At 31.7% G+C, this 72,089-nt stretch overlaps 3 protein-coding genes and 2 long non-coding RNA genes across 7 annotated transcripts in view; 3 read left to right on the top strand and 2 right to left on the bottom strand.

Annotated features, from left to right (window-relative positions):
* The window catches only part of LOC143070527 (uncharacterized), a 1,650-nt gene extending 574 nt beyond the window's left edge, over positions 1-1,076 (bottom strand). Inside the window, exons 1-2 of the long non-coding RNA XR_012976566.1 lie at positions 884-1,076; positions 185-308 (exon numbers count right to left, since the gene is read on the bottom strand). This is a non-coding gene — a long non-coding RNA (uncharacterized LOC143070527). The remainder of the gene's footprint in view (positions 1-184; positions 309-883) is intronic.
* LOC143070528 (uncharacterized) overlaps positions 1-2,801 on the top strand; it is a 4,733-nt gene extending 1,932 nt beyond the window's left edge. Inside the window, exons 2-3 of the long non-coding RNA XR_012976567.1 lie at positions 2,057-2,229; positions 2,564-2,801. This is a non-coding gene — a long non-coding RNA (uncharacterized LOC143070528). The remainder of the gene's footprint in view (positions 1-2,056; positions 2,230-2,563) is intronic.
* A 31,150-nt stretch (positions 2,802-33,951) lies between these two features.
* Positions 33,952-37,242, top strand: LOC143071605 (lysM and putative peptidoglycan-binding domain-containing protein 3-like). Its single transcript, XM_076246025.1, has 2 exons — positions 33,952-34,351; positions 36,530-37,242. The coding sequence occupies exons 1-2, from the start codon at positions 34,070-34,072 to the stop codon at positions 37,091-37,093; spliced, it is 846 nt and encodes a 281-aa protein (XP_076102140.1). The 5' UTR covers positions 33,952-34,069; the 3' UTR covers positions 37,094-37,242.
* An 8,132-nt stretch (positions 37,243-45,374) lies between these two features.
* On the bottom strand, positions 45,375-53,364 carry LOC143071604 (DNA-directed RNA polymerase III subunit RPC7-like). Its single transcript, XM_076246024.1, has 5 exons — positions 53,178-53,364; positions 49,035-49,227; positions 48,584-48,723; positions 47,530-47,664; positions 45,375-45,700 (listed from the first exon to the last, which is right to left on the bottom strand). Exons 1-5 carry the CDS (start codon positions 53,292-53,294, stop codon positions 45,611-45,613), a joined length of 675 nt encoding a protein of 224 aa, XP_076102139.1. The 5' UTR covers positions 53,295-53,364; the 3' UTR covers positions 45,375-45,610.
* Positions 53,365-53,531: 167 nt separating this feature from the next.
* Positions 53,532-69,225, top strand: LOC143071602 (ATP-dependent Clp protease ATP-binding subunit ClpX-like). 3 transcript variants are annotated; one of them, XM_076246021.1, is made up of 13 exons: positions 53,532-53,832; positions 55,974-56,189; positions 57,072-57,202; positions 57,774-57,948; positions 58,271-58,321; positions 59,371-59,472; positions 60,215-60,283; positions 62,070-62,216; positions 62,821-62,985; positions 64,882-65,141; positions 65,581-65,871; positions 66,489-66,581; positions 67,044-69,225. In XM_076246021.1, exons 1-13 carry the CDS (start codon positions 53,760-53,762, stop codon positions 67,176-67,178), a joined length of 1,908 nt encoding a protein of 635 aa, XP_076102136.1. In that variant the 5' UTR covers positions 53,532-53,759; the 3' UTR covers positions 67,179-69,225. The 3 variants fall into 3 exon arrangements, with proteins under 3 accessions (XP_076102136.1, XP_076102137.1, XP_076102138.1); XM_076246022.1 differs by having other exon boundaries at positions 53,533-53,832; positions 59,371-59,430; XM_076246023.1 differs by lacking the exons at positions 59,371-59,472; positions 60,215-60,283 and having other exon boundaries at positions 53,535-53,832.
* The last annotated feature ends 2,864 nt before the right edge of the window (positions 69,226-72,089 follow it).

The raw sequence follows: 72,089 nt of genomic DNA, 5'->3' as shown, positions 1-72,089 counted from the left end.
GATTTCTGAGAATTATAGCCTGTTTTTCCTATTTTATCCTAATATTATGAATATATTTTTTTAAATTGCCCATTTTTTACCTATTCAACAGGATAAATATTACGAGAATGATTTAACCTCCATTTTTCAATCATATTGTAGTGTAATTGGCAACTTAATAATATACTTATATATTTTTACTTACATCTGCTCTTGAAATTAAGTCATCCTTTTCTTTCTTCGTTGCTTTCTTTCTGATCTGTTCTTCACTTTGATCTATGATATGGATTTATTCTTGGTCTTTTCATTCCAACTACAGTGTCAGTGTCCTATAAATGCATACATACAAATAATTAGTAAAGGTTTAAATAAAAAAAAACTTGACAGTTTATTTTAGACATTGGAGTTAGAATGTCAGTTTATTTTCAACTTTTAGCCAGGGCGTGGTCAGTTATTTTCAACTTTTTAGCCATGACGTGGTCAGTTTATTTTCAAGTAATGAGTTTGAATGTCCTTTTGGTATTCTTTGTTTCTCCTTGACAAATGAAGTGAAACTATAATTTCAGTGTTTGCATAAAGGATCTTTCACTATGGGCCATTGGGATCTTATTCATTGCAAAGTTAAATTACTTGAAACTATGATTTTATGACATTAAAGTCACATTATGTACAGTGACAGTTTATAGACTATTAAATTATCTCATTTTTAAATTTCCGAACTAGCTCATTCTTATTTTATGCTTGGTCCCTCCGACGGATTATGTGTGTATATTATATGATTCGAACCACAGTAGTGAACTTGAAAAAGCATAGGTTAACAGTTTAACACACATATTCCTTTAATTAGACTGTTAAATTATGGTTTTTGTCCCTCCCCCTTTTTATGAAATATGGATCTGCTTACCTTCCGCTGCTGTAATAACTGTTAAGATAGCTTTTGATTCCATCAATATTCTAATATAAAGTTCTGTATCTGTTGCATTGTCAATAGATATATATGCTTGATAGATGGGATCCATTGTTTTAAATGTTGTTTGTCTTTGGCGGGTCCGAAGGCGTCCGTATCAAATTACAACGATAGATAACTCTGTTCGTTAATTAATATAAGATCATATTCGGACAACGACTCCGGGAATTAGAGACTGAAATATTCACTCACATTTTCCTTATTTATACTATAAAAGATTATTTTATATGCCCCTGGTATAAACAATTAATTGCTAAACTTATAATCAAAATAATTGAACGTAATTTTATAATCTTACAACACAAAAAAGGGAAACTCAGTTGGGGAATTAAGGTCGTGGAAGCTGCTATGATTTGTAAAGAAGTAAAGAAGCTCCGCATACTTGGGACTGAAGTTTGAAAATAATTTTAATTTCAAGACCGCCAAGATATCATAGTTTCACAGAATATGTTGGAATATGTAGGAACATCGGGTAAAAAAGGTGAAACCAGTACTGAAATATTATAAAGTGTTTAGGTGTTTAGGAAAGTGTTTCAGAAGTGTTTAGATGCCATTTAATGTTTAGCTTAATGATAACATTCACTGATAATAACCCTGCAACACGTTTAAATTCTAAACACGTTTAGGTTTTTATGTGTTTAGATAAATATCCGTTTAGATCCTTTCCTAAACACGTTTAGACCTAAACATGTTGTAGATCCGTTTCAAATCTAAACGCTGTTTTTACAGTGTACACACTTGCATGTGTAACAGTGTTTTAGATATCAAATAGAGTATTTATTTCTTAATCTTATTAAAAAATCTTATCTAAATTCATTGCAAGAATATGTTGAAATTTGTATATAATTATACGGACTCGGCTGAATTTAGTTTTTTGTCCTCGGTAAAACTTTTGCAAAACAAAACCGATATTTGAATAATTTGTAGGAGTAAATATCAGTCACAAAAAGCTGACGTTTGAAATATAAAAAATAGGGGGGGGGGGGGGGGGTTAAAAGATACTATACCACGAATATTTATAAAAGAAAAAGACTATATATTATTGTCTGGATTACTTGAAATATCTTTTCTTTTTAATATACAATTTTACATTCTAATATAAATTTTTAGGTCAGGTGTTGGAGTACTACAGTACTAAATCAGAGTGCAAAAGGGGGAAAAAGAGAACTAGACATAATAAAAATTATTGACAACATCCTAGCTAGCCTGAAAATACATGGGAATTGAGATGGGGAACAATGCATTCTATCATTTGATAGCCCAGAATGAATAACTTTAAGAAAGTAAGTTAACATAATAGCCATCCTTTATATGCTACATCGGATTCAAATTTCACAGATATATATATGCATAGCATGTTTAATACTACCGTTAACGCTAGTGTATTTAGATTTGACTTTGTATAATTTCAACAAGTATTTCTGACCATTAGACAAATTACCAATATTAAAAAAAGAAAAAAAAGATTGGTTATTTTTAAGATTTTATTTTGTATTAAATAGTGTTTAATATATTTAGAATATATACATTAATTTATATAACATATCTAGTAGGGAGATTACGCACGCATGCATTAGGCAAATACACAGTTCAAATTTACTTATTACTTTATTACAGAGTCGGTTAGAAAAAATCGTACCTCACTGCTGTCAAAGAGAATTCAGATAAGGAGCTAGAGGATGCAGCTAAAGATTGGCTGCGGTTTAGCCTTGACAGAGAAGGTGGCAGGAAACAGAGAAGGGAAATAAGGAATAACATAAATAATAATGACACTGTTGAAATTCAAATTGATTAGGACCATACTCGTGGTGACGACCAATGATATCAAATTTAAAATAAATAAAAATTCATCTTCTGAATTATTTAATTTCCAATCTGGATCTGGAACCAATACAACTAAAATTACATCTTATAAAAAATATTTGTATGGGCGACTTACCATAAGCCAGACGTCATTTTTGCAGTTAAAGAAATAAATGAAATTGATATGAAAAAAGAAGATGTGGTATGATTGCTAATGAGACAACTCTTTACAAGAGACCAAATGACACAAAGTTTATCTGGTCGATCCACCAAACATTGTCAAAGAAATATCTTAGTGTCACCAAAATAAATGAAATTAAAGAGGCAAAATTCATGAAAAATACAAGGAAATTAACAACAATAAGTAATACACAAATACAAAATTGCTACCTTAAACCTTGGCAGTTTGGAACACAAAAAAAGATCAAATATCATGTGCTCCGGTTTATTTATCATATCCAGCTCCTCATGCGGCATCCATTGTGATTTGGTTGATGAAATGGACAAACGTATTGCCAACATAAAAATGATAAATATCTACCTTGGACCAACATAGTGCCAACACAGAAATAAGACATATTTACGTTGGACCAACGTAGTGTCAACATAAGAAAAGATATTTCTACGTTGGACCTACGTTGTGCCAACATGGAGTTTCGTTTTTCATACAATGGGCCAACGTTGGCTCTATGTATTGCATATAACCGTACAACGTTGGGCCAACATGAAGCCATTATGTTGGGCCAACGTAGGCCCACTTTGCACTTATACGTTGGGCCAACGTTAAAATACAACGATGGGTCAATGCAATGATATACGTTGCGCCAATGTTGGGCCAACATACTCATGTTGTCTGGGCATGTGTCGTTTCAGTTTCAACTATGATTCTAAATATAGACTTTACTTTCCCTAAAATTGCGGACGGAATAGAAGACACCCGTTAATCTTCTACACCTGTCAGGATAGGTTGGAAAAACATACTAGAAAGATATATTTTTTTTTTATTCAGATGAATTAAGAAAGCAAAAATATGTGTGGTGTTTTTTGGACTAAATCGGACGTTTTTTTCTTATTTTTGCCTTGTTCCGTGACATGTAAATGATGCACTGGTGGTTGATTATCCCTATGGGTATCGTCTAACTTTTTACATGAAATATAAATCATGCAATAAACATGATAAAATATTAAATTGCACTTTAAAAAAATATGACAGCAATTATAAAATTATGAATTATTCGTAATCTTTTTTACATTACTAACTTACATGTATTTCTAAAGCCATGGCGAAGTTCTTTAAAAACTACATGTTTCGTTTAAAAAAAAAGTAATGTGGAGTCAATTCAGTTTTGATTTAATCAATTTGATAAGAAGATCTACGAACATAAGCATCATATCCAGAAATCAACGCCACTTTGCTTATTTGAATATTATACTAAAGAAATCGGATACGGGTCATGGAAATTACATTAAAATGATAGGGAATTTTGAAAAAATGTCTGTTTTAATTTTAATTTAAGTGATAGACAGGTTGCCGGGGCAGAAAATGAATATACACAACAATATACACCATTTAAACAAAACATAATGATTGTTGTTGCAAAAGTACAGGTTCCTGAGCTATTTTAAAAATCGAAGCGAGAGGCTTTTAACATTGCAGTGTAAAATACAGGCTAAAATGGCTGAAACGTCAAATTTGCAAACTTCGTGTTGAAAATTGGCTTACACGGTCATTACAAAAACAGGTTGCCGGGGTGAAATATGAAACTTGTATTTCCAAAGAATAAGCAAGTCCTGACCTTGTATGTGCAGTCATTGAACTCTAGGTTCCCACGTAAAATTAAAATGTCACTATTTCAAGAAGAATACACTCACGAAGGCACGAAAAATTCACTAAATTCGCGTTCATTGTTTTGATTTTGACCGCCTGACAACTTTACGGAAATATCAAAGTGATTGTAAATCAGGACTCTGTGACGGGCAACTTATAATATCCGTTTTAAAGATTTTAATGATATCAAGCCTATCAAGCCAGTCCAGTTCAAAGTACTATCACGTGGTACAATTCTCATTTACATATTATGAATATTAATTAGCAAAACCACTACTAATTTCTGGCTATGTTGTGTAATTGTCCAGGGATTCTTTTTTTTTTTGGTTAAAATTTGAGAGGGGGTAGGAGGGTTCCTGATCCCGAAAACCCGGCTTAAAAACATGAAATCCCGAGGTCCCGAATTTAAAGAAATTTAAATCCCGACATCCCGAGATTCGAAAAAAGAATTTTCGGATCTCGAAAGTGTCAATCCCTAAATCCCTACCTTAAAAACACTTGATCCCGGAGTCCCGATAAAGGTTCTATCCACCCTCATTTGAACCTGAGGAGGGGGGCTTGGATGATATTTGAAAAAAGGCAAGAAAGGCTTTTGAAACAAAGGCAGGATCAGCAATTTGGCATATTAAACAAGCAGGATGACAATTTACGAAAACAATTTCAGTAAACTAATGAAAATTGCAGGTCCGTAAAGAATGAAAAATAAAAAATGCAGGACAATAATGATGATATTACAACTATAAAGAAAAAATGCAGGACAAAATTTTAAATCCGGTAGCATCCTTAGACTTTTGAATTTTTGTACTTTATTTAATCTTATTTAAGACCTAGGCATTGCCAAGTAATCAAAGAGCTGAAAGCTCTGAAGAAAAATGACGCCACTGTCTCTAATATTGGGATAGTTTTTATGCAAGTCTTGATTTTCACATACCGTAATTAGTTTAACAATGCAACATGTCTCGTAAGCATATAATTGATATTCGTATATGTGTGTGTGTGAAGTGAAGGTGCCAACTGGCTGAGTTTTTTTTTAAGACAAATGAATAGGTCAAGACTACCTGAATTGTACAAATAAATACCGTAGAAAGGCTTCTATATTTCTCACTGGTACATAGGCTGAATCCGGGTCCGTTCGCGCCCATTCACGTTTGCGCCAACTCATGTTCGCCCCCTTTCACTTTCACACCCTACATGTTCGCAACTAATCTTAATTGGTTTTGTGTTTAATAACTCTGTAAGCAAGTGTTTTCTTATAAGTATAATTGTTGTCATTGTCTCAAAATAAAGTGAGACAGCATTTTTTTTTTGTGTTGAATAAATCTTAATCATGTTTTGGATAGCGTATTGTTAAAGATAATAATAATCCTTTCTAAATAAAGTGGTATTTTGTCAACGTTTTATTTAGCGTTGAATAACTCTTAATCATGTTTTGGTTAGTGTATTGCTATACTTTGTTTCATTGACCTCTTTCATAATGAAGTGAGATTCTGACTATTTTTTTCTTGTGTGTTGAATAAATTTTATCATGTTTTGGTTATAATAGTGGATTGCTATATTTTGGTTCCTATATTTTATTGTTTCGTTGTTTCAGATCAAAGGGCTTAAAAACAATTATCTTTTGTGTTTTTCCTTTAAAATCTTCAATGTTTTACTCATACCAAGCTATAAATACATTCAGTATTTACACCAAAGCAATTTAAAACAACAATCATGATTTTCCAATTATTCAACTTGAATTTGAATTAAAATTGGGCGCGAATGAGTAGAGTGCAAACGGACCTTGGGTGTGAACGTGCGAGGTGCGAAAGTGTATTGGGCGCAAACAGACCTGATACCACATAGTCTGAACCCCCTTCTCCCACAAAATATGATGTAAATTAAAAACAAATTGTTCAGAGAACAATTGAAGTCTTTCCACTAGAAAAGATCTATTTTTATATTGAAATATGAAAAATCAGTTTAAAATGTTAGTTCCTATGGCTTTATGACGTCCTATTAACCTATGACCTTGACCTCAATATCAAGGTCACAAACCATGGACCTTGAATAAAAATATCCTAGGTCTTTAATATGTTTGGTTAATGAGTACTACCACTTGACGCATAATTTTAAATGTAAGATGGACAAAAACTCCCTTTTATTGTATGCGCAGCCTTTCAACCAAAATATACAAGTAAGGACATGTCGCAACTAATAATTTATGAAAAATTATTTGTCAAAATGTCATACAGTATTTGAAAAGAAGTGAAAATAAGCCAAAATCAAAATTTATAATATGACCTTGACCTTTGACATTGACCTCATTTTCATTTTTAGTACCAATGACCTCATGAAGACCCTAGGTCTCTATCAGTTACCAGTTGAAAATGCATATCGCTTGAATCAAATGAAAAAGGGGGAATAACTCTCATATGGAGTCCCCATAGAGCTATGGTTCAAACGAATATTCTTATCCTAAATATGTAACGAGCAATTTGGTAAAATAAAATCTTTTACGGTTACGAAGGAGAGGTGGCCACAAGAAAAACAGTGTTTGGGGAGATAACTCTTACAACGTAATGTATTTTGTTATAATTACATTTGATATATGTTTCATTATAATACTTTATTCTGATTGGCTAACTGCACATCACATGTTATTCCTCAAGCAATTGCATCACTCAATAAAACTTTTCATTCATGATAACACGTGGTCCCACAATAAAGTGCACAGATGAATTGAATAAAAAAGTTATAAAATTCGTGTTTTCATGATCCTAGCTAAAAAAAGTAATTATAAGTATTGAATGTTTCTTTTTGTAACCTCATAGGGTTGCAAAAGCGTTGACCGTGTGCACATTTTTAGAATGAAGCGCTTACGCTTACGGGCTTCATACAAAAAGTACTTCGGTCAACGCTTTTACACCTCAATGAATTTTTAAAAAAAAGCATTCAATACTTAAATGCAGTTGTAAATTTTTAAAGCAAAAAGAGTTAATACTAACTTTCACTTTTTTGGATGTTCATGTACATTTTGAATGTATTTATTTTTCTCAACTACATGAATTTTTTGGTGTATTTTTAATGATATATATGAGTAGTCCAAATAATTATTACGTCTGGCAAGGCTTTTTAAATTTTATTCTGGGACACCTTCCTATGACCACAAGGCTATGTTAATTTTTTTTCTGGAACGCCTTCTTAGGAAGCCTTCCTACGAACGTCTAAGGAAGGCGTCCCAGAAAAAAATAAAATAGCCTTGTCAGACGTCACTATTATTTGGACTAATACATGAGATATTGGATATTTTTATGCATTATTTAACCAGTTGAGTCTTTTACAGGATTGTTTGTTTAATGCTGTTTAAACATTACTGAAAAAAACCCACCTTAAATTTGCTAATTATTTGGCATGAAAGTTTGATTTATTGAAAGGGACTCATAGTTTTCCATTTAATTTTAATAATTGTCTAATGGTTAAAACAATAGCTTCGTTGTTTACTTTTATACACAACAACATATTCACTTTGGTCTCGTTGTTTACCTAATATTCACTATGTACTTGGTAACAGTTATTAATTAATTGAATAGAAAATATTATAATAAATATTATTGGAAGCCGAATTGACGTCAAATAGGTGCCGATTTGACTAGATGCCAATTTAACCAGGTGCCGACTTGACTTGTACGTTTCAATTCCTCTGCGATCGTTTGCGGTATTTTCTTGAGAAAACATATTTTCCATCATCAAAGAGAAGAAAAAACTGCTTGAAATGATTCCCGAACGCTTTGTGATTGTTAAAATAAGTTAAATTCACTCAAAAAACAATTTTAAAACTTGCGATGTTTAAACAGGAAGTTTCAAAAGCACGTGTAAAAGAAGAAATTAACCGGTGAGAGTGGAAATCCGTACATAACATATATCACTATAGTACGACTTTTAAAGCAAAACAGTTTCATCCTTTTGTAAAACAGTCTTTAATATACCTATCACATTAATGTTTGAAGGGTCTTAAGCTTATTCAAACCATATAAGTCGGTATGAAACACCAAAACGGAATGATAATAACCGATTACGTTTTGTAGTTTACAAAATTCTGGACTGGTTCCTGTCAAACTACAACACTTTGTTCGACTGTAGTGGAATACAAACAGAAACCAGTTAGTTTGTAAACTGGTTCCTGGCTGATTACTACACAATGCTCATGCATAATGATAACACAAGCACATTCCAGTTTGTATTGAAATTAGTAAATACGAAACCAAGCGCGGTAGGCAGAGAAATCAGGTCGGCAGTTATGGAACAATGACTGCGTCATTTTCCAAAAAACGAAAACAGTTATGGTCCTTTCTCTTTCTGTTTCCCTCCTTTTCTAACGTCCTGGTTTTCTTTTGGTAAATTATGTCTCATTGAAGATTCAATTATGGAAAATGAGTAACTTTAAATGAATTAAAAGATTAAATGAATAACATTGAAGGGTGTACAGCTGGTCTTAGCAATAATGTAAATATTCTGATCATGATCTTGTAACGGCGACCCTATGTTTTAGAACAGTATTATGTCCCTTTAAAATGGACTGTTGTAAAATTAACATTTAATTACTATTGGTAATATGAATTATTGATAAATATTGTTGTTTAACATGTTTATATATTTAGTTACATTATGGTGCTATCATTCATTGAATTTATTCTCATATTTTGTTGAATTTGCAACTTATAATTTAGTTATAGAATGTTTATATTTGAATAGTATTTGTTAAATAACTGATGATTTAAATAATTGTACTGTGCTTGTTTTCATAAGCCATTTGGTTGATAAAACAACCGCTTATTTTAGCTTTTTAGTAAGAGCTTACTGGTGTTGCACACCTCACTGCCTAACTGGTCTTGCACAGACCTCAGTCACTGTCTACACGTAAGGTCTAGCACAGACTTTGCTGACTAACTGGTCTTGCACAGACCTTGCTCACTGTGTACACGAAAGGTGTAATGCATTTCACAGCATCTAGACACAATGTCGCTATTGTGTCTAGAATTATAATGCATCTAGACAAAGGTTAAAATGACAGATTAAGCTATGTCACTTTTATGTGAATTTTAACTTGCTTTTTATATTCATGTTTCATGTTTTTATCTTTACAAATTGTTGATATTTGTTGAATTATGTAGTTTGCTAATAAACTATGAAAACTTGCTAGCGTTAAGTTTTGCAAAGCCAAATATGAAGGATCAGAGACTCAGGATTCCTATACCTACTCTTTACACGGTCTGGGGTAAAATATGTTAAAGTTGACACGGAAAATACACAACGTAAAAACCCCTCCGGTTACATTTTGGTGGCAGCGGTGGGATCCTGAGGTGAAACATCTGATCTTCTCATTAGGCGGCAATGCTATTGATACAGTTAAATATGTTAAGAAAAATTGTCAAATTTTAATATTGTGAAATAAATGTCATTATGCTTGCTTGATGTTAATTTTGATTTTAAAAGATATTGCCATGTATATGTATGTAATAATGATGAGTAATCATTTCAGTTTAACTTTACAAAGACTGATTTTAGATTGGCACAGAGATAAAGTATGTATTGATAGTTATAGAATGTATAAGCAATTAATTGCATAGATGAAAAAAATTCAAATGGTTTAAAGAAAGCTTAACTTAGATTGTTTAGATAGAATGGTATATTTTGATCATATTTGTCTTACTTAACACATTCAGTAATTACACATAGCTCAAGATGAATGTGTATACATCGACAGGAACAGCATTGTAAAGTACCTCATTGTTGTATCCTTTAGACCCATGAAAAGGGCTGTCGCTTACATTATTTTATTTTATGCTAACTTGCTTCAAAATTATCATGTTTATGTGGATATAAGCTTGGATGCCAACATAATTGTTTCTGCCCGATTGACGTGTTTTAATCGCTAATGTGAGCCTCTGATTCACGTAATCGCTTTTGGCCTTTTATAATAAAGTGCTGGTTGTTGCAGGATTGTTTTATTCTATAGTAAATATCTCTTAAACACATACAGAATATCTAGTACATTTTAGACAGTTACATTATTTCCATAGCATTTGACACAACAGTTTACTGGGTGACGATTCAGTTTAACTATTTGTTTAATTTTGTTATTAAATTTTTCAGCACTTGTTTTCAGTGATGGTGATGATATGAGATAATATATACGAGTGTTATAACTGATATTGGAGATGATATGGCCAGCATTTCTAGTGTTCAATTGATAAAGGAATTGGAATGTGTTCCGTATGCAATATATATGGATGAATATACTGTTTGTATATAATGGAGATTCATACCAGCCTTGTTTTTAAACTTCATGGCTTCAGTTTTTTTAAGGAGGGAGGAATGTAACGGCGACCCTATGTTTTAGAACAGTATTATGTCCCTTTAAAATGGACTGTTGTAAAATTAACATTTAATTACTATTGGTAATATGAATTATTGATAAATATTGTTGTTTAACATGTTTATATATTTAGTTACATTATGGTGCTATCATTCATTGAATTTATTCTCATATTTTGTTGAATTTGCAACTTATAATTTAGTTATAGAATGTTTATATTTGAATAGTATTTGTTAAATAACTGATGATTTAAATAATTGTACTGTGCTTGTTTTCATAAGCCATTTGGTTGATAAAACAACCGCTTATTTTAGCTTTTTAGTAAGAGCTTACTGGTGTTGCACACCTCACTGCCTAACTGGTCTTGCACAGACCTCAGTCACTGTCTACACGTAAGGTCTAGCACAGACTTTGCTGACTAACTGGTCTTGCACAGACCTTGCTCACTGTGTACACGAAAGGTGTAATGCATTTCACAGCATCTAGACACAATGTCGCTATTGTGTCTAGAATTATAATGCATCTAGACAAAGGTTAAAATGACAGATTAAGCTATGTCACTTTTATGTGAATTTTAACTTGCTTTTTATATTCATGTTTCATGTTTTTATCTTTACAAATTGTTGATATTTGTTGAATTATGTAGTTTGCTAATAAACTATGAAAACTTGCTAGCGTTAAGTTTTGCAAAGCCAAATATGAAGGATCAGAGACTCAGGATTCCTATACCTACTCTTTACACGGTCTGGGGTAAAATATGTTAAAGTTGACACAGAAAATACACAACGTAAAAACCCCTCCGGTTACAATCTTTTAAAAGCTTGCATATTGCACATAATTTTAAAACGTAGCAATGAATCAGACTATAAGTAAGAGTTATCTTTTCTTAGGTGTTCTGTACCCCCTTAAACCCTCTACTGTAAAAAAGATACATATGGTAATCTTTGCATTTGAAGCACGTCTTATTTTCTTCTACCTATAGGATAAAACTCTCATATTAATATGTGTATACCAACACGATTAATCATTTGATACAAAAAGATAGTTATATAAATACGGATATTTCTTAGAATTGAGGGTCATCCTTTAAAAGTTACGGTCATCATTTACAAATTACGGTCATCTTAAAAGCAGTTACAGTCACCCTTGTTATGAATCGCTAATTCTGTTACGGTCATCTCGATTGTGATACACGGTCATCTTGGCGATTTTTTCAAATCGAATTTCCCGTTTCATGCACATTTCTCAGAAGTAATTAGTGATTTCCGAGTGATTCTTTTATAAATTTACATCGTTTCAATGTATGATTTGTAAAGAAAATGATATAGAAACACTTTAACAGACAATACAGAAACTGACCTAATTTTTCATCCGACATCTTGGGATGACCGTGAATGCAGTTACGGTCATCAGCTTTACCCCAGTGATAACAGTCATTAAGAAATTATGAAAATATCTACCTATGTCGACATATTGCCATGCACTCGTAACAACAAGTCGGTAATGACTATATGTATAAAATGTGTTTACTATAGTGACTAGTGAGTAAAATTAAATGCATGAAACTGCTATTTTTATTTAATAAAAATGAAATGACCTTTGATATCGTCTTTTTAATGACGTGAGAACTACAAGGTTTATACCCGAAGAGTTACGTGTTACCTGTAAACTTGTTAAGTTACAGGGGAGGTAATGACGTTGCTAACGTAAAATGTTATTTTCGCGACGTCAAACTATGACATATCGGGAAAAGGTGCATTTTTCGACTATTTTTTATCATTCAAACTGATTTAATTTGAAAACGAGTGCATGGACCCCTATTTTTTAAAACGACATTTTGTTTCATTTTGCAGGGAGATAATGTGGACCAAATTTTATAAAACTGTAAATAGAGGAATTTTTTTAATTTTGATAAATATATACAGCAAAAAAAATACGATTTTTTCTTAATTCTTGACCATTTGATAAATATGAGTTATTTCTGAATAAAAATGCATAATTTTTTAGGATACTTATTTAAATACAAAAATTACAAATTATCTAACAAAAAACAATTTGTGTTTGTTTTTTACAACCAAAAAGTTATGGCTTTCTTTCAAAAGGGAAAATACGGCCACAAATCCGAATTTTGAGCAAATATACAAAATTTCGACCTGATTTAACTCAAAAAGTAGCACATGAAGGTATATTTTTTATTACATATTTGATTTAAGCAGGCAAAAACTAGCCTATATGGAAATTTTCATCAATCTGAAACTGTAAATACAGGATCAAAACTGTATCGTTTGCCCTTAATTACCCCGACCATATGTGTATATATACATGTACCCATATGGTCATGACCATACGCGTATGGTCCAAATACTCATATGGTCCGGAACATACACATAACTAAAAAAAGGCCATTGTAGAAAAGTTTCAAAACGACACAAACAATTTTTCGTACCCTTTTTGAACAGGTATTATATGTAACAAATGCAGTCAACAGCAATTTTGTCGCCAATTTACCAACTATATCTCGAGAACTATATAAATACTCGTACTGACATTTTTACCAACTATATCTCGAGAACTATATAAATACTCGTACTGACATTTTTACCACCGTCCCTGCACCGGTACATATTAAAGTCATCAGAAAATAAAAAAACAACACCACAGAACAAATCAATTACACTACAAATCGTGATTGCAGGTAAAACATCAAACAGCTGTTGCATCTGTATCACAACGAAAGGCCTATTTGTTAGAATACCAGAAAAGACCATATTACATGTGTTCGTATCACGGTGTTCTATGACCAATTGATGTAAGATGTTGTCCGGTAAAAATATATCTTCTTTTATTTTATCTTATAGACGACAAAACTTATAAAGACAAGGAAAAATACAGATATTTTATTAGACATGTATTGAGAATGACAAAAACAGCATCCCATTGAATGTGTTTGATATTATTTGGCTTCTTGACAAGTTACGTGGTATGACATCTTATGAGCATAAAATGTCAGGGCCGTAACTACATGGGGGCGAAAGAGGCAAATGCCTCGTGTTGGAAATTTAAAAAAAAATTGAAACAAAAACTTGACATGATAGATCAACAATATATGTCTTTCTAAATCATGAACTGTTTTTAATTCTATAATTCAAACATTAACTGAATCTTAAACAGAAGTAACCCATGTGTGTTTAAGCTGATTACGAAAACATTCATTCACGGTTTGAAAATATGGGGTTTTCATCGTGCTGGTGACATAGAGCTTATATATATATACATATATATATATAATAGATTTTGTAGATTTATTTTGAAACTTGGTTAAAAAAAGTCCATACAAACTTTTTATATGGTGAACTTGGACACTTGCCATTGCATATTTTGAGATAATATAAAATTCTGAAATACTGGATTCATATAATTGTAATAATTTAATTTTGGATGTAACGCGTCTTCTGATTGGCTGACGTCATTTTGTTAATCAGCCCATAGACATTGCCAGTAATTTAAACGACCACAATTATTAAGGTTTTTTTACAATACAAACAACCCATTTAGAATGGAAACATTTTTTAATATGCATGTTATAGAATAACTTGTACATAGTACTCGCAATTTTATCTTGCTTATAACAAATAATTCTTGTCCATAATGCAAACATTCTACTTTTGAAGAAAATATCAATAGGAAATTTTTTTCGGAGTTCTCCATACATAATACAATTTTGCCGGTGTAAATTTGTCAGACTAATACATGTATATAAAAGAAGATATGGTATGATTGCCAATGAGACAACTATCCCGGCACAAAAGAGCAAAATGACACAGACATAAACAACTATAGGTCACCGTACGGCCTTCAACAATGAGCAAAGCCCATACCGCATAGTCAGCTATAAGGGACGGTGAAATATTTATCAAGCAGGGGGACCGGTGCAAATCGCAAAACCTGTTTGGAAAAAAGTATTGTCCCATGCTGATGTGATAGGAAAAAAAGTTATGTCCCATGACCTCTATTCATTAAAAAAGTATGTGTCCCATGAATATATTGAGTGAATAAAAACACAATCTGTACCTTAAATAACGTAAAGCAACAATATTTATTGTGATATAAATGTTTTGACAATCATTTTAACATTCTCCACTAGTCTTGACCTTCAAATTTAGTTTTGACTGGTGTAAATCAGCCCATCTAACTAAATTAAATATTGATCTTACAAAATTCAAGCTTATTAGGTAGTTTGATTTATTGCTGTGAAATGAAAGAGTTTAATTTTACAATAGGTAATAATAAAAATTATGATATAAATTCAGATAGGCATCTTTAATTTTTTTTATAACTTTTTCAAATCAACTTGGATTTTCATCAAACTATGCAGCTATCTTAGATATATATTAAGCTTACTAAATCCCATGTCATTTAGTTTTTTGTTGTATTGCTGTAAAATTTAAGAATTAAAGTAATCTTGGTAAAAAAAATCTAGGATTTGCAATTAAGATAGGCATCTTTAATTTTTTTAATAACTTTTTCAAATCAACTTGGATTTGCATCAAACTATGCAGCTATCTTAGAGATATATTAAGCTTACTGAATCTTAGGTCATTTTGTTTTTTGTTGTATTGCTGTCAAATTTAAGAATTAGATAAATCTAGGTCAAAAAAGCTAGAATTTGCAGTTCGAACAAAATAGAGATAGTACACTTTACAATTTAATTGTTAAATTTGACAGCAATACAACAAAAAACAAAAATGACCTGGGATTCAGTAAGCTTAATATATATCTAAGATAGCTGCAAAGTTTGATGAAAATCCAAGTTGATTTGAAAAAGTTATTAAAAAAATTAAAGTGTACTTACTATCTCTATTTTGTTCGAACTGCAAATTCTACCTTTTTTGACCTACATTAATTTAATTGTTAAATTTGACAGCAATACAACAAAAAAACAAAATGACCTGGGATTCAGTAAGCTTAATATATATCTAAGATAGCTGCAAAGTTTGATGAAAATCCAAGTTGATTTGAAAAAGTTATTAAAAAAATTAAAGTGTACTATCTCTATTTTGTTCGAACTGCAAATTCTACCTTTTTTGACCTACATTAATTTAATTGTTAAATTTGACAGCAATACAACAAAAAAACAAAATGACCTGGGATTCAGTAAGCTTAATATATATCTAAGATAGCTGTATAGTTTGATGAAAATCCAAGTTGATTTGAAAAAGTTATTAAAAAAATTAAAGTGTACTATCTCTATTTTGTTCGAACTGCAAATTCTACCTTTTTTGACCTACACTATTTAATTGTTAAATTTGACAGCAATACAACAAAAAACAAAATGACCTGGGATTCAGTAAGCTTAATATATATCTAAGATAGCTGTATAGTTTGATGAAAATCCAAGTTGTTTTGAAAAAGTTATTAAAAAAATTAAAGTGTACTACCTCTATTTTGTTCGAAATGCAAATTCTAGTTTTTTTTACCTAGATTAATTTAATTCTTGAATTTGACAGCAATACAACAAAAAACAAAATGACCTGGGATTCAGTAAGCTTAACATATATCTAAGATAGCTGCATAGTTTGATGAAAATCCAAGTTGATTTGAAAAAGTTACGAAAAAAATTAAAGATGCCTACCTGAAAATATATAATTATTTTTTTTTTTTACCTATTGTAAAATTAATTTTTTTCATTTCACAGCAATAAATCAAACTACCTAATAAGCTTTAATTTTGTAAGATCAATATTTAATTTAGTTAGATGGGCTGATTTACACCAGTCAAAACTAAAATTGTTTATCATATTCTGTTTCTGTTAGAATGTTTCTTGTGTGTATTTTTGGGCTAATTAAAATAAAAAGTTTACTACTTAAAAGCATTTGAAAAAAGTGTATGTCCCATGCATTAAGATAATGAAAAATCATCAGGCCCCACTACTTTGCATGTTGAAAAAAGTACATGTCCCCTTACCATTTGCACCGGTCCCCCCTGCTTGATAAATAATGCACCGTCCCTAAAAGGCCCCGTTAAGACAATGTAAAACAATTCAAACGAGAAAACTTACGGCCTTATTTAGTATATCTTTATAAAATTGCAAACAAAATGATTCTAGTATACTGTTATAAGTAAAACCTCAAATCTCACAACCATATATCAAGGACTTTCTATACTTTAATATATGGTAAAACCATTGCATCAAACATCTCAAGCTGTACATCAATAGGTAAATAAAGTTTTTCTACAGTTTTTCATATACTTGTTAAACTAATCTTTCTTTATGTTTACAAAATGGTCCATTTTAAGATATCTTTCAAGCAAAGATTATTCCAAGATATATAAAATCATCAACAATATCAATAATTTGACCATCATAAGTGAATGCGTTCTAACCTAGTGCCGATTTGACTGGTACCCTTCCTGACGACTGACATTATTTTGAAGAACGCACCTACAATGTTTTTCGGGAAGGTCTAAAAACAGGACAGATAAAACCAGGACACTTTTTTTCGATACGTTTTTATCTGTAACTTTTGTTTTACTCAACATAGTGTTAAAATTTAAATTGTATAATAAAGAACAGGGTATTTAATAATATTATTTGTAAAAAAATAAAAATAAAAAATCTATAAGTTAAAAAAAATCTGCCAGGACAGTTAATTTTTATGAAAAAAATGGCTGATATTGCCGAGAAATATTTACTTATAATTGGAATAAATTCTCAAAATCAACTGTCTGGCATATTATTTTTGTACGATCATAAAGTTTAGGGAATAATGTTTATAAAAAACTATAATTTGATATTTTCTTTGGTGTTCAAAGTTAAAAAAATCTGCCAGGACAGTAGCCGATTACGTTAGAAATTTTGTTGAAATCATCTCTAAATCTAAATATAAAGTTAAATATCTTCTTCAATTCGAATGTCTGGTAAGCAAATGTTGGTTCATTGGAAAGTTTGAAACATGAGGTTTCAGAAAATAAAAAAAAATATGGACTTTTATTTCATTGACACAAAAATAATCTGCCAGGACAGTAGCCTACTCCATTGAATTTCTGTATAATTTCACAACGCTATTTAACTGTAAATGCAATAGTTTATTTATTGCGATTGTCTGACATATAATTTTGATACTAAATTAAAGTAACAGACCCAACTATAATATAAAAATAAAGAAATTAATAGATAATCTGCCTATCAGCCGTCCTATAACTTAATAATGGCACGTGCCAAAATTTAATCTGTGTATTCTGTAGTCAGTCAACCATAAAGTGAGCGTGTGGTGATAAATACCTTTGAGAAGTAAGTTTGTTTGGTTCTAATTATTTATCAAAATTACAATTGAAAACAATACACATCGAAACACTTACTAATTGTAGATTTTAAAGTAAAATTTGATTAGATCTCAATTTCACCGCAAGCATCAAAGAGTAATTAAATTATAGAATGTATATTACGCTTTAAGCGTGTGATAATTAACTTAATTAATCCGGTGATCACTGTGAGCACGTGTCACTCTAGGTATATAGATGCAATTTTTCTCCGGCCTCTCATTATTAAAAGTTATAAGACTAGTGCTATATTCTAACCTTTTGAGGTACGCACTGAAACCCGGACCGGACCGGACTCCGGACCCGGACTCAAGTATGAAACCCGGACCCGGACCCGGACCGGACGCCGGACCCGGACTGGATACCGGACCCGGACTGTGGGTTTTTTACAACTTTTTTGTTTTTTTAGATTACTGTCATATAATAAGTAAAGGTATAATTAAAAAAAAAATCCACATTCTGATCGCAAAATTGAACAAAAAAGAGTAAAGTAAATTAAGGAAGAGATATATAATAATTCGGTTGTCGTTATTGTTTAATGGAAATTAATAAAATCTTTTTATTATCAATGATACAAATTAAATTCTTTTAATACGAAGAGTGCAGCTCGGTATACCGTGCAGCTCTTATGACTCAATGTCTTACTTCTATAAATGATATATGACGGAAAATTTCTACCTCTTCATAAACATATATCGAAATTTTTCGAATTTATACGGACTGTATATAAATATACTAAATTATTTGTTTAATTGAAAGATTTTTTTTTTCTCACTTTTTGCTTTTCCTTTATTCATTTCTCTGTTTGTTAAATTATTCGATAGTCATCGGAAAAATCAATAAACGACATTTAAGCAGCGATCAACCATGTAATACACAATCTTGAACAGGTGAGTCCGGACTGTGACCTGACATGACCCCGGACTAGTTTGAAGTTTACTATACCTGCGTGTATTGCATTACGAGACTAACTGTATGTAAACTGTTTATTGTCGTAAAGTATATTGACGGAACCTTTGATCAAGCATGTCATACATAAAAAAAAATATAAGTTATTTATCCGACATTTAACGAAAAAATTACATGTAATAGACGAGTCCGGATGGTGACCTGAAGTAACCCCGGACTAGGTGTATTCGCAAACTATAGACATCGATAGAGATATGAACTTCACAAATTATTTGATGAAACGAAATTTTATCCTTTTTATTCATTCAACTTTTTGCACCGTATACAAAGGAAGATGATGCAAATTGATCATGAGTACTCGACAGAAAGATAGACCGCACGAGAAACCATTGGAAACGTTCACGTCCGTTGATGGAATTGAAGAGAATTGCGTCTGAATCATATGACTTATCGTGTAAGTTCAAAGGTTGTAAGGAGGCACACGAGATACAAGAATGCACGGACTAAGACAACTCACAGAGAGATATATAGTTTACCAGAGAGAAATTCTTAAAGTATAGATTTTCATACTCAACGGCCCTTTTCAGGGCCGACCTAAATATTTCAAAAAGACGTTTGAATGTTGTCAAATAATGAGTTTAGCCAATTGCAACTAAGTTTTATAGTTTGTTAATTTGTTGTGCTTTACCATCTCTGTCCAAGATTTGGGGGTTTGATGCCCGCTAACATCATTAACCCCATCGCATTCTTTTTGTTCATGGTCCTAAGTTTAAAGCCTGCAATTCAGTAGTGGTCGTTGGTTCACTGCTGTTCTTAAATGTATTGTTATAAATAATGTTGTAAGTTTGGTCATGGGTCCGGGGTTGAAGCCGACTTCAGAGTATGGGTTTTCTCATTGATAAAAATCGCACGGTTGCACATGATCGCTTATACATCACTTTAGATTGAATTAGGGTGGATAGTCTTAATTTCCCAGACAAAATCATACCATAATTACTTATTTTATATGGCATTTTATAAAAACAGCAAGTGCATGGAAAAAGAAATCTTGCGGTTCTACAACAAAAACCCAAAGTTAACGCACACATTAATATTGGATAAATACTTCTTTCGTAAAGGTGTTACCCTGAGTAATTACTTATGTCTAAAATTTAAAAAAAAAAAGACAAAAGGAAGGAAATTATGTCCTTGATACCCCCTTTTTTTTACGCATGACAACTTTTTCCGTTTTATACTTTTATAGAATTCTGTTGTTTCTATCTCTCATTCTGCGACATTGAATAATTTTCCTTATTCTATTAGCTTCCAAATATGTATATACACCAAAGGGAAAGTATTATCATATTCATTCCAACGAGATCCACACACGGAGTCTTGCCACAGCGTGTAATTTTAAGAAATTATTCTTTATAGTGTCAAGTATAAATTTGCTTCACATTGTATTTTTCAAAATCAGGATCTTTTTAAATATATAATCATAACTTTTGCTACGTATACGCTGCATCTAATGGTTTGTAATGTAAGTTATGATACTCAGATTTAAAATTATAATTATTCCTATTAAACAGAAGACAATTGAAATTGAACAACGACCAACTGCAGATAACCTTAAGTAAAATAACAAAATTAACGAAATCAAATAAAAATGCACCCAACGAAAGGAAAGCAATTGCCGGATCCCTGATTTGGTATTAAGACAGGTCTTCATTTATAGTACACTAAGACTTGATGCAATACATATATACTGTATGATATTCTCAATTTTTCATGTGCAATGACTTATCATCGTGTGCCCATACACTTATTCAGCATGCACTACCTTTCATAATATTCCTTAACTTCGGTTGAGTTGTATTAATATGTGTTTGGTTGGTTTTCATGTATCGTATGTTTATAAGGATGTGGTATCGTGTACATGTGACAATTCCTGCTACATATAATCGTTACTTTTGGAAGGTTGATCGTCTGGTTTTTCCGTCTCCCTTTAACTTCGTGAAAAATATTTCTAATATATACAAGACCTCTCTATTTTCAAAAGGACGTGAACTTTCCTCATTTCAGGCGTAGCCGACGGTCTCAATAGTCGACACTTCGGCAAATGTTCGGTGATGCTTTTACATGTTTGTGTCTGAGGAAATAATTTATTTTGTCTTGTGTTTAAGTGAATATCAATTATATTTTTTATGAACAATTTTTTTTAAATGTAATGTTTGCAAAATAATACTGAGAATTGAAATTGGGCAACAGTATATCACTTATTGAATTACTAAGGATTATGTTATCCCAGGCATTAATATACGACTTTAGTCATATTTGGCACCTTTGATAACTACTGATACATTGTCCTCACATATGTTTCTTATCATAATTTCGCATACTATTTCTGATGGTTCACCATGCAATTCAATCGAATAGATCTTTGAAATTCTTATAATCTGTATTAGTATCGTGACAAGTTTTCCTTTGGTGTGATTTTTACGTTTTTTTCACACGATAGAGTATTTTTGTAAACAACTTATGTATGAAAGTAACTTGAGATGTGATATGATTCCCGGTGATGTGATCAATTGATTAACTGATTTCGTTTAAGTAACACAAAAGAGTACAACTGGGACTCTTAATATTTGAACTATAAACCTGATTTTAGGAAATCAAGAAATAAAGAAGCGTGTAGCAAAACGAACAGTAGAACTCATATTTGATCCATAACAGAACATTTACATACATCGGTAAAAAACTGAACTGAATATATAATAAATACTTGAATTAACTCAGAAAAAAAGAACAGATCATGACAACAGATAACACGATCATCCTCATGGAATAAATATTGTATTACTATATATATATATATACATGTGCATGCATATATAAATGTGTGATTGTCTGTTGTTTGCTTATGTGCTTTTCCGTTGGCATTTATTCTATGCGTGATAATGACGAGACTTGCATAATCGACAACGATACTATTCTACATGTGTGACATCATTTATTTTCAAAACAATATCATAATATCATTAAGACACAATATCAACAAATAACTTAATAAGTAGATAAAATAACAAAACATAACACACATATATTGTTCCATATCCTAACAATATTCACATAGTAACGACTCATATAACGTTATTTTCGAGAAAGATTTTCTTTAAAAATAAATTCCTATCAAAATGAACTGTCTGAATAAATATATTATAACATATTCACACACACCAACACACAAACACACTCACTCACTCACTCACTCACTCACTCACTCACTCACTCACTCACTCACTCACTCACTCACTCACTCCCTCACTCACTCACTCACTCACACACAATTAGAGAACATCTATGTAACATTTAAATAATTTAATTTATTTACAAAACAATGCTGTACAACAAATTATGAATAAATAAACAAAAAAATTAGCCCATTAAAGAGATTTGCGGCACTAAGTGTTTGAAATGTTTTCTTCTATTAAAATTAAAGTTTGAACCTTTTGTTTCGATCATTAAAGCTAAGTATATAATTGTACATCTACATGCCGAAGAAAATCTATTAAAATATTGAATCTAAATCAATAATAACAATGACACATTTTTTAAGCGTGTCAACTGTGAATGAAATTGCAGTAAATTGCAAATAAAATGTAACACATTCTAATATTGATCACGGATCAGTGTCTTTACAAAGTCTAATTGCTGCAACCAACACAGAACCAACTGCTGTCCATCGTATGATCGAGACTAAAACACTTCTTGTGGAACCATAATTCACATCGGTCGCACTTTATCATGTCACTGAATACCTCTGGCATGTTACAAATGCAGTGCAGTCTCAGTTGTATATCTTTGCATCTTACATTAGACCGAAGTTTATGTGCAATTTGCGGAAAAGATGTAATATCGCCTTTCCCAAAACAGCGCAACAGGTGAGAGCGAATTTTGCTTAGATCGAAGTTAGCAGAAAGGACACCTTGGTGTCCTTTTTCACAAAACTCCACCAAGAATGCAATACACATTACACCACAGTCAACACTGTTTCTTTGCTGTTGAATAAATGGCATGTTGATATTGCAAAATATGGCATCTAGAACAATGATACAAAACTGCAGAAATTATTTGACGAAGACAACTTTTTCATGTTTATTCATTTACCCGTTTGCTCATTTGATTATAAAGGGCAAAACTAAGAAAAGCCGGTTATAAGAGAAAGATAAAAAAAAAAAACCAAGGTGAGTCCGGCCCTTGACCTGAAACAACCCCGGACTTATATAAACAGCAAAACAGAAATAAACTCTTTTAATTGCTTGGTTGAAATATTTGAGGTTTTTTTTTTCTTCTTCATTCATTTCTTTATATATATGTTGAGGCGATGGTCCTCGGAAAAATCAATAAAAGACAATAAATCCGCGATTATAACATGTAATAAACAATATTGGACAGGTGAGTCCGGCTCTTGACCTGACATGACCCCGGACTAGCTTGAGGTTACTATACTAGGGAAACCGCTGTGTGTATTGCAGTACGAGATTTAGCTATTAAACTGTATACAAACGGTTTATTGTTGTAAAGATTGTTGACGGAAAAGTGGATGAATTATTTTTTTTTTACTAAAATCTCACTTTATAAAATATATTAAGCCGAGATTTAAGGAAATCATTGAAAGTTGGTCAAATAAGACGGGTCCGGGTGGTGACCTTACATGACCCCGGACTAAGTGTATTGCTAAATATGGCATCTAGAACAATGATACAAAACTGCAGAAATTATTTGACGAAGACATCTATTTCATGTTTATTCATTTACCCGTTTTCTCATTTGATTATAAAGGGCAAAAATAACAAAAGCCGGTTATAAGAGAAAGATAAAAAAAACCAAGGTGAGTCCGGCCCTTGACCTGAAATAACCCCGGACTTATATAAACAGCAAAACAGAAATAAACTCATTTAATTGCTTGGTTGAAATATTTGAGGTTTTTTTCTTCTTCTTCATTCATTTCTTTATATATATGTTGAGGCGATGGTCCTCGGAAAAATCAATAAAAGACAATAAATCCGCGATTATAACATGTAATAAACAATATTGGACAGGTGAGTCCGGCTCTTGACCTGACATGACCCCGGACTAGCTTGAGGTTACTATACTAGGGATACCTGTGTGTATTGCAGTACGAGATTTAGCTATTAAACTGTATACAAACGGTGTATTGTCGTAAAGATTGTTGACGGGAAATTTGATCAAAGGAAAAGTTTGGAATAAAATCTCACTTTATAAAACATATTAATCCGAGTATATACGAAATAATTTAAAGTTGGTCAAATAAGACGGGTCCGGGTGGTGACCTTACATGACCCCGGACTAAGTGTATTGCAAAATATGGCATCTAGAACAATGATACAAAACTGCAGAAATTATTTGACGAAGACATCTTTTTCATGTTTATTCATGGTTCATTCTCATTTATCCAACTTTTTAAAATTATAGGTAGTAAAGGTAAAAAAAGAAGTTGGATAGATGAGATCAAAGGTATTCAAGAACAAAGGGTTTTTCAGTTAGAATTTGGGTTGAATGACAGGTGAAAAATAAGACTGAAAAGTATACCCGGATTAAATTTTCTGTAGTATCATTTAGCATATAGCATGTTAAAAGGTGCAACTGACATTTAGTTAATGAATTGTAAATCATTTGAAAGTATTTTAAAGTTTTTTAACCGTTAGTTAAAATATGAATTGGATAGAAAAATATCAGTTGCATTTTATTCATGAAGAGATTTGTTAATGAGATTGAGCTTTTTATTGTGCAATAGACCCTCTTCGTTCATTTTTTTCTGTTCTTCTGACTAAATGATCCAAATAAGACAAAATATAAGTTGAATACGTTTAAGTACACAAAGACTTACCAGAACAAAACTCACACAACATATAATACATATATTGTTTTTTATATATATATAAACAAAAGCATTTCAAGCACATTGATTAAAAAAGTAGCACAGAAATATCCATAGCACACACTAAAGGAATGTTCAGTAGATCTTCATCCTGGTTTAAGTAGGTGGGATACTGCATCAGTGTAGTGATATACGTTGATCTGTCCTTGCTGTAGTCTATCCTTAAGTTGGGTCAGTCTGTTTTCTGTGTATGTTTAGGAGCGTTTCCAGGATATTTGAAAGAGGGGGTGGAGAATGAAAAAAATTTGGACCTTATTTTTGCCCAAAAACATAAAATAAATATGTAATGCACTAATGTAACGGTTCCTGATTTGGAGCATGTATATTTTATAGTGAAAGTGTTAGGGTTTTACATTTTTTATGCCGAACTCTCTCCATTAATTGTCTGTGGTATGTTAAAATGATTGGATGGATCTTAACAGCAGAACACCAATAACGAGAAGTTCCAAATCATACGGTATAAGGGGTTACTAAACATTTCAATAGTCCTAGGCCAGGATTTTATGAACGAAAGGCGTAATTACGGTTGCTCTGGTAGAGGGTCCATGGGAAAGCTCAGAAGCTCCTGGGTTTCAACAATTTAGCATCAAATTATGAAGAAGCCAGACTAATAAATATCTCTCTATTGGTTTCTCTGAGCAGCACATGATACAAGACAAACAAACACTGAAGTATAAAGTTCGTTCGTTTTACTAGTAAATATTGTAGGCTTTAATGTGGAATACATGACTGAATATGGAAAATTGACTTTATTGTACAAAAACAGTGCTAAATTAAAGCAATCATGTCACTGTCTAGTTCCGATAGGTGGTATTTGGTACATGAATACATATGGTGCTTGAACTTGCTGGCAAAATGTAGGTCGGATGATGTGACTAAGCTACTAACTAATGGATATTGAAACAATATGATACTACCAAATATAAAAAAAGAAGATGTGGTATGATTGCCAATGAGACAACTATCCACAAAAGACCAAAATGACACAGACATTAACAACTATAGGTCACTGTACAGCCTTCAACAGTGAGCAAAGCCCATACCGCAAAGTCAGCTATAATAGGCCCTGATAAGACAATGTAAAACAATTCAAACGAGAAAACTAACGGCCTTATTTATGTAAAACAAGAGTGCACACACAGAAATGTCTCGCCTTCTTTACTAATCATTGATATTATGTTGCTACTCCTAAATCTAAAGCTTTATTACGACTGTCACATAGACTTAACATGAATCATGAAAATGAGGTCAAGGTCAGTTGAACCATATGCCAGGCAGACATGTACAGCTAACAATGCTTCCATACAACAAATATAGTTGACTTATTGCTTATAGTTTAAGAAAATAGACACAAACACAAAAACTTAACACTGAGCAATGAACCTTGAAAACCAGGTCAAGGTCAAATAAAACCTGCACGACTGACATAGAGATCATAAAATATTTCCATACACAAAATATAGTTGACCTATGACATATAGTATTAGATAAAAAGACCAAAACTCAAAAACTTAACTTTGACCACTGAACCACGAAAATGAGGTCAAGGTCAGATGACATCTGCCCGCTAGACAGGTACACCTTACAATCATTCCATACAACAAATATAGTAAACCTATTGCATAAAGTATGAGAAAAACAGACCTAAACACAAAAACTTAACTATAACAACTGAACCATGAAAATGAGGTCAAGGTCAGATGACATCTGCCCGCTAGACATGTACATCTTACAATCATTCCATACAACAAATATAGTAGACCTATTGCATAAAGTATGAGAGAAACAGACCAAAACACAAAAACTTAACTATAACCACTGAACCATGAAAATGAGGTCAAGGTCAGATGACAACTGCCAGCTGGACATGTACACCTTACAGTCCTTCCATACACCGAATATACTAGACCTATTGCTTATAGTATCTGAGATATGGACTTGACCACCAAAACTTAACCTTGTTCACTGATCCATGAAATGAGGTTGAGGTCAAGTGAAAACTGTCTGACGGGCATGAGGACCTTGCAAGGTACGCACATACTAAATATAGTTATCCTATTACTTACAGTAAGAGAGAATTTAACATTGCAAAAAATCTGAACTTTTTTTTCAAGTGGTCACTGAACCATGAAATTGAGGTCAAGGACAATGGACATGTGACTGACGGAAACTTCGTAACATGAGGCATCTATATACAAAATATGGAGCATCCAGGTCTTCCACCTTCTAAAATATATAGCTTTTAAGAAGTGAGCTAACACCGCCGACGCCGCCGGATCACTATCCCTATGTCGAGCTTTCTGCAACAAAAGTTGCAGGCTCGACAAAAATGAAAGAAAAACATATATGTAACATATAAACAAATGACAACCACTGAATTACAGGCTCCTGACTTGGGACAGGCACATACATAAATAATGCAGGATCCCATCCCTCCCCCTAACCTGGGACAGTGGTATAACAGTACAACATAAGAAACGAACTATAAAAATCAGTTGAAAAAGGCTTAACTCATCAGATGGACAAAAATACAAGTGGACGTGGCCGGGTACTTATACATCCCGACACAAAAAGACGCTATGAACAGATCTGAGAGTACTCGCAGTTATCTGACAGCTAGGTCAAAGCCACTAACAACTAATAAAAAAATCATGCATCTAAGACAAAGGTTATCTAGATTGGGAAGTAAAAACGCTATATCAATTATACATGTTACTAGTATAAATGCAAATTAACGCAAAACCTCAAATGAACAAATATTACTGATTTGTGGGTTTCTTCTGTATATATTTATGAAACATTTATTTACTATTTGAAATATACCAAATTTTAAAAAAAAATGAAATGTAACAAGTTTACTATCGCCTATGTTATATATATTTCTTGACTATATAAAAACATACAGGAACATATTTACTGTCAAATTTTAGAAAGACACCTTATTATTACTAAACAAACAACCCAATAATTAACAAAAATAAAAAGTTGGCTAAATGACTTTACCTTATTTATAAAAGTTGGATAAATGAGAAGACACCTTATTCATTTACCCGTTTGCTCATTTGATTATAAAGGGCAAAAATAAGAAAAACCGGTTATAAGAGAAAGATAAAAAAAACCAAGGTGAGTCCGGCCCTTGACCTGAAATAACCCCGGACTTATATAAACAGCAAAACAGAAATAAACTCATTTAATTGCTTGGTTGAAATATTTGAGGTTTTTTTTCTTCTTCATTCATTTCTTTATAAATATGTTGAGGCGATGGTCCTCGGAAAAATCAATAAAAGACAATAAATCCGCGATTATAACATGTAATAAACAATATTGGACAGGTGAGTCCGGCTCTTGACCTGACATGACCCCGGACTAGCTTGAGGTTACTATACTAGGGATACCTGTGTGTATTGCAGTACGAGATTTAGCTATTAAACTGTATACAAACGGTGTATTGTCGTAAAGATTGTTGACGGGAAATTTGATCAAAGGAAAAGTTTGGACTAAAATCTCACTTTATAAAACATATTAATCCGAGTATATACGAAATAATTTAAAGTTGGTCAAATATGACGGGTCCGGGTGGTGACCTTACATGACCCCGGACTAAGTGTATTGCAAAATATGGCATCTAGAACAATGATACAAAACTGCAGAAATTATTTGACGTAGACATCTTTTTCTTGTTTATTCATTTACCCGTTTGCTCATTTGATTATAAAGGGCAAAAATAAGAAAAGCCGGTTATAAGAGAAAGATAAAAAAACCAAGGTGAGTCCGGCCCTTGACCTGAAATAACCCCGGACTTATATAAACAGCAAAACAGAAATAAACTCATTTAATTGCTTGGTTGAAATATTTGAGGTTTTTTTTCTTCTTCATTCATTTCTTTATAAATATGTTGAGGCGATGGTCTTCGGAAAAATCAATAAAAGACAATAAATCCGCGATTATAACATGTAATAAACAATATTGGACAGGTGAGTCCGGCTCTTGACCTGACATGACCCCGGACTAGCTTGAGGTTACTATACTAGGGATACCTGTGTGTATTGCAGTACGAGATTTAGCTATTAAACTGTATACAAACGGTTTATTGTTGTAAAGATTGTTGACGGAAAAGTGGATGAATTATTTTTTTTTTACTAAAATCTCACTTTATAAAATATATTAAGCCGAGATTCAAGGAAATAATTGAAAGTTGGTCAAATAAGACGGGTCCGGGTGGTGACCTTACATGACCCCGGACTAAGTGTATTGCTAAATATGGCATCTAGAACAATGATACAAAACTGCAGAAATTATTTGACGAAGACATCTTTTTCATGTTTATTCATTTACCCGTTTGCTCATTTGATTATAAAGGGCAAAAATAAGAAAAGCCGGTTATGAGAGAAAGATAAAAAAAAACCAAGGTGAGTCCGGCCCTTGACCTGAAATAACCCCGGACTTATATAAACAGCAATACAGAAATAAACTCATTTAATTGCTTGGTTGAAAGATTTGATTATTATTTTTGTTTGTTAAAGCTATTAACGATGACCATCATGTAACAAACAATATTGGACAGGACTATCTTGAAGTTACTACACTAGGAATACCTGTGTGTATTGCATTACGATATTTTGCTTTTTAACTTTATACAAACTGTTTATTGTAATAAAGCTTGTTGCTGAAAAAAGAAAAAAAAAAACGAATGGAAAACAACATTCAATACCATTATTTTTTTATATATATATTTGCATTCTTTAATGTACAACTTAATTTAAAAAAAAAAAAGAATGAAAATAGTACTTACCAAGCAAAACGTCAATATCATCAGCTGAACAAAATGCACGGTCTCTATAAGTGTAAACTATTGCTGTGTCTGAATCCATAGTGAATAATGAAAGTATCACCAGAAATTCTTGGTTTTATATTCAAATAAACGTTGTCATGAGAAAATGTCATTTTTATTGCAGCCCCTTTTTGACTTCGCATAATAAGTAAGGGTAGATACCAGGTGTTGGAAGAGTAGGTTGACACGTCGGGGGTATATAGGTATATTCCAAATATACAAATCTCTAATTAACTTTTGACGCAAGAAATATACTTGATGTCAGTAAATTAATTTAATGAGTTTGAAATTATTTTGTGTAATGAGAAGGAGTTGGTCACAAGAATGCAGATTAATGCTGGCATGCGAATACACAGTAAATTGTAGTTTAGAGATATTACAAAATATTAAAACTTATATTAAAGAATGTTTTTAACTATCAATATAATATATATGCAGCAATAACAGTATTTGCATAAATTCTAAAATATATTATACAACCTATTTTATTCCTGCTTTTTTAAATCTTCTACGACTGGCTTTTTTGGCGCATGACTTGGTCTTTCTATGGGTAAGATAATGGAATCATGCTGATACTTATATTCCTATTTTGATAAGATCGTCATTATGGTTTTTGTCTCTCAATTGAAAAGAAATTATATTTAAGCGCTTTGCTCATGGTAGATCCTTTAATTTGAATAAAATATGATCATTTACAAGTGAACACAAACAAACAAAATCATATTTTTGTTGTATATGTATGACATAACTTTTGTGTAAATGGTAATGGCTCTTATAAACACATTTTTATATAAATGAGGTTGTTAGGTTTCGTTTAAATTGTTTGACATTGTCATTTCGGGGCCTTTTATAGCTGCCTATGTGGTATGGGCTTTCCTCATTGTTGAAGACCGTACGGTTACCTTTATATGTTAATATCTGTGTCATTTTGGTTTCTTGTGGAGTGTTGTCTCATTTGCAAATAACCCCATCTTCGTTTTTTATATTTTTTTTTACATATGGACTATAATACATAATCTGAATTAAAGCATATCCCTGCTCCATAAGAAGGACTCTTTATGACGTGTGATATTAAACGATGTAACAGAGGCTTTGGTGGTAATCATAATCCAATTGACTCCTCTTATTACATATTTATTTTATTCTAATCCAAAAGAACGATGAGATACCTTCATAAAGATGCTTTTTAGTATCTTTCTCTCGTTTTCGTCTATTACGCTCTTGTTGCATATGAGTGTTCGGCGTCCCTGTTAACGAAGGGGAGATGTGGAAAGACTAACAGTTCTGTATCCATCTGAGTCCACATCTAAGACAGTTTTTTCGAGGATGGGGAGATTCATTTTTTTACGGAATCCAATATTCTGTTGATAAAATTTATGTCTCATTTGAAAGAACTCAATAAAATGTACGTGTTATGTATAACTTAAGAACCAAAGCGGTATTTTTGGAATGGGTACGTCTAACCACCGCTCAGGGCCTCCTGAGTGCACTAAGGAAATACAAAGTGCAATTAGGACCCTTTATAGTCAACGTTTTTATACCCAAGATTGATTTATATATTCGTTTATACACGCTGGTTATTTTAGAGTTAAATGTTGGTAGAATTTGAAATCGAACTTAGATAGATATGTTAATAATTATTGCAATAATTTTTAAGGAAGGAAAATATAATAATTTGAATTTTGCGATCAGTATTTCATTAATTTCAATTCTCTGTTTTATCAAATATTTTAGTCTGCAAAAAAATAAAAACGATTTTTAATTTGCTCTAACGAAAACGGAACAAATGGATGGGAATGGCAGTAATTTCAAAGGGAGAAAATTACTTTAAAGTTTTCAATCCGTGAACAGAATTTATTAAATTTCAATCATGCAATGGATATACCAAGCCACTTTGACTTTTTGAAAACAAGTAGTATACTACGTACATAGTTTGACTTTTAATCGCTTGAGTTTAATATCATAAAACTATAAAAAGGGTCATCATATATATGATGATAAGAATGCTCTCGAATTACACTCGGGACCTGAAATGAATCCAGAGTACGATTATAGGTTTTAAAATATCGGTTAGCTGATAGACAGTCACAGGACAAATCACATAAAAAAACACAAATTTGATAGGACAAAAAGTCACAAATAATTCGTTGACGATTATTTGAATATATATAAGAGAAAGTGCTTGAAATATTTTTTTTTGCTCCATATATTTTCATTTTTAAGTTAAAGAAATTTTTCATAAGCCTTGAAAATGAAAAGTGATTTAATTTTATTCCTGCAAAGGACATATTTCTTGGCACTATGAAGCAATTTAAGTACCTTAACATTTTGTTTTTATAACATTTTTCAAAAAGAGGAAAAACAATTGTAGGGAACTTTCCCTTTATAATGTTTTAACCAGTCTGTGTAAAAGCTTATTCTTCTTTATTTATATTGTTTCAACCGACCAGAAACATATATATTTACATGTATATATGTAAATATGTCCCTGACCTGACCGTCAATAACTGTTAATTGCATTAAAGATCATTAAATAGGTCAAAACAATTGAGTCCGGGTCCGGTATCCAGTCCGGGTCCGGCGTACAGTCCGGGTCCGGGTCCGGGTTTCATACTTGAGTCCGGGTCCGGAGTCCGGTCCGGTCCGGGTTTCAGTGCGTACCACCTTTTGATACATTTCATACTCAATTATAAAACCATATTTTTATGCTTTTTGTATAGAACTTCTGTATATATTTTCATAGTGCTCTTTTCGTGAAATATTCGTATTTGATTAGTGCTCTTTTTTTTTAAATTGTTTTTTTTTTGTTTGTAATATTGCTCGATTATCCCCTGTTTCATAGTGCTAAACATTTATTATTGTCATGGCTAACCGTGTTTTAATTGCAGGTCATTCCCAGGTTAAATATTTTGATCAGTATTTAAAATTGTCTAATGTAGATGTTGTTTCTTTTTCAGGGTATCGTATTGAACAGATGTGGGGTGTCATAGGGCGCAGGGTGCCCGACTACAAGATTGTTGTTCTTCATATCGGAGCCAACAATCTGTGGAATGACACCCCAGCTGATGTTCTGACTCATTACCAGAGTCTGGTTGATAGCATACGACGAGTCAATCCTTCTTGCCAGATCTTGCTTTCTGGATTACTACCTCGTGGGCAGGACATGTTCCCTGGTAAGATGAAGTCCGACAGCTTTCTCTCTTTGGTCAACAGGAAGGCGTCTTACCTCAATAACAAGTTGCACAATATATCTAAGTCTATTCCCAGGCTTACCTATGTTGGGCATCACTCATTTGTTGTTGATGGTAAGCTTCAGCGTCTCCTGTTGAGCAAAGATGGACTTCATCTTACCAGGGATGGTGCTACCACAGTGGTCAGGGATCTAGAGGCTGAGATCCGTCGGCAACTTCGACCCTGTACTCCAGTACATTTCATGAGACTACCAGCCATACTACCATACTCATTGAACTACACTCAACAGGCAACTATAAAACTACAAGACCAACCACCAACGCCATACCGTGATGCACTGAAGACACCTACTCAGTACTCACAACCACCTACTCACACCAAACCACTGGCATTGGACAACATTGTAGATTTTCCTTCTCTACCATCTCTTGATATTCCATAAACTTTACAATCGTACCAAAATATTATGCCAGACAGTTGTTTTGGAGAAAATATTCCAATTATAAGTAAACTTTTCACGGCAATTTCAGCCATTTTTTTCTTAAAATATAACTGTCCTGGCAGATTTTTTCTTACTTCTTAATTTTTTTTATATGTTTTTTTTAATAATAATGTTAGTAAATACTTTCTTCTTTATTATACAATTAAAATCTTAACCATATGTTGAGTAAAACAAAAGTTACAGATAAAAACGTATCGAAAAAAAGTGTCCTGGTTTTATCTGTCCTGTTAATAGACCTTCCCATGTTTTTCGGAAGTAATTGATGTTACCTTTCCCTTCAAGATAAAAGTAGAAAACATCTGAATGAACTATTTTTGCCAAGCACTTCCGCTCAACTTTGACATGTCACTTGTCAGACGGATTAACTAAAAATCAACACGATGACAGGGTTTATGACATTGTAACTTCAGTTTAACACAAAATCATAAAGTCTGCGATTGGCATGAGTAGAGGTTATGCAAGACCAAACGACCGGGGATCTCTCATTAAAAAAAATGAAGATTATCCATATGCACAAGTCCAAAATGTTAAAAAATCCCGGGTCTACGTATTTGGCGATGCAGACCTCGAGGAGGATGAGATCGTTGAATATGAAATGTCTGAAATGCGATCCAGGAACCAACAAACTAAAAAGAACAAACAGAAAAAAGAACCACTTTTGTTTGATAGGAAAATCACTGATGGAGACACGTTACAAAGTCTTTCCTTACAGTTTGGATGTCCGGTTCGTTTATAAAATTTTTACACATTCGCACCTCCCACGTTTGCACCCAAAGTCTGTTCGCAACCTATAGTCGCCGTCAGCTGAAATTCGTAGCGGTTATCGGTAAAAATAATCTAAACTATCAATCGCGTTCACGCGAGGTATAGTTTTTCACATTCCATTCATAAATCGCTAAAAGAAAAACCACTACTGACCTACCTTTTAAGTGATCACACTAATAATCTTGACCTTCACATTTTCCAGAATATTTTCCATTGTAATTCCGCCATCTTCGTTTCTATGAGGATCATTTGTTTACATATGACATTCGTCACTGTACGCAGTTTCCTGAAATGTTCCTTTCATTGATGTGATAAGGTTTCCCGCGCTTTATGCAAATTTTATGAAATTGAACTCCACGGAAACACTTCCGGTAAAAACAATGGCTGATTCCACCATTCAAAATCGTCTATGAAAAAGTGAAGGTCAGGATTATTACAGTGCGATCACTTAAAAGGTAGGTCAGTAGTGGTTTTTCTTTCTGCGATTTATGAATGGAATGTGAAAAACTATTATCTCGAGTGAACGCGATTGATAGTTTAGATTATTTTTACCGATAACCGCTACGAATTTCAGCTGACGGCGACTATACACGTTGCACCCAATTTTAAAGCAAATTCCAGTTGAATAATTAGAAAACCATGATGTTGTTTTTATTTGCTTTGATGTAAATACTGCATGTATTAAGCTTGATATATATGAGTAATAAATTGAAGATTTTAAATGAAAAACACAAAAGAAAATTGTTTTTTACAGCTTGGCCCCTTTAATCTGAAACAATGAAACAAAACATTATAGCAATACACTAATAAAACCATGATTAAAATGTTTTCAACATTAAAACAATGTTGTCAGAATCACACTTTATTTTTGAAACAATGAAATAAAGTTATATCAATACACTAACCAAAACATGATTAAGATTTATCGAACACAACAAAAAAATTCGTTGACAGAATCTCACTTTATTTAGAAACTGATTTTTATGGTCCCACAACGAAGTTGTCGGTGCCATATACATGTAGTAATAAATTGTTGAAAATCACAGTTATACAGAGTTTTTTTCGAAATGCCTTCAGATATTAGCTGATTTTTGGTTTGTGAGTTAACAATGATGAGTTACAGTTCAAGTTTAAGTTTTGTTCCTCTCCATTAAATTTTGCCAAAATTAAGGGTTTACAACTTTGAAAATTGTTGAAAATCACAGTTATACAGACTTTTTTTCTATAGGCCTCCACATTTTGAGCTGAGTTTTGTTAACAGTTATTCAGACTTTTTTTCTATAGGCCTCCACATTTTGTGCTGAGTTTTGTTAACAGTTAATTTAAAATTATTAACATATCAATGTGAGACTACCATCATGTTTGTGTCCACATGTGTTATTGAAATTGCAGATTTTTCAACTTTTGGGACGGGGCCATTCGTGTCGCTTTGACACATCTAGTTTTTTTTTAACAATACACTATCCAAAACATGATTAAGATTTATTCAACATAAAAAAAATGTTGTCTCATTTTATTTTGAGACAATGACAGCAAATTAAACTTATAGGAATAATGTACACTTGCCAAAACTTGATTACAAAGTCATTAAACATGTTAAACACAAAACCAATAAAGTTTCAGGGTCTTCTTCAGTAAATTCAGAGCAAACAAAATGCATTCTTAGTAAAGTTGTTATAGTCCAAATAATGACAAATATCAGCACATATTTATTCCTTCAAATCAAATCACTCTTACATTTGAAGGCACTTACAATGTAATTCAAACAAATTTGATATTAAGAAACATATATTTAACCATGTTACATTGTAACTGATGATTAATAAATATCAAATTTCAGCAATTCCGAAATATTTGAAAATAACATTACAAAATGACATCAAAGGTTCATGCAAACTAAAGATACAAATTTGATATCAGAAAATTGGGTAAAAACAGCAAATCATGTACATTACATGAAGCATGAACAGACTGGTGACACTTTCAATGGCAACAAATATTAGTGCTAATCGTAATGTTGGACAAATAATGAAATAGCTACAATTATTTATTTTAATTTGATTTTTAATTATATAAAAATAAAAATTGATTGAAACTATATAGTTAATTGTCATTGATTTTTGTATGTATTTTATAGGTAGCTGAATTGAAGAGGGTGAATAACTTTATTACAGACCAAGACTTTTATAGCCGTCGTTCAATTAAAATCCCAGTGAAACAGTACTCATTTTTAACAGAAATGCTGGACAAACAAAAAGAGGAAGAAGAAGATAATAAGATTACAAATGGAATGACTATTGTTGATGAAACGGAAGAGAATGTTGGCTTTATGGGATCATCTGAAACAGATAATGATTCTTTACATGACCTTAGTGACCCAGAAACTCAGCGTCAAGTCATTAGAACTATTAGCATTAATGACACTTTTCGTAGCCAGTCAAAAGAAGCCAAAGAATTCTTGAAAAATATGGACAAAGATTTATCTAAAATACGAAAAACAAGAGGTGACAATAGTTCATTAGACGAAGTTGTGTCATTACTTACTAGTCGACGAATACAACCTTTTCCTAAAAAACCTGCAGCGGTCAACTGGGTAGACTGTGGTGTTCGATGGTGGACTATTGTTTTAGTGATTATTGTTGTGGCTATTCTGGTTCCTTTAGTTATATTAGTTTATTATGAGTTAAGAAGCAAGTCTTGATGGCTCAAGTCATGTGATATTTTTATTCTGGATAGTTTTTTCCTGTCTCTCAATTTTTTTTATTGATCATGACAGGCTGGTGTAACAGATTTGAAATCAGCTAAGGGAGATGATTTTGTTTTGATAAGAGATTTTTTAAATGATGTACTTAATCTCATTTTTAGCTCACCTGACCTGAAAGGTCAAGTGAGCTTTTCTCATCACTTGGCGTCCGTCGTTTGGCGTCCTTCGTCCGTAAACTTTTACAAAAATCTTCTCCTCTGAAACTGACGTGACAAATTTAACCAAACTTGGCCACAATCATCATTGGGGTATCTAGTTGGAAAATGTGTGGCCTGACCCTGCCAACCAACCGCCATGGCTAAAAATAGAACATAAGGGTATAATGTAGGTTTTGGCTTATAACTCTTAAACCAAAGCATTTAGAGCAAATCTGACAGGAGTAAAATTGTTGATCAGGTCAAGATCTATCTGCCCTGAAATTTTCAGACAAATCGGACAACATGTTGTTGGGTTGCTGCCCCAGAATTAGTAATTTTAAGGAAATTTTGCAGTTTTTGGTTATCATCTTGAATATTATTATAGATAGAGATAAATTGTAAACAGCAATAATGTAAGATCTACAAATAAGTTAATATGACCAAAATTGTTAGTTTACCCCTTAAGGAGTTATTGCCCTTAATAGTCATTTCTTAACAATTTTCATAAATTTTTGTAAATTTTTAGAAAATATTGTCCACTGTACTCGGCCAAGTTCATTTTAAATAGAGATAATTGTAGCAACAAGAATTTTCAGTAAAGTAAGATCTACAAACACATCACATCACCAAAACACAATTTTGTCATGAATTTATCTGTGTCCATTGTTTAATATGCACATAGATCAAGGTGAGCGACACAGGCTCTTGAGAGCCTCTAGTTACATGTACCGATACATATAGTAAAATATAGTTTATAACAGTTTGAAGTGAAACCTTTTCAAAAACAAAATTGGGTTTGTTTATACATGTAATGTTTTTGTAATGTACAAAATGTACATTTGTAGGTAAACACAATATCAGTATTTCCACTTTTAATAATTTGAATTTATTAAGACTTATTTTGTATATGTAATTCATGTTACTGCATATACATGAATCTGTTAAAATGAATACTCAGTACATATTTCAATATTTAAAAACTTGTTAAAACTGTAAAACATATCCATGTACCGGTACATGTGATTTTTAGCTCACCTGACCTGAAAGGTCAAGTGAGCTTTTCTCATCACTTGACGTCTGTCTTCCTGTGTCCGTCGTCCTGGGTCCTGGGTCCGTCGTCCGTAAACTTTTACAAAAATCTTCTCCTCTGAAACTACTGGACTAAATTTAACCAAACTTGGCCACAATCATCCTTGGGGTATCTAGTTTAAAAAATATGTCCAATGACCTGGCCATCAAACCAAGATGGCCGCCATGGCTAAAAATAGAACACAGGGGTAAAATGTATATTTTGGCTTATATCTTTAAAACCAAAGCATTTAGAGCAAATCTGACCCGGGAATAAAATTGTTGATCAGGTCAAGATCTATCTGCCCTGAAATTTTCAGATGAATCGGACAACCTGTTGTTGGGTTGCTGCCCCTGAATTGGTAATTTTAAGGAAATTTTGCAGTTTTTGGTTATTATCTTTAATACTACATGTATTATAGATAGAGATAAACTGTAAACGGCAATAGTGTTTAGCAAAATAAGACCTACAAATAAGTCAACAGGACCAAAATTGTCAGTCAACCCCTTAAGCAGTTATTGCCCTCTATAGTCAATTTTAACAACTTTTTCGTCATTTTTTGTAACTTATACAAAAATCTTCTTCTCTGAAACTACTGGGCCAAATTTAAACTAACTTGGCCACAATCATTATTGCGGTATATAGTTTAAAAAAATTGTCCGATGACCCCATCTACCAAACAAAATGGCCGACATGGCTAAAATTAGAACATAGTGGTAAAATGCAGTTTTTGCTTTATATCTTTGAAACTAAGACATTTAGGGCAAATCTTTCTAGATTTAAATGTCCATCAGAATAAGATCTATCTCCTCCCAAATTTTCAGATGAATCTGATCTGAAACCTGTTGTTGGGTTGCTGCCCTTAAATTGGTAATTTTAAGGAAATTTTGCAGTTTTTGGTTATTATCTTGAATACTATTATAGATAGAGATAAACTAAAAACAGCAATAATGTTCAGCAAAGTAAGATCTACAAATAAGTCAACATGACCAAAATTGTCAGAGAACCCCTTAAGGAGTTATTGTCCTTTATAGTCAAAATTGAACAATTTTTCGTCATTTTTGTAACTTGTACAAAAATCTTCTCTTTTTAAAACTATGGGCCAAATTTAACCAAACTTGGCCATAATCATTACTAGGGTATCTATTTTAAAAAAGTGTCTAATGACCCCGCCTACCATTGTTTACTAAATGTTTACAAAAAATGTATGACAAAAATAAGATTAAGTAGCCACAACTTAGCTATAGAAAATGGAAGATTTTATGGTGTAATAAGAAATAAAAGAATATGTACTTTTTGTAAAAATGATATAGAGGATGAGTTTCATTTCATCCTCAAATGTCCACGTTTTCAAGGTTTTAGAACTATTTATATTAAGCCATTTTATTGGAAAAAAACGTCGATGTACAAATTTATTAAACTGATGAGTACTAATAATGTAAAAGAATTGTGTAATTTAGGTAAATTTATATTTAGATCTTTTAAGCTTAGATCCGAAATGTTAAAAATAATGTTTGTTTATTATTACAACACCTTCTGCTGTCACATAGTCTGTGTTTATGTATGTATTATATGTATTATTGATGTTGATATAATTGTATACCAATAGTTTATATAGACTTTGGTAATAAAGATATATATATACCAACCAAGATGGCCGACATCAGTAAATACAGTAACAGGTGAGCGACACAGGCTCTTGAGAGCCTCTAGTTTTTTTTTTAAGCTATGAAAAGAAGAATAAGTGCTAAAGAGATTATTTTTCCTGCTACAAGATAGTTAACTAACCTCATCCCCCTAATCTATGGAGAAGAGAATGAGGTTTAAGAATTAAGTCCTGCTCTGCTGAATTTGCACTTATTGCATTTTTTAATGATTGATAGTTTGGAAAGTACACAGTTTCTAACAGTAATAAGATAGTCCATCTAATTGATGCTTGCTTATGTCTTGCAAAGCAAGTGAGACATATCACTATATGCATATGTTTTATAAACATATTTGTTATAAATATTTATATTTACTATGTTTCTTTTAATCACATGTTGTCATTTAACTCATTATTCAAATATAGAATCGTTCAAATATGTCTCATATGTCTCTAGAAGGTAGGAATGGCCTTTATCATGTTTTTTGTAAAATCTTAAAAACCACTGACCAGATCTAGGAAGGACACTCCCTCTTTTTCCTTTAAAAAAAAAATGAAATCTTGCCTTTAAGACCTGTCTTCATCAAGGCATTTTAAAATCTACATCTTGGGCAGAAAACACTTGTCATTCGACACATTTTACTTTTACTTTTTTTTTTATTGTTTATCCATAAAATCTTTTCACATTCCTAGATAGTGGCTGTTAGATCATAGGTCATATAAACATTCAAATCACCAAAATACAATAGAAATAAAGGTTGTGTGAAAGGTTCAACTATCTTCTCATTTCTTGGTGCTCATTTGTAAAGCTTATCGTGCTAATCACCATCATTGTTATTGACACATAGTATCAAAGTTTTAAAAGGCTATTTATAATTATTATTAGTGCTTAATATTGTTGATAGGTTGGAATACAGTATACAATGTACAATATATGATATTGGCAAAATGTATTGACCAGGTTCATTTCAAGATTTTGAATACAACACATCTGGAAGGAAGGTCTTTTATTTCATAAATAATTTAACCAACTGTTCCGTGGACCATTTGGCATTCAAGTATTTTTTCATAAATGATTTGTAGAATTTAAAAAAAAACAAAAAAACACACAAAGTTATAATTCATGTAATTGAATATCTATGGTTAAATCAACTTTGTCATGTTTAATTTGTATCCTAGTATCTTGATATTCAAGATTTTTTTTAATTCAAATTATCTCCCTTGTATAAATTTGTTGCTCCTATGACATTTACATGCTCATATTAGGTAGGTATTCTGTCAAGCATGCGTAATGTAATTACACACAAATTGAATGTCAAAATAATGTTGTTAATTTTATTATATCAGGCTCATTATCAGTCCAAATTACATTATACAGTCGACTCTCGTTATGTCGAAGTCAGCCGGACCAGAGAAATATTTTGAGATACACGTAGTTCGACTCAAACGAACACCGGAAGTTCGACAATCTAAGGGACATAACTCTTGCTTAGCTTGGTAAAGCTAAAATAAATCCTAATGAATCAATAGATTTTTCACTAAGATATCAAGTTTTATGTAGAAAACATTAAAAATTCTATGATTTAAAAAATAAATTTTGATGAAATTCATTTTAGTCTTATCATGCTTATTAAAGATGGTCATGGTTGGGGCCTTGCCCAGGCCTATTGTTATTACATGCATTTACCATTAACTTGATTTTAGCTTTATTATTCTGCATTTATGATTTTTGTTGTTATATTATTTTGAGTTTTTGAATTTGAATTTTATAAAAAGAGAAAGTGATAATACATTGATGATTAAATGTTATGCCATTTTCTCTTTTTATGAAACTGACTTTCAAATCCTCAGATCACATGTTTGTTAAATAGGCTAAAAGGGATGGTCTATCTGTCAGATCAGTGTGAACATGAAATTGTTTGGAAGGATTGGTTTATTATTAAACATATCAAAAAGATGATAATTGTACATACAGAATATATTATATAGAATAGATTTTAGAAATAATTTTGGTCATAATGACAAATATAAGTACACTAATCAGTCAGTTTTCCTAAGATATGTAATTTAATCTAAATCAGACATCATACAAACTAATTGTTATTTTAAAGACATGAAAAAGGGAACTTTTGGCACTTGTTAGTCCAGTTCATTATATAAAGTTACAATTTCTTTTAGAGGTGTTTAAATTGGGACCATTTATATAAAGATATATCACTACTATAAATTAATATGATTTGTTTTCCTACATCCTAATTAATAAGATCTTAAGCTCCTACAGCAACTGTCTTTCTGTTTGAAAATCTTCCTCTTTCACCATTTTCATTTCTAAAAAGAAAAGTTAAAAAATATATATTTGGTTGTGGTTCTAATATAAGATTAAATTTTTGATTTTTTTTTTAAAAAACTAATAGAAAAAGATCACTGGTATCTTCAAAATGATTTAAAAATATGGGCCTATGAAGCCCTTTTTCCTTTTTACAGTCCATATTTTCATTTAAAAAAATGATGTTAGTAAAATTAACATTACAGTAATTATTCATACATGTTAAGATATCGTGTTCATATATAGGTTTTGAATGCTGTGATAATCTCCACCATAAATAACTAGACCACTGGCCCAGGACAGTGAAAATATAGTAGCCCTGGATAGAAGATTCATGAAAAATCAGATAATAGCCTTATTGATAATAGTATCATTGTTTAAGTAAGTCAAGAGGTTTATTGCGAAGACTGAATTGTAATATATTTATTATAATGGTGATGTGTGTTTACTATGTTGATCATATTATTTCAGTATTATGTATGTCAAATTCACTGAAATATTTTAAAATTCAGCAATATTTTGCAGGACAAAAAAAAATATCAATTAAAAATCTTTGAAATATTATTTGATTTCTGTTTGCCTAAACTCAAGATATTGATCATCAAATCGATTGCTATAGATGAATAGTAATTTTCTGGTTAATTTGTTCATCCTCTCCTTATATCACTAACTACTAAAACTCCCCTTTTATGTGACTACCAACACAAAACTTTTGACAAAATTGGTAAAGCACCAAAAGTTTAAAATTCATTTCACAGATCAGTGTTCAAGGTTAAAGTAACCTGATTAGGTCTGTTTCTCAAATACTTTAAGCATAATGATAACTATGTATGGTATATTTAATGATTGTAAGTTGTATATGTCTGTCAGGTGTCGACTGACCTTGACCTCATTTTCATGGTTCATTGGTAGGCTCATTGGTAATATTCAAGATAATAACCAAAAACAGCAAAATTTCCTTAAAATTACCAATTCAGGGGCAGAAAGAAACCCAACAACGGGGTCTCCGATTCATCTGCAAATTTCAGGGCAAATAAATCTTGACCTGATAAACAATTTTACCCCCATGTCAGATTTGCTCTAAATGCTTTGGTTTCAGAGATTTAAGCCAAAATCTACATTTTGCCCCTATGTTCTACTTTTAGCCATGGTGGCCATCTTGGGTGGTTGACCGGGTCACCAGACATTTTTTAAACTAGATACACCAATGATGATTGTGGCCAAGTTGGTTTAATTTGGCCCAGTAGTTTTAGAGGAGAAGATTTTTGTAAAAGTTGACTACAACGACGGACGACAAGTGATGAGAAAATCTTACTTGGCTCTTCGGGCCAGGTGAGCTAAAAAGTTATATAAAATAAATATGTCGGATGTATTTGGTGTATGGAATGAAGGTAAGGTATACATATCCATTTGGCAGGGTTCATATGACCTGAAAACTTATTTTCATTGTTGAGGCTTTATGGTTTTGTCTGTTTTCAGATACTAACCAATATATATAGGACCATTATATTTGGTATATTAAAATTGTAAGGTGTAATTGTCTGTCTGGTATGGTTCATCTTACCTAATATCATGAATCATTTATCTTAAGTTAATGTAATCCCTTCATATTACCCGGTACAGACATTCAATCTTTAATCTTTACCTCCTTGTTCTTTGTTTCTACAGTAGATTGTGTCTTTAAGAAATCACATCACATCTACATATTTTCATATATACTGGTAAGAGGCAAACATTAGGTAGATAAGTGAGGATTTGAAAATGTGTCATATGGTATAACTTAAAGCTTTGTATCAAATATCTAGATGCCCTGATTTATAGTTATAGATGAAAATATGTAACCAGCATTTATATGGTTCAACCTGAAGCCATGTATGTGGCATTGAGATGGTAGAAAATTATGGATCTGAAAATGTGCCATACAAACAAAGCTCAGCAATATGAAACTTAGTAATAAATAGACACTCTTTTTACTAGTTGCAGATTAAAAAGGGTTGACAATTTTCTTATTATTGCACCAATGTGAAAAAAATATATATATGAAACATTTTCTTACTTGTAAATTAATGTGAATAAAACAGTTATATATATGAAACAATCAGGCAGTAGATATTAGTATAAAGTAAGTGTCTGTTTGTAGTAGCTGAGAAAAGTGTGCCACAATTTCCACAAATGTGTTACAGATGGAAGGACAACAGAAATAGGTTAACCAGTATACCTTCTCAAACATCCTTTGGAGGGAGGATAAGAAATATAAAAAATATTATAATTGACATTTTTTTTGTGAACATGTGAAATGGGAGTTCTCTCTTCAAACTTGTAAAGTGCATTAAATAAAGACTGACACAGAAAACTGGACATAGGGATAGTGATCCAGCAGTGGTGTTTACTAACTTCTCAAAATACATATATTTTAGAAGGTGGAACACCTGGATGCTTCATACTTTGTATGCATATGCCTTATGTTATGAAGTTTCTATCTGTCATATGTGCATTGTCCTTGAACTCATTTTCATGGTTTAGTGATTACTAGTAAGTTTAAGGATTATAAGGTGTATATGTCTGTCTGGCAGGATTCATCTGACCTTGCCCTCACTTTCATGGTTCATTGGTCAATGTTTAGTTTTTATGGTTAAGTTTGTTTCTTAGATACTATAAGCAATAGGTTAACTATATTTAATGCATAAATTGATTGTAAGGTTTACATGTCTGTCTGGCATGGTTCATCTGACCTTGACTTCATTTTCATGGTTCAATGGTCAATGATTAGTTTAATTGGTTAAGTCTGTCTTTTACAAACTATAAGCAATAGGTCAACTATAATTGGTGTATTGAATAATTGTAAGGTGTACATGTATTTCTTGTTTGGCTTATCTGATTTTGACCACTTTTTCTTGTTGAGTGAAGATAATGATAAGTTTTGTGTGATATTTTTAGTAGAGCTTTATATTTGATCTATCAACATAAAATCAAGTGTCAGTAAAGAAGGCAAGACATTTCAGCATGTGCACTCTTGTTTTTAAATAAATAAAAAGCACAAACAGTCTTTATGCCAATTAAAGTTTTAATTTATATCTGAACGTATCCATTGTAACATATGAGCTTTTCATTGAACTCTACAGATTCCATCATTTTGTTGCTTTACAAAAATGTGTTCCAGCTTAAATTGACCTGTATACAGTCAAAGAGGTGTTGACAACTTTCTGAAGTTTCCTTGTCTTTTTACACATCTTTATCACTGTTTTTCTTTGAATCTTCCTTGGAAGGGAGTGTTGATTCAATATATTGGGCCATCACCATCATCATCGTCATCATCATCACCATATGTTTCTCCATTGTCGAAGTACGTCAATATATAATCAGTTTCCTATAAAATAAGTTAGCATGAAAACGTTAATGTGTTGATGTATGAAAAAATTTAATGTATGAATTTCAAGTCGTAAGTCAAACATACATATATATTTTTTATATAGATTAGACCCTTGTATTTCCCTTTTGAATGGTTTTACACTAGTCATTTTTAGGGCCCTTTATAGATTGCTGTCCGGTGTGAGCCAAGGCACTACATGTGTATGTTGAAGACTGACTTTGACCTGGTATAATGGTTTTCTTTTATAAATTGTGACTTGGATGGCGAGTTGTCTCGTTGGCACTCATACCACATGTTCTTATATCTATATAAAGAAGCATGAAAAATAGAGAAATTTCTAGTGTATTTCTTCTGAGTTCAAATTTAAAAAAACAAACATTGTAACAGCGCCAGTGATTGGGAAGGACGTGCGTTCTGCGCCTATAGCGCATATTGACAAGAAATGGCGCAAACAGTGACAAATGTAAGCGCCCACGTGGCGCACAATATTTTTTACTTCGTTTGGAAACGCTTAGATATCGTCAAATGGATTTCCGATCGTGTTACGTGACGCCATGTGTGTGTACAAAACTGTGTAATGTTCCTCCATTAATAGGAGCACCTATATATTTTTGGGACGTCTCGGGTGTTTCCCTATGATAATAGAACCATGCGGTTTAACGTCTCAGGTGTTTTCCTATTGTAATAATAGAACCATGCGATCTAACTGATAACCCGAAAAACATAATTAACCATCATTCATGATATATTTTTTTTATAAACAACTTTAAATTTGTGAAATTTGGCTAGTACAGACGAGATTTGACTCTAATAATAATTTCATTTAGTTTAGCTTGCTATTATTTCGATTGAAGAACCCCAACGACTTTTTAGGAATATAGTTCTTGTCTCCATAAAAGACGTTTAACTGTCCTTGTAATTTTTTAGTCTTTGGCTCGTTTTGACATTTTGTAAACATGACCAGCGATTTGTTGTTTTGTTCTATGAATTAATGGTACTCTATACTGTTATTCTTCTCACCGTCGTGAAGTTATAATAATACAAGAAGTGCAGAGGAAATGCCTGAAATGTCCTCTGATACGGAACGTCTGGAATAAGTATGGTATCGACGAAAACCCAAATTTAATGTACAAAAAGAAGTTATTGTATATTCATTGAAATTGAAATTACAAAATCACAGGAACAATATCCATGATTTTATTTAAAATCATAAAGGTAAGTACCAACACCTCTTTGCCAAAATATACTGAATTTTTTTTTTCACAGAAGTCAATTCAAATGGCCCACTCATTTGACAACATGGCCCATTATTTTTTAAAATGGCCCATTGAATTTATTTTTTAGGGGCCCTGGGCCCATAGGGAAAAAAACCTTCCAGATCACTGCAGTGCATTAACACAGAGATATGTAGCTCCATTATGGTCAAATCATATACCTGCAACCTTAATGGGTTTGGCTAGTGACCTGATGTTGCATTTAAAAATGTATTAGCATCTGTGACATTTGAAATTATTCAAAAACTGAATGATGAGAATAGTTTTACATCTTTGGTTTGTTTAAAAGTGACCTGGAGGCCTAAGGTACCCTCAAGGACTCCCCGATATGTCTTGCCTGAGTAACTTATCACAAACTTAAAGAATTGAGGTCGTTGACACTGCATCCACCATCACATCATATGATATCATTATCACCACTTCTGAAATTTCATGATAAAATCATTATTGGTCCCCATGATGTTAAAATAGGATAGAGCTGTGAAAATGCCCCTCCAATATGCATGTATATTACTATGACAAATTTCTTCCCCTCTTATAAGCTGTCAATACCTCTTCTTCATCTATTTCCTCATCAATATCAAGGTCTAGATCCTCCTCTGTTTTCTTTTCTGGGTTTGCTCCTTCCTCTTCCTCTTCTTCCTCTCCTTCTTTATCTGTCATGGCAGCTTCTTTTTTCTCCAGTTTCTGTCAACATAATATATTTGCCATTTAATCAACTGGGAATTTTACAATAATATTTTATAAATCATGTCGCAAGGAATCCTATTATTCAGCCCTGTGGTGTAGTTAGGATATTATTAAGAAAATAAGGTTCTGACTCCTTCATGCAGACTTAATACAAAATGTGGTAAAGCTTTTAAGGTCCCTTTTGGTCATAGAGCTCCTAATGTTTCTACATATTTATACATCCATGGCTTTAAAATGTTTGGATTAATAATTTATCAACCATACCCATATGAAATAGTATATTCACTCAGCATTTACTATTACCATCAAATTGTCATATTGATATTTTTAGCAGACATTGTCATTCAGTATGGACAGTGGATACTAAAAGATCAGCCTTATCATTTGTTTTGAGTTTGAAGCTTCAACATTGTAAATACTTGAAGAACATTAAACAATAGAAGTTTTTGCACAAAGCTACGGTAACCTAATTACCTTCCAATTCTCATGCAGAATGTCCTTTGCTAAGTAAAATACAAGAAAAAAATAATACAAAGATGAAACTGGACTTTTTATCTCAAGAAACTGAACCTCAAACAAGATTGTAAGAGTTATACGTCTTCTAGTAATGTAGCCTGTGGCTCCGTCATGATTTCATCACAACTGGTTACGGTAGGTATTTCCATTCATTCAATGAGAATTGTATTTAACTGTGTCTTGTCTGCCATGGAAATATTCTAATACATATCTACATGTAAGTATGTATAACAAAAGGAAATGTTGGTAATACTTCATTAAGACACCAACCCAACAACACAACGAAACAGGGTTAAACCAAACAGCCCACAGCGAGAAAATAACTTGTGCTGAACTTGATTTAGGAAAAGGAAATGTAATAAGTTTTTACATCAACTCAGTATGATTCTGATGTTCATACCTCCAAAGTTTTTGATATTTCTTTTTCTGATGTCTTTGACTTTTTAGAGGCTGGAATATTTGGTTTTATAGGTTTACTGCCACCAAATTTACGAACTTTCTTCTCTGCAGGCTTCAATTCATCTGGAAACATTCTCCAATCTGCAAATTCAAATAAAAATATATACATTCAAAGGATATTTCTAAAGGTTTGAAACTGAGATCACAGTAATACATATCCATTTTATACATAGAGCATATATGTATATGGGTTCATCAGTTCTGTTGGGTTCATTTGTTTGAAAGTGATTATTTTAAAGATTGCAGAGCACTAGAGAAATTAAAGTTTAATGTAATGATAATGCAAATTTTAACTGGATTCTATCATTCTAGATTTTGTTGCTCTTATGTTTCTTATTCTGTATAATATATGCTATATCATGTTCATGTATATCATTCATCAAAATCTTTACCTGGATTCCATTGTCCCAATGTGTCTTGTCCTGATTGATATTTATCTGAATATCTATCAATATCTTTCCTTTTCTCTTTGGATTGTATGTAGTATGGGGACTTTTTCATAAAACCTATGAACTCTTTCTTCAAGGCACAAATATATTCATAGTCTTCACTTTGTTTCAGTGGTACTGGTTTGAATTCTTGTGGCTAAAATACAGAGAAAAAAATCAACTCCTGCATATACTATATTTCATGGCGTCAAATAATGACAACATTGAAAGACAATGCTTTGCCTTTTAAAGAAAATATGAATGAGAGTCTAAAAAATAGGAGATAATGTTAATCAACGTATCAATGCAACCATCTGTGTTTAGTAATGATGTTCAATTAGATAATTAAATATAGATAGCTCAAGTCCTTGTGAACTCTCAGACTGGTATTTGCTGTCATAGGTGGTGTACTTTAGCCACCAAGTAAAATTAGTTTTTTTCATCAACATAAATAGACCTAAATAAGTCTGTCATTTTCTGACGCCAATAAGTCTAAAATTGAAAACACATTTTTATAATAAATACATGTTTTGACTTCTTAAAGTAAAAAACAAAAATTGACTTGTTTATGTCTGAGCTCTAACTGGCCCGGCCCCCCCCCCCCCCCTAAATCCGCCTCTGGTGCTTTGTCGGCTAAAGCAAAGGTATTCTATTTGGGTAGCTGGAAGAAAAACTGGTGCATGACGATAAAATTTTCACTTTCTTAAACACGATTAAATAGACAGATTTTGACAAATTACGTTATTTCTTTTCCCTAAACTAAATTACTAACCTCATGGCGCTAAACAGTAATGGTAGCCAAAATCAAAGAGCACATTGCTCTGAGGGATACGATTGCCGTTGTGTCATTGACACATGTATACATGTAGCTGGATAATATTATTTTCAAAACTAATTCAACTGCACATTTAAAATAGTTCAAAATAGCCAATCACGGATAAAAGTGTATGAACAATGTAATCAGGCCTATGTTTTATTTTTGTACTATCAATTCCAAGTTTACTTTCCACAGCAGTCACTGAGACTCAGACTGAGAGAAGGTATTTCACCTTGTATCTTATCACCTATTTTCCTACGTTAATTCTAGGAGGAACCCCATTCCTAACTCTTTAAATATTTAATTTCCTTTGGGTCAGTGATCATGAATCCTTTCCGTACACATTTATCGGTTTAAAATGCGATTGTTTTTAATATAATATGACGTTTATTGACAGAACGAGCTAATACTCGACGTGTTGTTTTGTTTCAGAATTCACGGAAGTTACTTCCGGAAGGGAGACAACTCGAAACGATAATATGGAAGACTCCATTTCGCCTGAAGGGGTGTTCTACGATGAGGACTACATTTATTTTAATTTAAATGATGCATATGATTTAAAATTATGCAACAACAATAACCTTCAATAGCAGACATACATAGAAAAGATGCCATGAGTTATAAATTAATTAATTGAGTGGAGAATCCAAAGTAACCATTCAATCTTAAACCCCTTGAAGTCAAGAAAACTATACGCATGTTCATAATTTCCAAAACAAACCCTGGAGCAAGAACGTACATTAAGGTGTCAGACCACCAATTACTCCCTCCAATTTAGAACGTATGTAAAAGTAGTCCTACTTTGACACAAAATAGTGCTTTTGATGTCATTGTTTACTTAAACTAACCAACAAATTTGCAGAAATGAAACTTTTGGTGAAAGGGAAATATATTTAGACCATTTTGAGCCAAAATTCACTTGTCTATGAGTTTGCATTAAAAATTCAGGATTAATGCGCTACATAGTAAACTAATTTAAGATTTCCAGAAAACCGGGAGTTATTTTGGTAGTACCTGTCTTTTCAAAATCAGAAATTTGTTACAAGACTTTAAACATTGGTTGAAAATTGGCATGTAGGAAGGTGATACATGTACAATTCAGGATATACCTGGTTTCCTTGAAGTTAAACTTAAGGTAAAATATTTAGAAAGCTGTGAAAATTGCAAAATTTGGTTGAACAGATAGGGATTTTTAATTGGTGGTCTGACACCTTTAAGGGAAATGCGGTGAAACCCCAAATTCAGAAAACAATTGATTTTTTGTACTTAACTGCTCATATGAAGTGATAGTAGTCACATTTGTAGTCACATTTCAATCTTTTTGGGGCAAAAAGTCACATATTGCAAATTTAGAGCCTTAGACCTGAATTTGTGCTATTTTTAGCTTTTCCCACCCTGACAATATGCTTTCACATAAAAAAATGTCCCAAATTGTTATAAATGCACAGCAAGATGTTTCTGTGGTATTAACATTAAAACATGTTTATTTTACCACCAAAAAAAGTTCTTGTCATCAAGATTTAATGAAATTATTTGATTTTTATCCCTTATATCATTGCGTCATAGCATGTATTTGGCAGATAACATAGCCTGATGTAAACATTGCAAAAACTCACAAAAATCCCATTTATTATCTCAAATGAAAGTTTTATGCCTTAAGTTGTATCAACTGATAGAAAATAAAAACAGTTAAATGACCATGACTGCACTTTTGATCATTTAATAGTCCCATTACTTACACCAGGTGTAAAAAAGGGGGGTCAATATTCCTTGACTCTTCAATACCTTGATTTTTTTACTTAACCTATTGTAAAAATTATGAAAAGTCTTTTAAGAAGTAGAACAAACAAGAAAAAAATCAACAAAACTGATCTTGATATTGAAAGTTTATGTTCTTGTAGTCCAAAATGAAATTTTCAAGTATTTTCTATCAAAGTCATACATTACAGTCAGTTTAAATTGAGCTGTGAAATTTGTAATATAAGTCACATTATGCTCAGATAGGATGTTTCTGACTTCAAATTGACTAAGGATTAAGAATAAAGCAAAGCAAAGATTTCTGAGCAACTTTTTTGGCTCTTTAGGTGTCAGACCACCAATTACTCCCTCCAATTTAGAACGTATGTAAAAGTAGTCCTACTTTGACACAAAATAGTGCTTTTGATGTCATTGTTTACTTAAACTAATCAACAAATTTGCAGAAATGAAACTTTTGGTGAAAGGGAAATATATTTAGACCATTTTGAGCCAAAATTCACTTGTCTATGAGTTTGCATTAAAAATTCAGGATTAATGCGCTACATAGTAAACTAATTTAAGATTTCCAGAAAACCGGGAGTTATTTTGGTAGTACCTGTCTTTTCAAAATCAGAAATTTGTTACAAGACTTTAAACATTGGTTGAAAATTGGCATGTAGGAAGGTGATACATGTACAATTCAGGATATACCTGGTTTCCTTGAAGTTAAACTTAAGGTAAAATATTTAGAAAGCTGTGAAAATTGCAAAATTTGGTTGAACAGATAGGGATTTTTAATTGGTGGTCTCACACCTATTAAATGTTTATTAAAAGACCTAGATGGTTCTCTATTTCTTTATGGAAGTAAATTTCTCAAATATCAGTTTCATAACGGTGACATATAAGAAAAACTCCACTTCAGTTCTTAAATGACAGAAATAGATTTATCGGAATTCAGAGAACTCTAGCATTTGATCAAAACTGGGAATTCCCTCTGACGTGTTTCTTAATTTATAAAAATACTAAATATAAATACTGCTTAATTCTGATTTTCCGTGTTGTTTAAAACACGCATATAAGTCAAGGGAATTATCAAACATGAAGATTATGAAAAGAAAATTATAGGAAAGTTGTTTAAGTTCAAACCCTTTGTTTGTTTTTACCTTTTAAAGCAAGACAATCATAGGAATCTAGCTGAGATGTTCCTTAATGTTTAGAATAAAACGATTGATGTGAGGGCAATGCTCTGAGCCACCGGTATAAGTCTACAGATTGCTTGAAAGCAATCATATCCCAAAAATGACAGTTTAACAACTGACGTTAAAATGCAGCATTTCTACCCCACATGCACTCGTCTCAGATTCACCCACCCCCCCTTTGTATACCTTTATATAACACTTTTTTTCTGAGACGAGTGCCTGTGTTTCTACCCTCATATATTATTCTGAATGAGAATGAAATATTTGTTACTGGACTCAATCAATCAAATTATTTATCTATTTCATCATCACTTGGTTTTTCAATATGACATCTCTGCTTCTTATTCTATTTACCGGGAAGAGCGGTGGCGGTTGAAGAACAGGCCCTATGGGTACTTCTCCCTTGTTGATTCCCAGAGCTTCTACATTGAAGGATACAGTTCTTCCTCTACCTCTGCCTCGGCCTGCCATTGGCCTGGTCAAGAATAAAATTGTTGACTGGTGGAAGCGGCCATCTTTTGGGAGATTTCCAAACACGCAATATCGAAATTAATATTTTGGATAAAAAAACTACGAGATTGAATTTCAATTAAACAACTGAGGTATATCAAAATGATAAAAGTGTTATTTCTTTAATTTTCATGATTAAAACATTTACTGTCAAAGTTATTTTATATATATTTTTCTGTGAACAACGATTTCTCCCCGTAACCTTGACCTTAAAATGTCAACAATCGTTGAGATGGAAGACTAGTAGAATTCTTATATAAAACTGTTTAATGTTGAATATCCTCTCTGCAAATCACACATTTCGTGATATGCGATAGCGCTTAAGTACTTCGACTTTTTTTTAAACACTACTGTTTGAAAACTAACCTGTTGTCGATCAAGTTTAGGAAAAGTAAAATTTTTAGATTGAAATTTTTATCAACAAATATGTCTGCATCAATAAGACTTTGCAGTAGCCCTGTTCGTCATATGGTTGCTTCTACCTTCAGAAGAAACATTGGTAAGTATTTTCTAAACTGTGAGGCAGATGTCAATGATGAAAAGTGAATGTAATGTATAAATTTGACAACATGCTTAAGATGATGAAAAAAAAAATGCAATTTTTCAACTATAATTTCAGCATTTCTAGAAAATATTCTATTTAAAGCACACAAATATACACAACAGAAATGTTTTTGACGGAAGTGTAGATATCTAGTAAAGGTCAATTATGGCAGCACCTTAACTAAACCATCATTTTTAATTTTACTACATGTACATGTAACATAATCCATATGTAATCAGTCTGGACATTCTTGAGACAGTCACACAAATATGCTTGAATCCTACTATAATCTTTCCATTCAAGAATTTGGATATAGATGACATTATTCTAGGTGTGGGGTCATGAATATTTTATTTTATTTAAAAAAAAAATAGTGATGAAATTGATCAGAAAAACTTTCTTCAGTCATGTCAGTTTGAAAATGGTTTCTTAACCAATGACTAGCACTGGCAAACTGACTTTGGTGAGGGGTACAGATATGAAAAAGATGTGGTATGATTGCCATTGAGACAACTCTCCACAAGAGACCTAATGACACAGAAATAATTAACAGCTATAGGTCACCATATGGCCTTCAACAATTAATGAGCAAAGCCCATACCGCATAGTTACATGTAGCTATAAAAGGTCAGGAAATCACAAATGTAAAACAATTCAAACGAAAAAAACTAATGGCCTAATTGTTGTACAAAAATGACATTTGTTGTTGGGATGTACTTATACCAGGTCTCTTCCATAAGTTTTAGTTATGTGTTCAAAAAATGAACGAAAAACAAATATGTAACACAGCAGCAAAAGGACAAGCATTGAATTACAGGCTGCTGACTTTTGGACAGGCACATACAAATTCTCAATACATTCAGAATGTGGCAGGTTTAACATGTTAGCAGGATCCTAACAGTTCTCAAATATAGGACAGTGGTGTAACAGTGCCACATAAGAATGAACTATAGGAATTGGGTGAAATACAATGTACGAGATATGATATATATGATATAACAAAAACTTGTGGAAGAGAACGGGTATAAGTACATCCCAACAACAAAAAGACACTAAGTACAGATCTGAGAGTACTTGTTACTGACATCTAGTTCAAATCCAATAACCATGATACATGTGATAACAACTAATATAAAAAATCATGCATCATACTCATAGACTTTTCTCATTAATGGGTCTTTATTTTTGCTGGAATTCAGGAGTTGGACATTGTTAGACATGTATCAGGACTATGGTCATAATCATGATAATTGTGGAGATTGTTTTTGGGGAAATCAGGTTGGCTAGGATAGAATGCTTTTTTGGAATTCTGGATTAAGCATTTTATTTTTCCTGAAATTTCGGATGTCATTTGTGGCTTTAAATGGCTTAAGAATCTATGTCAGAAAAACAAATTGAGTAAAGGGAGGAATTGTCTTGATTTAGATGATTTTCCTTCATATACAATTGCAGCAGCTAAGATAAATATGATGAATGATTAAACTGAAATAGTTATACAATTAGAATTCAATATTGTACGTAAGATATCTGTATATAGCCAAAAAAAAAAAACAGCAAGTGAGAGCTGCACAGCAACCTTCTAATTTCAGCATACACTGATTCAGTTTGAAAAATTAACATCTTGGTGACCTCAAAATCAGCATATACTGTCAATGACTGTATAGTCAAAGAATTGTTTTGCTAATGGAAATGGTGTGAATCATTGGTATATGAAATTGGCAAAATTAAGGTGTCACATTTATAAGAGTCAATAAGAACAGCAATTTAACAACAGATTAATTAAAAATATAAACTTTCTGGTAAATATGATTTGAATAAACAACAGAAGATTATTAGAGTAAAATACTATAAAAGGTCACAGACTGCTTCTACCAAGAAAACCAAAACAGATTCCTATGACCAATCTTTCTTTCCATACTTACATCAGTATTGTTTGGCTAATGTTGGCAACACAGTTGAGGTATTCAGAGCTGTCTTGAAGGCATGACTCCAAAATGTACATAGTTTTAACTGTAAAATATTGCAATATTTCAAATGTATATAGCTATTAAAGAGACATATGTTGCAAACCAGTAATGTTATGTTTTTATTTACAGTTTGTGTGCAGAGGGTTTCTGATGTAAGAATTTTCAAAGTATGGCAACAAATAAGTGCTGCACCAGGCAGTTACCGATTTATGTGTACTGGGAAAGATGGCGGAGGCAGAGAAGAAGGAGGTGGAGGAGGAAAAAACTTCAAACCACCTGGTGACATAAAATCTTTTAAGTGTCATAAATGTGGCCACGAAAATAAATATGATTTAGCTGGTAAAGGTAAGTTTATTATTGTTTATCAAACTAAATTGTCTTTGAATGACATTTCAAAAGTCTTTAAATGATGTTTTCATCAAATTTTGAATGCAAGTGGCTGACAATGGCTGAATAAGTTAAAATTGCATTCAGATCAAAATGTTAAAAAATTACAAATGACCAGGTTAGTTTTCGCTTACTGTATAGTGGGTTATTTTTGGGGTGTAAAATTTCATAATTTTCATTGAATAAGGTAAACGAAAGATTTTGGTGGTTATCATTTTGGCGGATTAAAAACTTTTATCAATATCTTTGCATTTGCACTTTTGAATTTGTGGAATTTATTTTGGTGATTTTGTTCTATTGAAAATAAGCGAAAAATTTACACCCCGTGAAAGTAACCCACAAAAAGGTATCATGTTTATATGCAGAGGTTTATTTTATTTTAAATATTTTGTTGTCAAACATGTCTTGAATAGTAAAAAAAAAATCAGTACAAAAATTAGGATACTTAAAATGTATTTTCATATTTTGTTTAATTGTGAACATGGTGAATACAGTTCCATTGATTTAAGCAATGGAAAGCCAAAGTTGAATTAAAATTTTTCAGTTTAGAGATCTTTGATTACAAGATACATATTATAGTTTTGGGAATTTTGCCTTTATTTTATTAGTGTTTTAGATTGAAGTTACTCTGCTGTTAAATGAGTGAGAGAATTTTGATTTCCTTTATGGAACTTAATGGTTTACATGTTGTCATGTCTGAATTTTATAGCTTACTATTTACATATTGGGTCTCCTCTTGGTGTTGATTACAGGAATGTAGTTTATAAAGGATTGTAGTTTCAAGTGGTATGGGCTTTTGAAAACAATGTATTTAATGTGGAAACTTTTGTTTGTTTACAGAAAAGAAATTTTCGGTATTGGTTTGCCAGAATGAGGACTGTAAAGCCAGCATCATAGTAGAACCAATTAGTTCCCCAGAGCCACCAAAACCACCTAAACCAGATTTCACTGTCAACTACAAGCCTGAAGATGTAAGATACTTATAAATCAACATTCTTAAAGATAAAATATTGGTTTGCCTGGGGTATAATTTGTATTCTTGTTATTAATATTACAGTGCATTGATAGATGGCTAATCAGTATGGTAAGAACTCATGGCTATTAACCAAGGTAGGAAAACTGCATTTCCTGAAAGTGTTCAAACAGTGAGACAAAATCTTGTCTTATTATTCCAATTTTTATAGAATAGATAAAAATCCAATTTAAACATGCTTATATAAAAAAGGACAACCAATTAAAAATGTACTGTTAGAGCCAATAATAGTACAATACTGTAAATTCAGAAATTATTGTGTACATGTACATTTATTATCATGATTATTGAGATTTTGTCATTTTATACATAAATACGATTTAAATGTATGCGATAGTGAAAAAAATTCTGTTTAATTCATATACAAAATGTCAAGTTGTGAGTTAAAATTATTGTGATTATAACCCTGTCGCATTTTTCGCAATAATAAAAATATTGTAATAATTTCTGAATTTACAGTACTCAGTAAAACATTGGTTGCAATGACTGAAACATGTTTGTTTTATCAGATTCACAAGTTTTTGGACCAGCATGTAATAGGACAACAGAAATGTAAGAAATATCTAGCTACACAAGTTTACCAACATGCCAGAAAGATTCAGAAGATAATGAGTGAACAACAACAGAAAACTGCACAGGTGGAAACAGATGTCAAAATGAAGGATTTTGAATTGCAGTTCAGAGGTATTGTACACAAGTTTGCTTATGTGTCAAAAGAAAATAGCTTTTGTTTGTATTTTAGGTAATATTTGACTTAAAGGATTTTGATATGCATTTTTCTTGACAGGATTTTGAAACTGACTTGCATAATTAAATTTTAAATAAAAATTTATAAGCTTTAGCGAATAAAAAAATTAACATAACATATTTATTGGGAATTCAAAACAATGTACTTTTAGAAGCAGATAAGTAAAGATAAATGCTGATTTTCATGTATGAGGAATAAAATGTCATTTTCACATTGCACTATTATGGTTATAATATGATTGATATTTTTTTGTTTCAGCATTCCTAGGAAATTCAGGAAAGGTGGTCCCTTTCCAGACCCAATATCAAGGTAAATTATTTGTTGTTAATGTTTGGCTGTTGATCAAATACCTGTAGTATATATTAACAAAAAGATAACTATCAGGTTTTATAACTTATTTATACTTATATGAATTACTTCCCATCATCATCTTTTTTCCTTAGTTAAAAAAATGCATGGGGGTATATTCCATCAGTGGCAACAAAGCTTTCTATGTAGAATTTTACTTTTAAGATAAGTTGTGTGCGGAAATCAATTGTTACCAGTTTTGTGTTGGAAATGTTTGTCAAAATATTATTATTTGTATTAAAAAGAAGTTGAATGTTCTAAAGTCATAAAGAGAATTGGCAGCAAATCAGATTAGATATCATTGATGTTGTCATAACTAAATTTGACACCCTTCCTTGCATTTGTAACAAGGGTTTGATTTAAACTCCTCCCTGCTGGATGATATGTGATATGTTCCTTATGTCGTAACTACAATCCACTTCCCTTTTCACCTCGAATGTGACCTACTGAATTAGACTAATTACCGGGTTTGTAATGACATGAGCAACATGACGGGTCCCACATGTGGAGCAGGATCTGCTTACCCTTCCAGGGCACCTGAGATCAACCCCAGTTTTTTGTGGGGTTTGTGTTGCTTAGTCTTTGGTTTTCTATGTTGTGTCTTGTGTACTATTATTTGTCTGTTTGTCATTTTCTTTTTTAGCCATGGTATTGTCAGTTTATTTTCAATCTATGAGTTTGAATGTCCCTCTGGTTTCTTTCGTCTGTCTTTTCTACATTCTTCATGTCATATTGTACTGCTAATGTTGTAAAATATTAGGCAATAAGCTCTGAAATATTTAAAAATACCCCAATTCATTGGAGAGGTTTCTTTTCTTTCTGTCATTGAGTAATAATAAATTTGAAATGATGTATTCTATCTTTTTTTGTCTTTTCTTCTGTGGCTTCTACCATAACCATACATTATATCATTTTCTTTTTCATCATATTTTCTTATCTTTTTCAGCCTTTTTATTATCATCTTTTCATTTGTCTTTTTTCTATATCATGCTCATTTCTTCTATTTCTAGGGAGAGGAAATTCTGAAAAGTTATCTAAACGAGAGAAAAAATTACTTGCACAAAAACTGAGTACGACTTCTACTTCTGTTATGGCTATCTATCATTATCTAGGTTTATTATTTACTTTCATTCTTAAAACTAATCTGTCACACTTACACACCACAAACTTCATTTTACTTAAAGAAAATGAAGTAGTCTTATTGTGTTTATGAAGATGCATGTATTTTCCACTTTCTCTACTGGATACTTATGCTACTACAATGTATTGTTAGTTTTTCTAGGGAATTGTGTCAGAAATTTCTTCTTTGATGGTCCACCAATCCTTATTTGTGTTGCCTAGATTTATATCTTGTTCACTCCTGTAAAACAAAAATCGAAATATTTGTGAAAATATGGCAGATTTTACAGAAAATGCAAACAAAATGTACATTAATATAATGGACAAATATATACATGACCATTCATTACCTAAAAAGATACATTAAGTCCTACTTGAAAAGTTATTGAATGAGGAGGAAGTCATTATAATTAAGTCAAACCTGACAGATTAGTTTTATTGAAGCAATTGAGACTGATTTAATATCTGATTGAAAATATAATCCTCATACAACTGAAAATTTATGCTATGTTTTATCATGTAACAAATTTGGACCATAAAGTAATAGAGAAATAGTTTACATTTTCAGTGTTTCACAATTTCTTTACAATAATGACTCATTATTCAACTTTCTCGAAACCATTTAAAATGTTCCATCCTCTTTTCTTCTTCTTTCTTTTTCATTTTTCTTCACACTTTTTGTCTTTTCTAATTATGATATCATCTTTACCTTCTTTCTGATGTCTTCTCATACAGACTCCTTGATTCTGGTACCAGGGACAACAACCACTTCCTCTAAGCTCATCAACAGATACGAGGGTAAAAGTATGAACATTTCTCCTTATTACTGGTCACTTTTCTATCTTTCTCTCTTCTTTCACATCATGCAAATTGTTATAACTTTCTCAATCATCATGCAAATTGTTCTACAATACACTATGTATTCTTCTTTGCAGTTGTTGACAATGTTTCTTATATATTAGAACTTTTAAATAACATTTCAGATGGGCATTCACTGACGCTGATCATGTCATAATTTTAAGCTATGAATTAAATGTTTTTGTCATTGCTACAAAAGTATTGGATATATTATATCCACCTGTCATTCACAAATTACATATATATGAACAACTGATTTTTATTCCCCACTTAGGGGCATTATGTTTTTTGGTCTATGTGTCTGTTTGCTTGTCTGTCCATCTATCCATCTGTCCGTTCCTTTGTCTGTCCCGCTGAAGGTTAAAGTTTTTGTTCAAGGTAGTTTTTGATAAAGTTGACGTCCAAACAACTCGAAACTTAGTATAAATGTTCCCTATGATATGATCATTCTAAATTTAATGCCAAATTAGAAATTTGACCCAATTTCATGGTCCACTGAATATAGAAATTGATACTGTGAGGGGGCGTTTGTGTACTATAGACACATTCTTGTTTGGGTACATGTATATGATGTGTTAGGAAAACTGGCAGCCACGTTTATATGTCATTCCAACACCATATTTTGAGGAGCCTTGCAATTGTGATTATGTGTAATTATGCAAATTTCTGGGAGCTTTGGTCACAGAAAATGTCTTAAAATTAACAATTTCTAACACGAAGTAGTTAAGACATGTAACAAGAACTATCTTTAAAAAAGATATCTGACTTATTTAAATTTGAGTATATGTTTAAAACTATCATTTCGATAACCTTCAGAAGCACAAAGATACCATTTAGATAATGTTTTCTCTGTTTGTGTTCAGTATTCTCGGTCCTCGTGTCTTTCTGTTTACATTCACCAAAACCACGCGGAAATCTCACATGCGTAGGTGCGTTCTAAAAGTCATGTACGTTCGTACAACAAAGTTTACATTAAAAATTATATAATTGTCCCGAATAAACAGCTGTCACAGATGCAAGGAGCTATTGGAGAAACAACTATTTTAATAAAAATATAAATCTTTGTAAGATCTAGTCAAATATTTATAGTTTTTCACTTGCTTTCCATCCAGATATAATTAACGAGACGTTTTTTCAAACACAACCAAATCACCCACCATGACAGCATTTTGTCCAATCACAGAAAGGATTTTTGAGCATGCGTATTCTGTTGCCATAGTTAAGCGTCCTTAAGTTCAAAGAAAGGGCACAAACCGAAACTATACCGACTACATCGGAAAAAATCAGGTTATGTTAATAATTTTGTATGTAGAAATTTCAAGTAACCAAAACTTGATGAATTACAAGATTATCAGTGGCTCTTTTGAATTAATCAAACTAAAGAAATGATTGGCTGATTTGTAATGAGCTAACATAGACACACACTGACATAAAGAAGTATTTTTTCTGGAAATGAGTCCCTTGCTGGACAGTATTGTATTAATGTTCTTATACAAGTGAGAGGTTTAGCAAGCTATAAAACCAGGTTTAATCCACCGTTTTGTGAATAAGAAAATGTCTGTACCAAGTCACGCAAGTGACAGTTGTTTTCCATTCATTGATGTGTTTGAGCTTTTGATTTGAATTTTCCTAGGGGTTTGGTATTTTTGTTACTTTACTTTTTTGTATACAAACAGCTTATTTTTATCATATGTCAGTCTCAAATTCCTACAAGAATTTTTATTTCATACAGAAGCTCTTCAGACAAGTCCACTTGGTTTGGGAACCACTCCACAGCAGCAACAACCATACCCTAAGATAGATATCATAGAAACAAACAAAGAAGTAGAAACCTTCATCAGAAAGAGTAATATGTTCCTGATAGGTCCAACAGGAACAGGTTAGTTAAATACAAATATTTATTTACAATCAAAATTAAGTTGCATTTACTAATATCAAGATTTTGTTTCTTTTTATATTGGACTTGCTGGAATTATAAATTTTAAAAAATGCCTTATTTTCATATCTCAGAATTTCTGCAGTAAATTAATAACATGTTTGGTATTTGCAGAAAGCTCTGCCAGACATATAAAGCAAACATTTTTTTACTTTATGGGATTATCGTAAATACCGCACACTTGACGTTTACTATGTACCATGCTTTATGTAACCTCATGTCACCTTGACATGTTACTAGGCTTTTCTAATACATCTATCAAATAGCCAAGACGTCTTTTATTTCTATCACCCACTTTATGATAGGGGTATTTCCATGGTGGTATTAAATTTTAGTTAAATAAGGCTGTACCTGCATTTCAACTCAAAATCAAATTTGTAAATGTTGATTGTTAATTGACAATTGCATCCTAAGTGTTATTTGCATGATAGGCCGACCATACAGAGATAATACAGGCACAAATATGCTGTCAAGGACTGATAAGATATGAGTATTTAAATACTACAATAGCAAGCTTTAAATTGATGTAACATTTTTGTTGTTTCAGGTAAAACACTTCAAGTAGAAACCCTAGCTAAATGTCTAAATCTCCCATTTGCTAAATGGGACTGTACAAATCTGACATCAGCTGGGTATGTCGGTGAGGATGTAGAATCTGTGATAGAGTTGTTGTATCATAATGCTGGACAAGATGTACAAAAATGTCAAACTGGTAAGTGTTGTCTCCCTTTGTTAAATAGACATTGAATGATATTGGAGGAAAATGTGACAAAGACTTTTATATAGCGAGGAACATGTGGGATTTTAAACAATTATAGTTTATAAGTATCAGTGTTCTCCCCAGGCCATTTTAGCGTCGCGGTACCGATGATGCTATAATAATTCCCGCGACGCTATAATTATTCCCGCGACGCTATAATTATTTTGAAGATGCTATTTTACTTGTCCTCAATTTTGAACTTTCATCTATTATTGATTATGATCATAAAAATTATATCACCTTTAATTGTAATCCCTTAAAGTCGGACACTAAAGGCAATTAAGAGATTAAATAGCTAGGTGTTAATTGCCCTCAGGGTGATAACTGTTTGGATGCGAAAATATCCGAAGCTGACACTTGTGACTAAACCACGTGTCTGCAATCACCAATTTCGACATGGAAAAATGCAATCACAAAACAATTCGAAATCTATGTTTTGTATTACGAAATTTCAAAGATTGAAACGATTTTTTTTATTTTTTTAAAGATCGTTTATTTGTGCAACTCTCCAAAAATTACTTTTTTTCTCTTCCGGTAATACGAGAGCGAGAATTTTGGTTTAGAGCTAAAATAAGTTTAATACTTCTTTAAAAAGTTATCATAATTGGCTTAAGTTTATGTTTAATCCATTTAATGCATTAAAAGCGTCTTATTCATTCACAATCTCTTGTCAAACAATGTTTATTCTCGGACTCATTTTCGTAAATTTTTCTACGGCCGCCATTGCACATTTTTGTGTAAACTACGGATAGGAACCGGACCAGATATGACAAAAATCCGCATTTTCACGATAATGACAACAGATGGACAGTAGACAGAAAAAATGTACCAAGAGAGAAAACTACGCATTAACAGACTATTTGTTAGATAACTTTGTTAAAAATACATAACATTTTGATGTAAAGATAAGAAACAACTGGGACTAATTCATTGAGTGCCATGAAACAATGAATTTCATAAACATGATAAAAAAGTTTTTAAATTGATTTTTTTTGCTACTTTATCTTTACTTAATATAATATAAAAAATAGTTAATTTTGTGTACTAGATATTGAGTTTTGTATATATACAGGTTGCACTATAATGAACCATTCATTCATTTGACTTATTGTTGGGTAACTGAAACCACATATTTATTTTTGTTTGGCACAAAAGGAAAAAAATAATTCTGTAACTATAAATGAATAAAGAAAACATAAACTGAAACAATTGTTTTTGTGGTTATAGTTTAATTGTATTCTCAGTTATGAATTGAACAATATAAACTAAAACATATAAAGATCTATAAAGGAAATAGAGCATTAACGCGACGCGACAAATGACATTAAAATAAATAGAGTTATTTTTTTTTACGCAAAATGTGATGCTATCCAAAATTTCTGGGGAGAACACTGAGTATCTTTAAATCAGAGCTAGTACTTCGTGTTTTACCTTTTGAACTTGTAAACTGTGTACCACAAGGGATTGAACTGTGACCTAGAAGAAAGATAAAAGTATAGTCCTAGGTTCAATTTCTTCTAATATGGTTGTTACTTTTGAAAATTTGAAGGAATATCAAAACACAGTGTGACAAAATTGAGAGTGAGTGCAAATCAAACTGTTGTCTGAACTTTAGAGTACATACACATTCTTTCGAACTGATATGTTAATGCCTTGATGGTGAGAAAATGGAATTGCACTAGGTTATATGCTTCTTTTGATAAAGTATGTGCAGTAAATATCAATAAGACATGGCAAACAAAACAGGATGCACAAATTAAAGAAAGACTTGTATTAGCTGACTTCTATAATGAAGACCTAAACCTAATCAGAACTGTATACACACTAAAGGATCAATCTCTCTTTTAGGTATTGTGTATTTGGATGAAGTTGATAAGCTGAGGAAGACAGCAGGTTTAAATGTACGAGACGTTGGGGGTGAAGGCGTACAACAGAGTCTCCTTAAAATATTAGAGGGTAGTGTTGTTAATATTCCACAAGATAGAGGATCCAATAAAAGGTTAAAAGACAAAGAAACTGTTCAGATAGATACTACCAACATATTGTTTATATTATCTGGAGCGTTTACTGGAATAGAAGATATTGTTCGCAGACGAGTTACTAAAGATGTAAGTCATGATAGTCAATTCTTAATTGTTGTCAATTCTAGTCTTAATGTAAATGAAAATTTAACTCAATGCAGAACAATATATGATGATTCTTAAAGGTTAAATCTTATGAGATAATTAGAGATATAGTCTGAACAGATTATTGTTCTTTAATTTGTTATCTCCCTTTTCTTTACTCTTCATTCTTTATGATTAAAACATCAGTTAATTTCAATAATATTATGATCAATGTAATACAGCAAACTTTTTTACATATGGTTAATTAGACATTTAAGTAAAAAGGTTATTTTGAGAATTATTAAAACTTTAAAGCTTAAATGCAGTTAGTTACAAGAAGGTTGCAATCAATTGTAAATTTACACACATTAAACTAAAATGGAGATTTTCAGCTGTGAAGTAAAACTTTGGAATTTTTATTTAAGTTTATTTTACATTTCAGACTAGCTTTGGTCTTGGTGCTGCAAAAGTTCAAAGTGAAACAGAATTACAAGCACAGAAAAATAAAGCAATTCTTAGCAAAGCAGAAGTAGAATTTCAGGAGAGAAATAGTTTACGTGAAAAACTTGAGGAAAAAGATATTATAGACTATGGATTCTTACCAGAATTTGTGGGACGTGTAGCAATCATTGCGACGGTCCAAGATCTTAGTGTAGACGATTTAATAAGAATATTAACGGAACCAAAGAGTTCTATCGTATCACAGTATAAACAGATGTTTGCATTAGATGATGTAAGTAAACCATATAAAAAAAAAAAATAGTTACCTCGAATCTAATCCCTGCAATATATTTCGACTTGCATGTAGATAAAAATTCTCACATAAAATATTGGTCATTGTTAATTCATCGGGAAAAATTTTTACAAAGTTGGATATGACTAGCAACAGTACCTTTTTTTTTGTTTTAAGATACATTTTGTAAAGATATCTTTAGTTGATTGTTGGGCTGTCTGTCTGTTATATTAACTTTTACATATTTTTGTATTGTAAATTTTGTTTAAAAAGGCATATAGGATAAATTCTTCTGAGTTAACAACTTAATGTTAAGGAAATAGATCAGGAAATGTAAACTTTAAGGTATTTCTTTTCGTCAAAACTAATACACAACCATTTATTAGAACCTAACTTTGCTAAATTTTTTTGATTTGTTTTAGAAAATTGTATAGATATAAGAAGACTTGGTATGAGTGCCAATGAGACAGCTCTCCATCCTAGACACAATTTGTAAAAGTTAACCATTATAGGTCAAAGTAAACCATTATAGGTCAAAGTAAACCATTATAGGTCAAAGTAAACCATTATAGGTCAAAGTATAATCATTTAATAAAAATCTAAACTAATTTTTTCAGTGTGATCTTGAAATAGAACCTGGTGGCTTAAAGGCAATAGCAGAGAAAGCTTTCGATAAGAAAGTAGGAGCAAGAGGACTGAGATCTATTATGGTGAGTTAATTTATTTGATAGAGGAGAAACAAACAAAATTTTATCAGAATACACTAAAAACATTTTGAAAGTATGTGAAAGTGTGATTAAAAATTTTTAATTTAATAAAGACTATTGCTAATTTAGTAAAAAGACAAGCAAAAAAAAATTAAAAAAGTTCCAGAACTGAGCAATATCAACACCACTAAAAATCATAGATTGAAGTAGGTGTGCTCTGAAACATTAGTTGTATTTGAGAATTCATGATCATGATCAGCTGAATTGTCTCTGAATGACCTGAGATATGTTTTCAACTAACTTACTGATATCACACAATAATTTCTTTTCAATTATGATGTCAAATGTTTCAATCGTGAAGTATGTTTTGGGAAATCTTGTTGTGTTGCGTAAAGTAATGGTAGACAAATTTGCATACAAGAAAAATATGTACTGATATCTAATCATATAATTCTTATGTTTCAGGAGTCACTATTTTTAGATATTATGTACCACCTTCCAGATTTAAAATCTGTGATAATTACTGAAGACTTTGTGAGAGGTAAAGCTGAAGCTATCATTGTTAAGAAGCCTGAAGAAGTAGTTGAAGTGTACGGATAGCTCACAGATATAATTATAGATCATTTATTCATTATGTGTATAACAACATTTTCAGGGAAATTTTATAATTGTAATAGGACTACATAAATTTGAAATGATTATTGTAACGAGACCTTATCTCATCTTTTATTTGCTAACAAAATTTTGCATAAAATGTAAACATGTCATAAGGCTGTAATCTGTATGTTTCATAAGTATTCCTTTTTTATGTTTAATTACTTGGGAGTAATATTTTCACTGAAGAAAATTGTGATAAAAAACCTAATAAATATATAGGTAAACTTTAATGTTTTGAGTTGATACTCCCTTTAAAATCAAGAAATTAAGAAAAAAATCTCAATTCACAAATAAGGGAGATAATTTCATTTAGATTATTTTTTCTGACAAGGAAGTAAATGATTAAATTATAGAAAAAAATGTATCTCAGAATCATAGAAATGCCATGTTTTTTATAGTAGTAATAGAATTTATAATTTTCATAAAAAATTGTTGAAAATATTTTAATCAGTTGAATCCAATGTTTATTTTTTATTGCCTGAATTATTTTTAATCAGTTTTAAATATCCAATTTAAACTTTTGTTCTATATCTGTAAAACATGTTAATTCTTGTGACAAATGTTATCATATTACACCAGGCATTCAGTTTAATCATATTTAAGTAATGATTTTGTATATATCTTGTGTACATCTGCATAATGGAGTATAAATGCTTATTTTCATTGTATGGGATGGGGTTGTATGTGAAAGTGTATGAGGTATGTCTTGTCATATGAAGTCTTTCATGTTTGCAGTGCTGAAAACAAGTTGATATATGTCTGGATATATGTTAATTATGTAAATTTTATTCATCTGACATAAATGATTTAAGTCCTTTGAATGAAATTTATTTGTCACTGTTTGTATTTTTATGTGTGTCACATCATTTGATTGCATAAAGCCTTAAAAAAGAAAAAAAAATCTTAAAGAATAAAGAATGTTTAAAAAAATATATAATCTTCAAGACTGTACCACTTATCTTTATCAAAATATTAAATAGTGATTTCATTTGTGAATTTCTATGAAAATATATTTGCACTTTTGACAAATTTTCATATACAGAGTGCAAATCAACGAAGATGGTTTTATAAACATGTATTTTAAAGACTTGTTTGATTTGCTAGACGTTTGATTGACATGTTATTAGTTTTGAAAAGTGATATTATGTATGGTCAATAATTTATTGAATTACGAAAATTGTATCGAAGATCTTTTTGTGGTATTTTATTCCTCAATTAAATGTCTACTGTTTTGACAATTTAATTTTTCTCTGTTGCTTTCCTGTACATTTATTGTGCAAAGAATTAAAAAAAAATGTCTTTGTCTTCAAACAATTATTCCCTTTGTGTTTTTAATATTTTAACATAAATGAACAGAAAGTACTGGATGTTATAGTATAAGAATTCTTTATTTTGAAAAATTTACAAGCATAATTACTGTAACTGTTTTAAACTTCAATACAAATTAAGAAACTAATGTTTGAATATAAATATATGATGTTTGCAATGTCACAACATCTATTACACATACAGTACCAAGTGAATATACAAAGGTAATATTATTTTGTAATAATTGTTTCTGATCTGGTTATTTTAAAACTGTATTTTAATGACATGAATGCAGCTTTTCCATATATATGCTTTTCCATCTGAAATTCTTTATTTGTTTCAATAACATGTGTACCCGGTAATATGTGGACTACTGATGTTAACGCTCAAATCTGTTGATATAACCTGATAGTTTATTATAAGAAATGAACACTGAAATTGGTTTTGGTCATGCTATAAAATAAGATCAGTGCATATTTTTAAATTAAGCTTTTAATTTTTTTATTAAAAATTAAAAAAAACAATTAATAAAACAAATATGTTTATTATAGTTTCTCATTTACAAGGTTATAGTGGGGTTAAAACATAAATATTTATCAGAGAATAAGTAAGTCAGTGTTTTATGGTTAGAACATACATATTTGTTCACAAAATTGTTACCAATAAAGTATACTTTGTAAAATGTGTTCTTGTTGACATTTGTCTCAATACTTGTGACTGTTTTGCTACATTGCTGATATTGCTTTTGTCCTTGACAAATAATCTTCAACATGCAATTGAAAATTGAGTTGCTGTTACATCTAAGTTTAAAGCAAAATATGAGGTCACAGTCTTCAATCTTGCTTCCTGTGTATATTTTCATGGCAGCCATAGCTATTGTGTGGTATGCAAATAAATAAGGCGATATCATAAGGGTCAACCAAAGTCTAGGTTCACAGCATTGTCGAAAATTTAAAGACAAAACACAAAACAAAATGAACCAAACAAAATACACTTAGCAGTTGGACACCCATGCTATAATATGATGAATGATATATTGTAGTAAAGCCATAGCAGATTGAATAAGAAACTCAGCAAAATAAAAAAAAAATTAAAAAAATTGACATGCGAAATGGCATTTTGACTAAATTCACAATATGTAAATAATGATAATTAAACCAAACTAAATTTGAAACTTCCTACAGCAATATTGACCTTAAATGGTATTGTTTAGCTAACATCCAATAGATTTTGCTTCTTTTCAAACTTTTAATCTACAAAAGTCTGAAACTTGTCAAAAATACAATGTTTTAATTCTAGGAAAACTGAAACTGGGTTATAATCGCATTAATTTAAACTTGTATTTTGAATTTTTCATATACATGAACAGAATTTTTCTCAACATTGCAAAATTCAAATCCAATTTTAGTTGTAAATGTCATAATCGCCATAATAAATGCACACAATAATTTCTGAATTTAGTTCATGATTAAGATTATTCCATTTGTATTGAAATATGTAGCAAACTTTTATTTTTGACCCAACTAATGGGTCAAAGATTTGCGCCATATTATCTGAATATTAATTTCTGTGTGCAAACTAATATGCTTAAAATCATAACATGAAACACTGTTTCAATACAGATTAGTATTGATTATAAATAGTTGTTTATCTTTAGAAAGTATGCATTGACCATGATTTGAAGGAATAGTTTATTTAAGTCATACATGTATTTGAATGGATCAAAACAGAAAACACCTGGACAAAAAAGAAAGCTTTGTAATAATATAAAAATATTAAAAAAGAGCTACAATAAATATAAAAGGCTTTGCTGAAAGTTCAAAATAAAATAATGGGGTGATTATGTACGTTTTAGCAATAGAGTTCATTGACAGGTTGTAGTTATTACTATTGATATTAATTGTACCCTTAAAAGCAGACTTGTTCCTGTATTGTTATGAATCACAGCCAAACACAGTAACTTTTCGGATAAATGTACATTACATTAATTGATAAATTCAACAAAACTTACATTTACCTTTACGATGTGGTCGCCAAGTGGTCAAAATAGTTTATCTACAGTTACCACTAGCATGTGAAGACCAGTTTGAGTGGTTGAACATGTGTAAAATACTGAAATATATATCTGTGACACGTTGTTGACGAACATACCACTTTTAATATGTTTATCCCAAGTTAGGAACCTCTTCATATCGAAATGTTTTTGTCCAGTATAGATATAGAAGTTGACTGCAGGTCTTTGATAGTTAGTATTTAGTTTTTGTCCTTTATATGCCTTGTGTTGTTTTTTTGTGTAAATGATTTGTTGTGTTTTTTCATTTAACCAATATCTTATTTCATTCACAGGAAGTATCACTGATGAAAAGGTCGAGCCCACATTCCAATTAGTAATTACCAATGACGTTGACCTAGTCTTTAAAATGGCTTTAACACTGGCAGAAATGTGAAAAGGCTAAAAAATTAAGATACCAAAGGCGAAAACGAAAATCATCATTCGAATACTAACAGACACCAAACATATTAAAAAAAAACGAAAAAAAAGACAATCAGCAATGTAAACAACAACAACATTACAATAAAAAACTAGACATAGATTGAGCAATACGAACCCCAAACAAAAACTTTAAATCAAGTGCTAAAATGAATAACTAGAATATACATAGAAAGCCAAAACCAAAACAAGACAGCTGGTTGTATTTTGACTAATTATAGATGGTTCTTACAAGCACTTTCTGTTTATCTCAATGTCAGTATATATCTGTTCCATAATCACACTATGCGACTCACATTCAATGGGACGTCAACTTAATGTATTGCTCAATTCTTAGATCTTGTAAACTGTTGTTTATATTTTTATGCCCCACCTACGATAGTAGAGGGGCATTATGTTTTCTGGTCTGTGGCTCCGTCCGTCCGTCCAGGTTAAAGTTTTTGGTCAAGGTAGTTTTTGATGAAGCTGAAGTCCAATCAACTTGAAACTTAGTACACTTGTTGCTTATGAGATGATCCTTCTAATTTTTAAGCCAAAATTAGACTTTTGACCCCAATTTCACGGTCAACTGAACATAGAAAATGAAAGTGGGAGTTTCAGGTTAAAGGTTTTGGTCAAGGTAGTTTTTGATGAAGCTGAAGTCCAATCAACTTGAAACTTAGTACACTTGTTGCTTATGATATGATCTTTCTAATTTTAATACCAAATTAGATAATTACCCAATTTTACGGTCCATGGAACATGGAAAAGGATAGTGCGAGTGGGGCATCCGTGTACTTTGGACACATTCTTGTTGTCTATGATATTATTTTGACAAAGAAGAATAGATTTGTAGAATTATACAATGAACAGTCTATTTAAAACATGTTAATTTTATTGCTAGTATTGAATATATTATTATTTCTTTAATGAGTGCTAAGTACGATGACATAGACATGGCATAAAAATATGATAAATATTATGCATATTTTACTACAATTTGTTATTTCTAAGGATGGATTTGATAAAAACAAAACAACAGTATGAAACAAACAGATACATCAGTATCTTTATAA

Source organism: Mytilus galloprovincialis, chromosome 4 (assembly GCF_965363235.1).
Source record: "Mytilus galloprovincialis chromosome 4, xbMytGall1.hap1.1, whole genome shotgun sequence".
Lineage (NCBI taxonomy): Eukaryota > Metazoa > Mollusca > Bivalvia > Mytilida > Mytilidae > Mytilus > Mytilus galloprovincialis.
The sequence above is the reverse complement of the archived record's forward strand: the minus strand, read 5'-3'. Positions and strand labels throughout refer to the sequence as shown.

Excerpts from the sequence above, each read along its gene's own strand:
- LOC143071605 (XM_076246025.1), top strand. The coding sequence starts at position 34,070 with ATGAGTAGAGGTTATGCAAGACCAAACGACCGGGGATCTCTCATTAAA. Across the intron at positions 34,352-36,529 it reads CCTTACAGTTTGGATGTCCG|GTAGCTGAATTGAAGAGGGT; the intron begins GTTCGTTTATAA and ends TGTATTTTATAG.
- LOC143071604 (XM_076246024.1), bottom strand. The coding sequence starts at position 53,294 with ATGGCAGGCCGAGGCAGAGGTAGAGGAAGAACTGTATCCTTCAATGTA. Across the intron at positions 48,724-49,034 it reads ATTGGGACAATGGAATCCAG|ATTGGAGAATGTTTCCAGAT; the intron begins GTAAAGATTTTG and ends TTGAATTTGCAG. Across the intron at positions 45,701-47,529 it reads AGGAAATAGATGAAGAAGAG|GAAACTGATTATATATTGAC; the intron begins GTATTGACAGCT and ends CTTATTTTATAG.
- LOC143071602 (XM_076246021.1), top strand. The coding sequence starts at position 53,760 with ATGTCTGCATCAATAAGACTTTGCAGTAGCCCTGTTCGTCATATGGTT. Across the intron at positions 62,217-62,820 it reads GATAGGTCCAACAGGAACAG|GTAAAACACTTCAAGTAGAA; the intron begins GTTAGTTAAATA and ends TTGTTGTTTCAG. Across the intron at positions 66,582-67,043 it reads GAGGACTGAGATCTATTATG|GAGTCACTATTTTTAGATAT; the intron begins GTGAGTTAATTT and ends CTTATGTTTCAG.